This window comes from Dermochelys coriacea, chromosome 9 (genome assembly GCF_009764565.3).
Source record: "Dermochelys coriacea isolate rDerCor1 chromosome 9, rDerCor1.pri.v4, whole genome shotgun sequence".
In the NCBI taxonomy this organism is placed as follows: Eukaryota; Metazoa; Chordata; order Testudines; family Dermochelyidae; genus Dermochelys; species Dermochelys coriacea.
The window spans coordinates 65,232,280-65,286,715 of NC_050076.1; the positions used below are offsets into that span (position 1 = coordinate 65,232,280).

The following is a 54,436-nucleotide window of genomic DNA, read 5'->3' on the forward strand; positions in this document are numbered from 1 at the left end:
CAGGTGTCCCTTGTCCTGTAGAAGATAGGACTCGGAGGTCGACACTAGAGCTCATAATTCACCCACTCTCCTGGCTAAGGTGATTGCCATCATGAAGGCTACCTTCCTCAAGAGATGGAGTAATGAAGAAGTGGCTAATGATTCAAAAGGAGGCATTAGCTTTGTCAATACTAGGTTTAAGTCCCAAGGGGAAACAGCATCCTTTACTTGGGGATAGGACTGGTCCACACCCTTCAAAAACCTGATGTACATGGGAATGCAAAAAAGAGAGCTATTACCAATTGGAGGATGGAAAGCTGAGATAGCTGCCACGTGGACCCTGATGGAACTAATGACCAGACCTTGCTGTTTCAAGCATACCAAATAGTCCAGCACATATACTGGAGCCCAGATCAGGGAAACTCCTTTCTGTTGGGACCAGATGGAGAATTTCTTCCATTCACAAGTACGTATACCCAGTAAAAAGGGTTTTTTTACTATTCAAGAGCACATCTTGCACCCCTTTGAATAGATCTCCTTTTGAGATGTCAACCACAGAGTATGCAGGCTATCAGCTGAAAGGCCTCTAGGTTGGAATGGAAGAGGCGACCCTGGTTCTGTGAGATCAGGTCTGGATCCCATGGTAGCGTCCAAGGAGCCTAGTCTGACAGGTTCAGCAGAGTGGAAAACCAGTACTGGTGACACTACGAGTATCACTTGGGTGTGGTCCTGCTTGATTTTTAACAACGTTCTGGGTAGGAGTGGAATAGGACAGAGCTTATAGGAGCTCATTCATCCAGGGCAACAGAAAAGCATCCGAGAGCTCCAGGACTGTGACCTGCTCATGAATAAAACTGATAACATTTCCTGTTGATTTTGATTGCAAACAGGTCCATATGGGTAACCTCCACAGCAGAAAAATGAACCTGGCTACATCTGGGCGGAGACCCCACTCGTGGTGGCTGGTGAAAGACCTGCTCAACTGGTCTGCCAGACTGTTCTGGATGCCCCTAAGGCAGGAGGCTTTGAAATGGATTGAGTTGGTGGTCACACAGTAGCACTGCCTAAAGGCATAGCAAAGTTGGTCAGGCTCTTCCTTGACGTACATTTACATATACAGAATATACATTTTCTATAACCTATTAGCCATTTGTTTCTTAAGTCAGGACTAATCCTTCTACAAGACAGACATGATTCCAAATTAAATCAAAGCAGCCCAGCCAATTGTGCAACACTTATACGTGGGAGTATTCCTTCCACTTTTAATCAGATGAGAAGGAGAGTTTGTTTCAAAGCAGGAAGATGAATGAAAAATTTTAAGGGTTTTAGACCCTTTAGAAACTCCAAGTAGTCTCTGGAGCCACTGCCCTCCCACCCCCGGCAATCTATGTGTGATCTATCCAAGTACTTCTATGGCCCTCATCATCATAGTTCCTGGTTTTGTTTGTTTTACTTACAAGAGGTACTCAATGATCTCTTTAGTCCCTGCCCCCAAAAGGCAAGCTTTGACATTGGCTTTTCTTATGGGTCTGAGAATGAGTGTATTCTTACAAGGAAGTTTGGGCAAAGAAAAGAGTTTTACACAAAGCACTCATCTGCTGAAAGATGCCAAAGAACCTCATCAATATCATTCTAGAGCTTTGCAATTAAACTGACATCAGGATAAAAAGAAAAGGAGTACTTGTGGCACCTTAGAGACTAACAAATTTATTAGAGCATAAGCTTTCGTGAGCTACAGCTCACTTCATCGGATGCATTTGGTGGAAAAAAACAGAGGAGAGATTTATATACACACACACAGAGAACATGAAACAATGGGTTTATCATACACACTGTAAGGAGAGTGATCACTTAAGATAAGCCATCACCCACAGCAGGGGGGGGAAAGGAGGAAAACCTTCCATGGTGACAAGCAGGTAGGCTAATTCCAGCAGTTAACAAGAATATCAGAGGAACAGTGGGGGGTGGGGTGCGGGGGAGAAATACCATGGGGAAATAGTTTTACTTTGTGTAATGACTCATCCATTCCCAGTCTCTATTCAAGCCTAAGTTAATTGTATCCAGTTTGCAAATTAATTCCAATTCAGCAGTCTCTCCTTGGAGTCTGTTTCTGAAGCTTTTTTGTTGAAGTATAGCCACTCTTAGGTCTGTGATCGAGTGACCAGAGAGATTGAAGTGTTCTCCAACTGGTTTTTGAATGTTATAATTCTTGAGGTCTGATTTGTGTCCATTCATTCTTTTACGTAGAGACTGTCCAGTTTGGCCAATGTACATGGCAGAGGGGCATTGCTGGCACATGATGGCATATATCACATTGGTAGATGCGCAGGTGAACGAGCCTCTGATAGTGTGGCTGATGTGATTAGGCCCTATGATGGTATCCCCTGAATAGATATGTGGACAGAGTTGGCAACGGGCTTTGTTGCAAGGATAGGTTCCTGGGTTAGTGGTTCTGTTGTGTGGTGTGTGGTTGCTGGTGAGTATTTGCTTCAGATTGGGGGGCTGTCTGTAAGCAAGGACTGGTCTATCTCCCAAGATCTGAGAGAGTGATGGCTCGTCCTTCAGGATAGGTTGTAGATCCTTGATGATGCGTTGGAGAGGTTTTAGTTGGGGGCTGAAGGTGATGGCTAGTGGCGTTCTGTTTTCTTTGTTGGGCCTGTCCTGTAGTAGGTGACTTCTGGGTACTCTTCTGGCTCTGTCAATCTGTTTCTTCACTTCAGCAGGTGGGTATTGTAGTTGTAGGAATGCATGATAGAGATCTTGTAGGTGTTTGTCTCTGTCTGAGGGGTTGGAGCAAATGCGGTTATATCGTAGCGCTTGGCTGTAGACAATGGATCGAGTGGTATGATCTGGATGAAAGCTAGAGGCATGTAGGTAGGAATAGCGGTCAGTAGGTTTCCGATATAGGGTGGTGTTTATGTGACCATCGCTTATTAGCACCGTAGTGTCCAGGAAGTGGATCTCTTGTGTGGACTGGTCCAGGCTGAGGTTGATGGTGGGATGGAAATTGTTGAAATCCTGGTGGAATTCCTCAAGAGCTTCTTTTCCATGGGTCCAGATGATGAAGATGTCATCAATGTAGCGCAAGTAGAGTAGGGGCATTAGGGGACGAGAGCTGAGGAAGCGTTGTTCTAAGTCAGCCATAAAAATGTTGGCATACTGTGGGGCCATGCGGGTACCCATCGCAGTGCCGCTGATTTGAAGGTATACATTGTCACCAAATGTGACAGTATGCCAACATTTTTATGGCTGACTTAGAACAACGCTTCCTCAGCTCTCGTCCCCTAATGCCCCTACTCTACTTGCGCTACATTGATGACATCTTCATCATCTGGACCCATGGAAAAGAAGCTCTTGAGGAATTCCACCAGGATTTCAACAATTTCCATCCCACCATCAACCTCAGCCTGGACCAGTCCACACAAGAGATCCACTTCCTGGACACTACGGTGCTAATAAGCGATGGTCACATAAACACCACCCTATATCGGAAACCTACTGACCGCTATTCCTACCTACATGCCTCTAGCTTTCATCCAGATCATACCACTCGATCCATTGTCTACAGCCAAGCGCTACGATATAACCGCATTTGCTCCAACCCCTCAGACAGAGACAAACACCTACAAGATCTCTATCATGCATTCCTACAACTACAATACCCACCTGCTGAAGTGAAGAAACAGATTGACAGAGCCAGAAGAGTACCCAGAAGTCACCTACTACAGGACAGGCCCAACAAAGAAAACAACAGAACGCCACTAGCCATCACCTTCAGCCCCCAACTAAAACCTCTCCAACGCATCATCAAGGATCTACAACCTATCCTGAAGGACGAGCCATCACTCTCTCAGATCTTGGGAGATAGACCAGTCCTTGCTTACAGACAGCCCCCCAATCTGAAGCAAATACTCACCAGCAACCACACACCACACAACAGAACCACTAACCCAGGAACCTATCCTTGCAACAAAGCCCGTTGCCAACTCTGTCCACATATCTATTCAGGGGATACCATCATAGGGCCTAATCACATCAGCCACACTATCAGAGGCTCGTTCACCTGCGCATCTACCAATGTGATATATGCCATCATGTGCCAGCAATGCCCCTCTGCCATGTACATTGGCCAAACTGGACAGTCTCTACGTAAAAGAATGAATGGACACAAATCAGACCTCAAGAATTATAACATTCAAAAACCAGTTGGAGAACACTTCAATCTCTCTGGTCACTCGATCACAGACCTAAGAGTGGCTATACTTCAACAAAAAAGCTTCAAAAACAGACTCCAAGGAGAGACTGCTGAATTGGAATTAATTTGCAAACTGGATACAATTAACTTAGGCTTGAATAGAGACTGGGAATGGATGAGTCATTACACAAAGTAAAACTATTTCCCCATGGTATTTCTCCCCCGCACCCCACCCCCCACTGTTCCTCTGATATTCTTGTTAACTGCTGGAATTAGCCTACCTGCTTGTCACCATGGAAGGTTTTCCTCCTTTCCCCCCCCTGCTGTGGGTGATGGCTTATCTTAAGTGATCACTCTCCTTACAGTGTGTATGATAAACCCATTGTTTCATGTTCTCTGTGTGTGTGTATATAAATCTCTCCTCTGTTTTTTCCACCAAATGCATCCGATGAAGTGAGCTGTAGCTCACGAAAGCTTATGCTCAAATAAATTTGTTAGTCTCTAAGGTGCCACAAGTACTCCTTTTCTTTTTGCGAATACAGACTAACACGGCTGCTACTCTGAAACCTGACATCAGGATAGTGTCAGTGAGTCACCAACGGGTTCCCATAGCAATTTGGAATGTTAAAATTAGTTCAAAGAATCGTCTCACTCCATTATTTAACAAAAAATGAAAAAGTATTTAAGAGACAAAAACATCTGAGGACCCAACTCCCTGGAAGCCAGCCAGCACACCCCAAAAGCAGCTTTAAACAAAGGAGACTGGCCAGGACACAGAGGGATGAGCTATCCATGTTGGTCTCCACAGGACTCTGACGACAAGTTTACAGAGCCACAATAAAGGAGGAGGAAATGGAAGCCCCACTCCTAATGAAATGAAGGAAGGCCCAGAGTTAGGATGAAGAATTTACGGGTTTATTAAAGAAACTATACAAAAAAGGCACAATGGCAGCATGGGACAAGGGCTACTCTGACATCCTGTTAGTCTCCAACACTGTCTGCAAGATCTCATCAATCTGGTCTGACTCATAGTTAACATCCTGCAGCTCAAGGTGAGGGAGGACCAGCGAGAGGAGCTGGCTGACATTCCTACGCAGGTTCTTCAGCTTCTCCATAGTGCTGTGGATAAGAGGAGAAGGGTCAACGGTCAGAAACGCAAATGTTAGTTCCAATACATCCCTTCCCGTAACTTGGTGTCTTCCTTCCTATTACCAGTGCCGTGGGAAGCTGAGGTTCTTTGCTCCATTCTAAAAGCAGTGCAGCCTGCAGATGGTAGGATGGGAATATCTTGGGACCAACGCACAGGATTGGAAATAGGGGAATGTAACTCAGTTTTCAACTCTGTTGTAAGTTTCTCATGGGACACTGTGCAAATGAGTTCACTTCTCTGTAACAGGGGGGCAACAATACTTACCACACAGAGGGGTTGCATTTGTAAATCTAACTTAGGGTTGCATAGCTCAGCATTCGCACTTGTTCCCTATGATTCAATAAGTATTGTCAGGTCAGAAGCAGGGCTAAAAACACATCCTGGATATGGAAAGTCCCATGCTTGTGGGAAAGACAGTTCAGTACCTACAGAGTATTTCTTTCCCCTGACACATTCTCTTATCCTTAAGAAGCCAATATTGTCTGAATGATTCAACAGGAATACTCCATAAAGTGAACAATGTACTGCAAGAGAGAACCCAGCCCTGACAAAGGAACTCTGTGTGGGGTATCCTTCAAACCTGTAGTTATTTGACTTCACCTGTAAATCTCCTCCGTAGCCGCCCTTCTCACAACTAACAATCCTTAGCAATAACCCACTGTTACTCATGCAGCATCTTCAATTCATGGATGCCAAAGTGTCCTCCCAGAAGTCAGTTTCCTACATGGATGTCCCCCCTCAAGGTACCCATGTTCTATCCCCCCCCACCTTGGGACTCACTGATATTATCTATGGTTTAACCCACAGTTCTCACCTTTTCAAGTCTCCTCTCTCTGGGCTCCTGCAGGAGACATGTGCCTCCCTAAGCACCTCCAGGTGCATCTCTGTCTCCTTGAGCCTCTCCTTCAGCTCGGTCTTTTCCTCTATGGTCCTCTCCAGCTGAGCCTTCAGCTCTTGCAGTTCAGCCTGGCGGTAACCCATGTGTTTCTTGCTCCAATACAAGCCTTCGGTTTCCTGAGCCCTAAGCGTTGCCACCTCCTGTTGGCTTTTCAAGAAATCTGTCTTCAGGTGGCACTTCTCCTGCTCTAGTTCTTCCACCTGAGTTAAAGAAACAGCAAATGCAGGAGCATGCACAGGAAGTGAGGTTGCACATTAAGGGGTAAAAGAAAAAACAAAAAACAAAACACCAAACTTTCCAGGGGCTAAGGAACAGGGTAATTGCTAGTAAGGTAAAGAAGAAATCCTAACCCCTACTTGCCATACGAGAGACACAAGGGAAGGAGATTTTCTCTCCTTGTTAAGTCAGTCTTGATCTTCCCCATCCAATTCTCTATTGCCGCAGAACTTTACCCTCATGCCCCACCGGAATTCACAGCCAGGTGCGAATATTACCTTGCCCTGGAGCAAATCCCGTTCCGCTGAGACCATCTTCAGCTCCACTGAGAAATTCTCCGCAGTTTGTCTCAGCTCCTCCTGCTCCACCATATCCCTCTGATTTGTGGTCTTTGGTACCTGCAAGTCTCCTCCTCCTTTGTCCCCATCAGGGGGAGGATTGTTGTGGCTCCGGGACTTCTCCTCAACCTTTGCTTTATCAATTTTCTCCTCCCACCCAAAAGGGATTAGCTGAATGGGAGCTTCACCATCCACAGCAGCCTTTGAAATACCAACAACAGCCACAAAGGGCCTCTTGTCCACCTCCTCCACATTCCCACATGTATTTACACAGACGTTCTTATCTGCTGCCTGGTTTTCTGATATTAAGGCCGGCATTTCCTCTTCCAGTTCCACCTGGTCCACTGCAGTCTCCTTTTGCTCTCCTTCTAAGTGACTGAGACTTGCTGGTGTCTCTTTGGTAGGACAGAGACCCCCATTGTGTGAAGCATCCCCAGCGTGGTTGGTGCCACTGAGTGCATCCAGATGTTCTCTGACTAGGCGGGAGTCTATGCTGTCCTCTACACTCTCATCATCCTCGTCAGACTCGCTGCATTCCTGGTCCTGGTCTGCTTCAGCAGAGCTGTCCCTTTCAAAAGAAGTGCGGGGGCTGGAACTGCTCAGATCTGGGGGGGACGGGTCTATCCGCTCCCGATATCGCTTCCGCTTTTCCAGCAGCTTTTCTTCCGTAGATAGGTTATGCTTGCTGCAAAAGAGAGGACTGGGTCAGCGAGCCTGAACCCACTCTGTACAGCAGCCAAGCAGTGCCACCCCATCCCACTGAGAAAAGTAACCTCAGTGTTTAGGGAATAATGTTGATCTCCAAGAGTAGTCAGAGTTGCTTTCCCTCTCCCCCTCCCCCACTAGTCAGGGGTGCTCTTTGGGGCAGAGGGCAGGCTCCACAGAAACATTAAGATGAGGCCACTGCTGGAGGCAGGAGACCTGTTCTGCGGGCCTAGTGGTTTGACTACACTCAGCACTAACACAGCACTTTGAAATCTAAAGTGCTATACAGAAACTAACTAATAATCCTCACAACTCCCTCCCGAACCCTTGAGAGAAACAGGTAATTAATTGTTATCCTCGTTTTACAGATGGGGAACTTGCCATGTCAGTGGCAGAGCTGGGATTAGATCTTTAGAGTTCCTGGCTCCCCACTCCTCCCCAAACTCAATCCAGAAGAACCCACTGCACCTCTAATCCAGTATAGCAAAGCCTGTGAATCCTGTGTCCCTGAATGGAAGCCAGCTGCAGCTTGCAAAATCTCTCATGAAAAATGTTTGGTTGATACATTTCATTAAACACAACACAGGGTGTTTAAAATATTGGGCTTTTTTAAGTATCAGGAAAATGACCCAGTTAAATAAAGTTTACAATACATTGTAAAGCATATATTGTCCACATTGCCAAGCAAAATATGCGCCACTCAAACAGTCAGATGGCTGATGGACTTATTCACATAATTAAAAACAAAACTGAACTTCAGCCAGGAAGAAGCCAGCTCATTTGTAAGTGCACAGTGCGCCTACACCCATAAAAACCGTACACGGATCTGGAGAAGCTAAGCTCTCAGACTCGCTCATTCCAGGCCACTTCTTAAAACAGATCTTCCCCAGCAGGCAGACACCTTCCTCTCAATCTCACACTGTTTCTGCAGTGACTACAGTGCTTGTTTATGTCAGAAAAAAATAATCAGAGAAGTATTAACTAGATTAACATACATTTGCTTTAGCACGAAGTGGCTTCCTCTTTACGTCCCCCTTTATTCATATTTAGGTTGTTTAGTTCTGCTCCCTGATTGTAAGGCTTCAGTTTTATTCAAATCTCCTCTTGTTGCCTCCATCCCACACTGCTTTACATTTCTCTAGGTTGCTTTGCACTTGATTCTTTCCACTAGGAAAGAGCAGGAGTTGGCCATTACCCTGGCCAAACCCCACTTTGGCCAATTCCAGTCTACCTTCTTAAACTTCCTGGTTCAACAGTCAGCCAGAATTTAATTTTCACTTCTGTGCCTGGAAAATCCTAAAATCTGGTATGCAGTCTGGCTGATTCAGAATGGCTGCCATCATTTACCCAGAGGTGGCTGTGTTTTAGTGGCAGGCTAAGTGGTTCCTCTCCATTTATGGTCTACTCAGGGATCTGTTATGATTGGAAGATTTGATCCTCTACAACAAGAGTTTTCAAACTCTTTAACACCATGGAACATTTCAATATGAAGATTTGGTCTACCATTTGCAATGTCAACTACAGTGACTGCTCAGGGGAAAAAGCAGTGTTAGGAAGTGTTGAATGTATTTTCTGCTTCTTGGCATGAATTAGAAGCTGGAAATAAAAGCACCAGGTAAGCAGCATTACCAAAGAATTCCACTGACAACCTTTTAAGAATTTGAGAACCTCTGCTCATGCCATTGCATTATTTCTAAAGCATTTTAAATTCACTAATGCTACATGTCACTACCCTTGTGCATATAGAACAGGCTACACCATCTGAGCAGCTCCTTTTCCAAGCTGTCACCCAGAGTGGGGCTCTAAAAGGGCAGGTGGACAAATTGTGCCACCAAGTGCACAGAAGGTGTACTGCAGCACTTAAAAAACTGATCAAAGACTTCTCACATAGTAAATACAGACCTGGAGACAATGCTAGGGCAAGCGACAGGAGAGGAGAAAATGAACCTAAAATCCAAGTGAGGTTCAAATTTAACTAAGAAGCTTCTCTTAACCAAAGTAGCTGTTCCACCTGCTTGAGGCCAAAAATCAACTGGATTTTCAGCTAGAGCTCTTAAGGGCTGACTTCACAAATTTTGCTGAATTTCCTGTCTCCATCTGATGACAGGAAGTCACATTGTCCATTATCCAGACTGACCCTAGGGGCTGTGGGAGAATCAGAATTGCACCAGTTAGGGTTGCCAACTTTCCACTTGCACAAAACTGAACACCCTTGCCCGGCTCCTGCCGCTCCTCCGAGGCCACACCCCCTGTTCTGCCCCTTCTCCAAGGCTACGCCCCCGCTCACTCCATTCCCCCTCCCTCTGTCGCTTGCTCTCCTCATCCTCACTCACTCATTTTCACCAGGCTGGCTCAGGGGGTTGGGGTGCGGGAGGAGGTGAGAGCTCTGGATGGGGGTGGGAGCTCCAGGGTGTGGCCAGAAATGAGGAGTTGTGGGAGGGGACTCTGGGCTAGGGCAGTGGGTTGGGATGCGAGTGGGGGTGAGGGCTCTGGGGTGGGGCCAGGGGGTGCAGGAGGGGGCTCCAGACTGGGGCTGAGGGGTTCGGAGAGTCGGAGGGGGGGTCAGGGCTGGGGCACGGGGTTGGAATCGGGAGGGGGTCAGAGGTGCAGGCTCCAGGTGGCACTTACCTCAAGCAGCTCCTAGAAGCAGCGGCATGTCCCCCCTCTGGCTCCTACGTCGAAGGGTGGCCAGCTGGCTCCACACACTACCCTGTCCGCAGGCGCTGCCCCATCAGCTCCCTTTGGACGCAGTTTGCCGCGAATGGGAGTTGCAGAGCTAGCGCTTGGGGCAGGGGCACAGTGCGGAGCCCCGTCTGCCCCTATATATAGGAACGGAGGGGGGGCATGCCGCTGCTGCCGGAAGCCGCAAGGAGCCTGCCTTAGCTCCACTGCGCTGCAAACCGGACTTAACTGTCCAGGGTCCCTTTTTGACTGGGCATTCTGGTTGAAAACCAGACACCTGGCAACCCTAGAACCAGTGCAAAGAACTGCTGAGATGAATTTAGGTTGAGACTCTACATATATAGAGCTGTGAGGGCGGTGGCACCAATGAGATAGAAAAAGGACTCTGGTCAAAGTGAAAGGAGGAAAAGATTAAAAAATTAGGACATAGCAAGGATTTCTGTTCCTTCCTCTTTGCCCACCCTGCTCCCACTTTCCTTGTCCGAGGTTAAGGTGAAAAATCAAATTTGTGTTACAAACTGCAAGAGACTCACCTCAAAGAGAAAGACAAAAGGAAAAACAACTTTGCAAACGTGATCCTATTAGTGAGCAATATTCCAAACTTCGTTCTTTCAGCATTTAAGGGAGGGCGTCATGGGTACCAATGTCAAGGACTGGAGAAGCCCAGTCATGCATGTCCTAGGTACTTGTTAGAGAATTAAGTGAACCACCATCCCTTCCCCCAGTGTACCGTGATTCACTGAGTGCTGCTATAATCTCAGCACTAAAGGTTCAGCCGAGGATACATAGACACTAGCTGAAGCCATAATTAAACCAGATCGCCTTGCAATCCATTTAGCAAAGCTCTCCGTGTTCCCATTTCAAGGCCAGCAAAACACCAAGAAGAAAGCTGAACTGTGTTCAGAGAATCTGAAGTTAAAAAAGGAAAGTGTAAGAGGAATGAGGACAGATCTTCTGGCTCCAGCCAACACCTGCTTTAATCAGATTCTCAGATAATCCTCTCCCACTCCCTGTCTCATGTCCCTACACTCCAAGAGCAAGCATACACAGAATCTCACACACAGGGTGGGTGTCCCACAACAGGAGGAGAGTTGTTATTGATAAGGAGGCAGTTGTTTGCACCATCGCACCTACCTTGCTGTCTGTGGTATATTTTGCTCCAAAGGCCCAGTAGTCAGATAGATAGCACTGATCTTGTCAAGAGCAGGGGGAGGAGTGAGAGAGCCAGCAATCCCAACAGGCCCCTCTTCCGTGGGCTCTTGCTTTGCCACACCTGTTACACTGTTATTGTGAGCAGGACAGGGCTCTGGAGTAGTGGATAATACCTGGCAAGGAAGGGAGCATTGAAACAATAAAACAAATAGCCCCTCTCACATGCCAGCTGCAGCTTTGGAAAAAGTTACTTAACCAAACTGAAAGCAGTGTGGGAGTGTACTTGAGTATTCAGCCTGAGCAGATCCACCAACTGGGAATTAAAAGAAATTTTTCCTAGTGGGTACCATCACTGGCGCTATGCCAGCTAAGACCAACGCCCACTTTCCTCCCCCCACCCCAATCACCTAATGGTCATGGACTGCACCCACAACACCATCAGACAAATCTCTACAAGTCCAGGACTGACCCATTCCCTTAGAGGTTACCACTTCAGGGGACTCTGCCAGCTGGATGTTGAACTGGTCCCCCTTGCAACAACCACCTCAGCAGACTTTACCAGCTGAGGACCAAACCAAATTACTGCACAGTCACTGTCCCAAAGGGGAATTTCTCTCTCCTCCACATCCCCAGTCACTACCACAAGTGGCATGGTTAGTGTTTAGGGCTATAAGAGTTCATCTCCTTCCCAGTTCAGGCAATGGTGCTTTAGCTCCTCCATGCCAGGATGTGAGGGGTTTCCTGGTGCTTCTGTGAGAATGTCCATGCACAGAGGGATGCATGCAAGAGACAAACTGACTTTCTTTCTACACATACAGGGGCATGCACCTGGGGAAATTGTGGGATGATCATGTCATGAAAGAAACATGAATGACTAAGGGAAGAGAGGAGGAATTGATGCCACTACTGTGGGAAGAGACGACAAACATGAGTGAGGACAGAGTAACACCTCAGAGAACCTCCTAGTCTCAAACCAGATCAAATGCTCTGCAACAGTGATCAAAGCCTCATCTACTTACGTGCTTCACGGTATGCATGGCTTATTGGGAAGTGGCTTATGGAGAGGAGAGAAGGTGGGAGTGAGAAGTCCTCCTGTCCTCACCAGGTTTGTCCTTCCCAATGGATCAGGGAAAGACTAGTCTAGCATGCGACATGAGGGTATCTTTGGGAAGAGGGCATGCAACAAGACTAGGCTGGGGTTGGAATGGGAGCAGGAAGATGTTTTAATACCATGATGATTGTTGGGAGGGAACTGTCCCTAAAGGACGGCCAACCTGATCGCATGCTGCAGTATCCAGAGCTGCCCGGAGAACCCATCCTGGGCAGCCGTGTCCGAAAGACAGTGCTCCTGAAAATTCAAAACATCAGTCTTTATATAACCAGGTAACCTGAAAGTGGGAAAGGGCCTGAAAGAACCAGCCCTGCGACTGCAGGACGGGAAGGGGGACCTCACCGACCCCTCTTCTGTGTTGAGAGGGGGCAAGATCAAGCCCCTTGATTAAGACAGGGCTTGGGAGAAAGAATGGCATGTGAGCTGGAGCTCCTAAGCACTGTCACACTGTTAATAAGTATGGTGTTAATATTGCTCTGGTGTTTTCATGTCCAAGCTTGCATACACAGGGTTTTCTTGTTCCAGCCAATACACCGTGATCCTCGTGTCAGCGCCTCTCTCAGCAGAAGACAGAAATAAGGAAGACCAGGGCAGGGCAGAGACTTTGCCATCCCCAACAGCAAAGAGCAGGGTTCCCCACTCTCCAGACCATCACAAAGCTTTCTCCAGTCATTTCCTTCCTCTCACCTGGTATTCCAGGTTCTCCAAAGATGACGACGACCTCCTCCTCTTTCTATCTGCGGTCTGCTCTCTAAGTGATGGAAAGGAAGAAGGCATTCAGTTTCCACTCTCTGTAAGGCTCAACTAGGATCTGAAGTTTATCTCTACGAGGAGAAACAGTTGGGAGGTGGCATGGGCAAGACTTAGGACATTAAGATACCTCAGCATGAGGAGAGTTTACTACTACAGTGCAAGAACATTGTCATGGCATCACCTCTGTGACTCCAGTGAGCAGGCAGTTTGGATTAACTAGAGGAGTCTAGTTTCAGAGATAGAGATCCTAGAAAGTGGGTGAGAGAAACCAAGGGGACATCATTGATGTTCACCCAGGAACCACTGACATGTGCGCCTCCTGTGAGAAAACTGGGACATGTCACATGCACCTTGAACTGCTATGCAGAGAGGTACTGCAGTTTCCTTCTCCCCCCCCTGGTTGGGTTGAGTGGACAGAAGCAGCAGCAGGACTGGGGAGGGAAAACAAAATTGGTTTGCTTACTCCCTTGCTGTTGCTAGCCCGTCTGCAGGATGAAGTCAGCATATACTTAACTGTTTCCTGGATTTTCGGTCATAGCTGGTCATCTCCTCATCACTGGGCTCCTGCTCCTCAGGTGCTGAGCAGTTTCTGCAATGAGATCAGTCCATCATGCTTGAGCATGAGAGAGTACAGTTTGATTGTCGCCTACGAATTCCCCAAGTCTTTAGGATCTTTGTATACGTCTCCAGCTGCTCTCTCAGACTCTTCAGTACTTTATCTTTCCTTATAACCTTTGCATCTATTTCACACAAAGAGAGCTGTGGGAGCAGCCTGGAAACAACAAAATTTAAAATATTTAGAGGAAAACAAGCAACTTACCTCCTAAAATTACACAGATGAGGAGGCAGAAAGCAAAGCTTTTAAGATCTGAGTTTACGGCATCAAGCATTGTTATATGTGTGTCATTTCCTCTCAAATTATGAGTTACTATGGAGAACAGTGTGGCAATCCCTGTCTCCCATAGTGGCCAATACCAGATGCCTCAGGGGAAAGCATAAGACCCCCATAATGAACAATTAGACTGTACTATTCTTACAGGGAAAAGTAACTCCTGATCCCAGAGAGTTAATGGTTTCTTATAACCTGAAGCAGGAGGGTTTACATCCCTTATACACTAGTTTAAAAAAAATGCAACTGTGGACATGAATTGTATAAAAATATCTAATTCTACTAAATTCCTGACCTCCATTTTACCTTGTGGCAATGAGCCCCCCAGAGTAATTATGTGCCACGTAAACACCGAGTTCCTTTGTCACTTTTAAATTTGACTGAATATTCCCTAGTCCTTATATTATGAGAAAGGGCAAAGAGGAGTTCCCGACTGGCCACCTTTACACCATTCCTTATTGTGTATACATCCAGTACATCCTACCTCTAAACGAGTCGATCCTAATCCTTTTGATTTCTCCTCCTATGGAAGTCTTTCCATGGCTCTAATAATTTTCATTGACCTTCTTCTTTGTGAGATAGGGTGACCATGAGTAGGCACAGAATTCCAGGTTTGGGTTTACCAGTGATTTATATAAAAGTGTAATAACAGTCTCAGCAATATTCTCTATCCCCTTTTAAAGTACCTTCCTAGTAACACGTTGATGGGTTTTGTTTTGGTGGGTTTTTTTAAAGCCACAACTATGGCACCTTGAGCAGATGTTTTCACTCAACTGTTCATAATGATCGTAGGTCTTTTGCCTGAGAGATTACAGTTAATTTAGAAACCATCTGTACGTATGAGTACCTTAATTGTTCTTTCTAACCAGAATTGCTTCACACTTGTTTATCTTGCTCCCTGATACTCAGTTTAAACAGACTCAGCTGAAGTTGCTGACAATCCACTCATCTTGACTGAAAATTGCATCATCTGTAATCTGACACCTCCTTTTCCAGATCACTAATTAATATATTAAACAGCCACCATTCTAGTCCAGAATCTTGAGGAATCCTATTAAGCTCCTCCCATGTGAGGACGTGTATTTCAAATGGGATTTTTGTTCCATACCTGTTTTCTGAGTGGCGATCATAAGGGCTGGCCAGGTACACTTCTATATTTCAAGGTCTATGCAGATGCACATGTACATGGGAAAGGAAGCAGGAGCCAGCAAAAATTGGGACAGCGAGCATTTGTATTAAGAGTGGGAGGCAGCAGGGAGAAAGTTCAGAAAAGGACTGAGATAAATGAGCTCCTTACTTGTACTTGGGGTGGGGATGGAGATGACAAAACCACTTCTCAGGTAATGATGCAGGATCAACCTTGTCAGGGAGCTTCCTCCATTTCAGACACTCCTCACACTGCACCCAAGTCTGGTCTGGTCTCCCTCTGGAAAGAGAGATACATGGACTAAATGTCTAGGATACAAAGCTAAGAACTACCCCTGCCCTATATTTCATCCATTGAGTACTGAGAACGCTGCATCCAGAGTTGCAACTGCGTGACTGGCTAGCCTGGTCTACAATTTCTGGCAGCACGTGTCCCTATTTAGTTTTGTTTTTAATAACTGTCCATTCTCAGACGTTCTGATTCACTCTGCAGGTAGTGCCTATATAATATGAGCACCCCCAAGTGAAGCTACTTCCCCATCGCCAGCAACAGACTCCCAGTGGACATAAAGTGCTTGGCCTTGCAGAGGACAGATAGCCATCAGCACCATACCCATTCCCCATCACCTCAACCCCACACCTTGCCATGCTCTCTGTCAGCTGCACATAGCTCCCTCAGAATAGATTGCTCACCTCACTATTGTGCTGTTCACCTCAGAGCTATGAAAATGAAGGCTCGATCATATTAGCACCTAATCCGGACAGGTAGCTCAGGCATGGCACTGCACACCCCAGCCTGGAACACCACATTATCCTAGTCACAGTGCCCTCCATACGCCTGCCAATGCCCCTCCATTCTCACCTGGAACATCCTATCGTTTACATGTCCTGGTCACCCACAACATTAGGCAGTGGACTAGGCTGAGATCACTAAAAACTTATTACACTAGCAGCCTTTGCAGCTAGATCTCCCAATGTGAAGGGATACTAATCAACCCGCCATACTCTCTGCCCTTCCTCAGCTCCCCACCTTCTCTGCAGATGAAAGGCCCAGTGCTTTTAATGCTGCACTAAAATTAGACCATCATCATGTTCGAACTCACGCTATCATGTTGGCGGCACTGGAACTACCCAAGTTCATCTGCGTCACCTTCGCCTTCCAGTAAGTATTGAGTTTCTGTCCCAGTGCAGTAATTGTCCGTCTAGAGGGAAGGGGACAGCAGTGAAAATCAGGCAAATTCCACTGAAAATCACAACAGGTAGCACAAGTAACAACGCAGGTGGAGAAGCAAACCTCCTTTACTGCCTGTCTCTGCCTTTCACTTCAGTAACCACAGGTGCTCAGATATGACAGCGGTGGGGATGGAGAAGGCACTCAGACATGCCATTGCAGGAACAACTTGAGTTTTGGAACATTCATCTAGATTTGTACCAAGAATAACCCTGATGTATCACCCATCCCACAGCTTCAGAAGTCTGCCAATACCACCCTATGTTACCAGTACACAGGGTTCCTGATATTCAAGATCTCTGGGGTCTTGCACTCTGCCACCTAAAATGCTCTTAGAGCCTCTCATTAGAGCAGGATTGCCTTTTTGTTCAGAGGTCATTTCCTTTCCAAACCAGCGTTATGAGCACCCCAGTTTTCACAGAGTTTAAAGCCAGAAGGGACCATTAAGATCATGTAGTCTGACATCCTGTACAACACAGGCTAGAGAACCTCATCCTATAATTTCTGCATCCTTTAGGGCTCAAGGTCAGGCTGTGCACAGAAACTAAGGTCTCTCATCTTTGGTCCCAAAATTAGCATAAACACATAATTTTTACCAAGGAAGACTGAGGCCACACAGGCTAAGACCAAACCCAAGCCACTAACTAGTCCTGGCTAGCCTTGCCTGAAACCTTTGGGCAATTCCCCCACACCCTCCAAAGAGAAGCCATCAGGCCCTCTAACATTTCCAGGTAGCCTAATGAAATGTCTCATCCAGCCACTAGCTGCTATATACGATTCAAGTAATCACTGGGACTAAGGCCAGCATCCATTAACTTAAAACAAATTAGATACAAGCCCAAGCATGGGTATTGTGCACAGGTAGAGAGGGTGGAGCAGACACAGGGTTTTCTTCTCCCAAGGAAAACTGCATTTCTACCCTTTGCCTTTGGATGAGGCTGGTATATCAGAATAAGGTCTTTAAGTGCTTTTTGGGACAGTCTCGCCATCTCTTACACATCCTAACAGAAAATGTCTCATCACACTGACCAGAGGATACCTTAGAATGCAGAGATACCTGACATACTTATGAAAAGAGAAAATCCAAATTCTAGATAGCAGTGTTCAGACTGGAACACAAAGCACAGGCCTAGCCAAGTCTCACCCCAAATTACTGTCTCTCTTGCTCTACAGGCCAGCTTGCTATAGGGACCAAGATTTGGGGATGCCTCGTCTCCCTTAACTTTAGGCAGCCCCTGCATTCAAGGATTAATTGCATCCATAATATACCCTTTCCACTGATAAAACAGGCTTCCTGGTGTCAGACTCACACCAAAAGCCCCCATCGAGCAGCACATGAAACCTATGCACCTGAGAAGGATGTAAGTTCTGGTCAAGTCAATAACCTAGCAGCTTGGTGGGGGAGGGGGTCATGAAGATGACAGACCAGAGAGACGTTCACAAACATCTCACCTCTCACTTCCTGCTGAGACAAGGGGGCCCCTAACCTCAGCACAGCAGCCCAGAGCTCTGGTAGCTATTTGCACTAACTTAAGAGCAGCTGGCTATCTGCAAAGCAAAGACAAACAGCAGGGTCTGCTCTGACCTCCCACTGCCCGTTCTAAATTCGATGCTTACATTCATTTGTAAATGTTCATCTATAGCGCAGCATTTCCCCAAAGTTAGGAGTATGTCCAAATGAGTAGCTGGGGGGAGGGGAGGTATGGAACAGTGTCAATGCCAGTTTCTCTCATGCTGCCCTGCTAACATGTCACGACGGTTCAAGGTGGGGACATGACTGGTTTAATTTTCCAGCTGTGGGGTTCAGTTTCTGAAAGCCTGGGGAACACTGCCTTAGTGAATGAAAATACACTGTTCTATTTCAGATAAATCTCTGGGGCATGGTTTAGGGATCATGGGTGGAAACATGCATGAAAACCAGCACTAGATGAACATGGAGACTACTCCCTCTCTCAACCCAGGACAGCAAGGTCTCTCCAGACTGCTGAGAAACATGGTCAGATATTTTCTGGCAAGGGCGTCAGAAAGAAGATAAGCCAACATGGAGCTACTTCATACGTAAAGCCCATGCATAACAGTAGCCCCAGCTGCAGGCCTCCCTTACCGGTATTCCTTGCTTTCTTCAAAGTCCTGTTTGTTGTGTGCTGGTTTCAAGAAGTTGCATTCAATCACCCCAATCACGCCCATGCCATCCCCCTACACCAATGGTCAAAAAAGAAGGAAGAGAACCAATCATTTCAGCCATACTGAGTACAACAGAAAAGGAGATAGCACCTTCAGGAGAACAATTCCTATTCCCCTGGAATCCCGGCTACAAGATTCAAGTTACCATACATCCCCTCCCTGATACAGGAGTTGATGGTAACACCTCTGAATGTGCCATGTACAGCAACAATATGCATCAGATATGAACACTTGGCAACCTCCAAGGGCCTGATCTCAGTCCCCAGCTGGCAGATCCCCTTGAGACAGGGCAGACAAGGAAAGGCGTAAGCACAAGTCCATAAGGTATAAACCTCAATCATCATCTAGCTTCTTTACTCTGAAAGCCACCAATTTATCTATATCTAAGATGACCCCTAGAAGCAAAGCAATGACAGCCAGCTTGCTGGCACAGCTATGCTGCCCCACCACTGCACACGCAATTCTGTAATGAGTATACCACTCAGAAAAGAGAGTAGTCTGGCTAAGAGGATGGCTTTCACAACTTGAGTTCCCCGCCAGCATCTGCTCCTTACAGCAGCTATAAATAATCTCAGGGGACACACTTGGATCTCAGCTTCTAGACAAGTGTACAATATGGATATAGGTTTAGTAAACGGCTCATGGAAACTGACAGCCCAGTTACCAGGTTCAAGAACTCCTGCACTAAGCTGGTGAGATCCTGAAGGATCATGGGACCTGAGAGTAAGGATCTATGGACGGGGCCTATCTTTGATGAAGCCATGTTCCTCTCCTCTCCCATTCCTGAGAGCAGAGGGGAAGCACTGATCACTCACCTTCATTTGGCAGCCCACCCTCTCATAGGACTTTATGAGTCGGTTGTTGTGATACATCATGATCCCGTAGTGGCTATTGTTCTTGCAATTAAACCCAAAGGTGATCTTCACCCTCTTGTTCTTAGATAAAGCTCGTCAAAGGAGAAAAACAACAAGCTCCAAGGAGGAAGAAAGAAGTGAATGGCGTTTTGTGGGAAGACCATTGTGTGTGTGGTTGGGGGCGCAGGGGAAAGGAGCCGCTGATGGAGTACAACAGAAGGTCAAATGTCTCCAAACAAAGGTAAAGCCCACAAGTTTTCAATGTCTCAGCCTCATGATGTAGGTTGTGTGATGCAAATGTGCTGTTTAGACTACAGCAACACCTTTGCCTCCTTAGCAGGAGGGTAGAGCTGAGCATTGGCCTTTGTAGAGTGAGGAAGGCCCGGCGTACACAGCCAAAAATGGTGTACAAGCATAACTGCAGCCCATCTGAGTTCCAACAATTTAACACGACCAGTCTGGACAGAACAAGACTGTTACAGATAGGTTAAAATAACTGCTTTACACAAGGTCTCTAAAAAGGCTACAATATTAATTTTAAGCTGGTTATAAAGCAATCAAGTTCTGACCAAAGAATCATCATCAAACTGAGTTATAACCCAGACAGGCCAGCAAATGACTAAAAATGTGATTAAATTTGGTTGTTTTGGCTTTGTAAACAGGACCAAAGAAACCTCAAGAAATAATGAAATGAAGACAACAAGGCCCACAGAATTAGAGAAAATTCAGCAGACACCCACTTCCACTTGGTTTCAGTTCTGGGCAAGAAATTCTGCTACTAGGTTTAAAAAAATAGAAGCTATTTATAAAGAACAATATTGTTATCCCAGAAGTATCCTTCTGGTTGGCCTATCTATTTAAGAGGGCTCCACATTTAACGGAATTATGCGAAGAGGTACATTTGCATTGTGTGTCACCTTCTGGGGTTACCTTAAGTGCATTCTAACAATTTTATTCTTCAGTGTCAGGGATATATTACGTTTTACTTATGCTGGTTCTGCAGAACCAACACAGTTGTGAGAGAACAAGCCAAAGTCCATTCCTTATTGTGCATTGTCATCGATTACTAAACTCCACTTAGGCACACTTATGCTCAAGTGTCACTGAAGACAGGATCTAATCTGTAAAAGGACCCATGCCCAAGTCTCTGATCCCTGGCTGAGTATGCAGGGCTGGTACGTTTGCCTTGACTTGGAATCACGGCTCTCTTCTTGGGTCAGTGCGTTCTCAACAACGCACACAAAGCGTAAAGAAAATTGTCTGTTCAATATAGCAACGGGCAAAAAAAAATGAATGAAATAAACACAGATCTCAAGATTTCCATTCCGTCAGAAAAAATAAAGCTAGCAATTGAATGCTGATAATGGGTTAAAGAGGGGAGCATGGAGCAAGGTTTCCCTTTTATCATACACAAGTTTGGTCTTGTACACAGAAATCAGCGGCCTTGGTTCTGTACTGAGGGTTCTTCCCTATACATTTTTAAAGATGTTTTAAGTAGGTTTGTGCCGAAAACATCAGATAAGCCTGTATTGGAATTCATTGCCAGAACTATTGAAGCTATGAAGACTCCTTCCACTCATCTGGACCTCACACTTGAAACATGCAAGGGCTTCCATTCAGTGCGTTGACACACCCTTGCCTCTCCATCCAAGAGTTTTCAAGGCTCTTCTTGAACTATTCAGGTCAGGATCTAGCGTCTATGGCGGGGTAAAGGGAGGGCCAGAGAAGAAAAGTCAGTCTCCAAGTTATTTCAAACCTTGGCTTCTCTACCCTGCTGCCCAGGCCACCCAATCCAGCTCTGAGTACAGATGAGGAGTTAATTTCAATTGGAAACCAAGTGATCCTACTATTGTGTGCTACCCATGGCATGCAAAGAAGTCACCAGGAGGCAGGAAAGGTCGAGGCAGCTATAAGGATACTGTGGAGGTAGGTCTGTATACATCATATTCAATATTGGCCAAGCTCTTGGAGATCAGCTGAGTCTTCACTTTCTTCTGTCGCAGAACATCTGCATGCGGGGCTTCAGGTACAGATACTGCAGTATGCTGGGAGGAGGAGGACAGGGAGAGAGAGAGGTATTATGGACACAGACTTCACTGGAGACCTTTAGAGAAAAAAGTGAAGTCATTTGACAACACAATCAGTCCCATCTAGCCAAGTAGCCAAGACTTTTCCAGGCAAAACACAGCTTGGATTCCACACCTTTAATTCTATGGGAAATGCTATATTGAGGGGCCGTGGTGTGTCTGACATCAGCACAGAACTCTTAGTTCACACTGTTTAGCCTAGGACAGACATAGGGCAAGGACCAATCTATTTCTTTGGTGTAACTCCAGCATCCCTAACTCACCCGTAAGGAGTACTCCGTTTCTGGTGCAAAGGACTCTTGAACCTTCTCAAGGCGAGGAGGAACCTTCCTCCCGGCATTTTCTGATTCCTCCATGCTGAAGTCTGATATCCGAATGTCATACTGGTCTGTAACAAAGTCCAATTCAGGCTTCCCATCTTTATTTCTGAAAAAGATGATCAACAAAAATCAGAACATCCTATCCAGCCACTCACTCTGTATCAGCAATAGAACAACTTTATAGCAGTGAAGCTATACAGCAGTGGTCCCCAAACTTTTCAGGGTTGCGCCGCCCCCCCCTTAACCGTGTCCGTGCCCCCTGCCCCGCTAGCCAGGGCTGGGACCGGGGCTGCAGCTTCCAGGGAAAGGGAAGAACATGGACAGGGGTAAGGGAGCCACAGCTGGGGGGCAGGGTGGGCCAGGAACGGAGCCAGGGGCAGGGCTGAGAGCAGAGCCCCTGCCGGGGGGATGAAGCTGGCAGTGGGGCTGGGAGTGGTCAGGGATTGGTGGCCAGGCCAGAACAGAGCTGGGGGTGGAGCAGAGCTGTGTGGTGCTCCCTCCCCACCAGCCCGTGGGGCCGGCCTGGCCCCACCATGCCCCCTCCCTGAATCATAGAACTGTAAGGGACCTCGAGAGGTCATCTAGTCCAGTCCCCTGCAATTCAAGGCAGGACTAAGTATTATCTAGACCATCCCTGACAAGTGTTTGTCCAACCTGCTCTTAAAAATCCCCAATGATGGAGATTCCACAACCTCCCTAGGCAATTTATTCCAGTGCTTAACCATTCTGACAGTTAGGAAGTTTTTCCTAATGTACAATCTAAACTGCCCTTGCTGCAATTTAAGCTCATTGATTCTTGTCCTATCTTCAGAGGTTAAGAACAACAATTTTTCTCCCTCCTCCTTGTAACAGCTCTTATGTACTTGAAAACTTATGTTCCCGCTCAGTCTTCTCTTCTCTAGACTAAAAACAAACCCATTTTTTCAATCTTCCCTCAGGTCATGTTTTCTAGACCTTTCAGCATTTTTGTTGCTTTTCTCTGGACTTTCTCCAATTTGTCCACATCTTTCCTGAAATGTGGTGCCCAGAACTGGACACAATACTCCAGTTGAGGCCTAATCAACGGGGAGCAGAGTGGAAGAGTTACTTCTCGTGTCTTGCTTACAACACTCCTGCTAATACATTCCAGAATGATGTTTGCTTTTTTTGAAACAGCATTACACTGTTGACTCATATTTAGCTTGTGATCCACTATGACCCCCAGATCCCTTTCCGCAGTACTCCTTCCTACATGTCATTTCCCATTTTGTATGTGTGCAACTGATGGTTCCTTCCTAAGTGGAGGACTTTGCATTTGTTCTTATTTAATTTCATCCTATCTACTTCAGACTATTTCTCCAGTTTGTCCAGATCATTTTGAATTTTAATCCTATCTTCCAAAGCACTTGCAACCCCTCCCAGCTTGGTATCGTCCGCAAACTTTATAAAAGTGTACTCTCTATACCATTATCTAAATCATTGATGAAGATACTTAACAGAACTGGACCCAGAACTGATCCCTGCGGGACTGCACTCGATACGCCCTTCCATCGTGACTGTGAACCACCAATAATTACTCTCTGGGAATGTTTCAGAGTAGCAGCCGTGTTAGTCTGTATTCGCAAAAAAAAAGTACTTGTGGCACCTTAGAGACTAACAAATTTATTAGAGCATAAGCTTTCGTGAGCAAGTGAGCTGTAGCTCACGAAAGCTTATGCTCTAATAAATTTGTTAGTCTCTAAGGTGCCACAAGTACTCCTTTTCTTTTTTCTCTGGGAATGGTTTTCCAACCAGTTTTGCACCCACCTTATAGTAGCTCCATCTAGGTTGTATTTCCCTAGTTAGTTTATTAGAAGGTCATTCGAGACAGTATCAAAAGCCTTATTATAGTCAAGATATAACACGTCTACCACTTCCCCCCATCCACAAGACTTGTTACCCTGTCAAAGAAAGCTATCAGGTTGGTTTGACACGATTTGTTCTTGACAAATCCATGTTGACTGGTTTCAGAGTAGCAGCCGTGTTAGTCTGTATTTGCAAAAAGAAAAGGGGTACTTGTGGCACCTTAGAGACTAACAAATTTATCTGAGCATAAGCTTTTGTGAGCTACAGCTCACTTCATCGGATGCATGTTGACTGTTACTTATCACATTATCATCGTCTGGATGTTTGTAAATTGATTGCTTAATTATTTTCTCCATTATCTTTCTGGGTACAGAAGTTAAGCAGACTAATCTGTAATTTCCTGGGTTGTCCTTTTTTCCCCCTTTTACAGATGGGCACTATATTTGCCCTTTTCCAGTCTTCTGGAATACCTTCTGTCTTCCATGACTTTTCAAAGATAATTGCTAATGGCTCAGATACCTCCTCAGTCAGCTCCTTGAGTATTGCACCTAGGGTGCATTTCATCAGGCCATGGTGATTTGAAGACATCTAACTTGTCTAAGTAATTTTTGACTTGTTCTTTCCCTATTTTAGACTCTGATTCTACCTCATTTTCACTGGCATTCACTATGTTAAGACTTCCAATTGCCACCAACCTTCTTGGTGAAAACCGAAACAAAGAAGTTATTAAGAACCTCTGCCATTTCCACATTTTCTGTTATTGTCTCCCCCCTCCATTGAGTAATGGACCTACTTTGTCCTTGGTCTTCCTCTTGCTTCTAATGTATTTGTAGAATGTTTTCTTGTTTCCTTTTATGTCCCTAGCTAGTTTGATCTCATTTTGTGTCTTGGCTTTTCTAATTTTGTCCCTACATACTTGTGTTATTTGTTTATATTCATCCTTTGTAATTTGACCAAGTTTCCACTTTTTGTAGGACTCTTTTTTGAGTTTTAGATCATTGAACATCTCCTGGTTAAGCTAGGATGGTCTCTTTCCATATTTCCTATCTTTTCTACGCAGTGGGATAGTTTGCTCGTGCCCTTAATAATGTCTCTTTGAAAAACTGCACTGATCCTCTGTGCCCCCGTAAGGGGGTGCGCCCCACAGTTTGGGGACCTCTGCTATACAGTATCGCACACATAAGAACATAGTAACCAATGGGGCTCTGCTATGTGAAAAGTAAAAACTAAAGTTGCTCCTCTATTCCTGACTCCTAGTGGCAGGATAAGGGACTAACATGCTATTTTCCACTTACACGATCATCCATGATATATCTAGCAAGCAGTTCAAAATGTTACATCTTCTTTCACGTTACCCCACAGGCAGTCATTTTATTTATATAGCTTTTCTATGCCAAATTCCACAGTAAAAGAGTACCTCACAACTGCCCTATGAAAACAGAGAAATATCCTCATTTTATATGGGGAAACTGTGGCATAGAGGGGTTAAGTGATTTGCCTAAGAACATATAGCAAGTCTGTGGCAGAAACAGGAAAATAAACCCAGATCTCCCACGCCCTGTGTTCCAAAGACAAGATTATACACAGGAAGGAGACGGAATATTCAGATTTATCTAAGGTTTCCCAATGGGAATGAGGGGATATCTAGATGTATGACGTAACAAGCTCTTTGTCCATAACTGTCTCTGCAAGTGTTCTACAGAAGCCCCTTCTACTTGCTGAGGGGAAAAGAAATGAAGGAGAATCAGCTAGTGTTTGTATAAGAAGAGAAGAGACGTGTAAAGTTAAAATCTGCATTTTTGATGATGTACTCTAAGCTGAATTATCCTACGACTATATCCCATTGGCTTATTAAAAAAGCATTTGATTAAACAGAAACCTAGGTTGGAGGAAATCATATAGAAACCCTCAGATTTCTGCAGTGACAGACAGAGCCTTCAGTCATCCATACGACAGGCTAAACGTAAAATCTGCAGCACTACAATGCCAGGTACAAACAAGCGTGATCCAACCTCTGTTTCTGAGCACTAGTAGCCAATACCAACAGCTCTTCCCCCCCAATCCACCATCTCACCCTAATCTTGGAGTGAAATTTTCTAGAGGGCTATAACCCAAGGATAGGAGTTTGATAACAGAACGTGTCCACAGGACTATCAGCAATTACTATCATGACATGTTTCAGAGTAGCAGCTGTGTTAGTCTGTATTCGCAAAAAGAAAAGGAGTACTTGTGGCACCTTAGAGACTAACAAATTTATTTGAGCATAAGCTTTCGTGAGCTACAGCTCACGTCTGCTACAGATAGGAGAAGAAGATTGCAACAACACTCCAAAGCTAGTGCTGAGTGCTGAAGAATAAGTTAAAAGTTTCATCAGTCTGCATAACCTTACACAATTCTGTCAGTGTCTGTGCCACAATGTATACAACACAACCTATCTCCTAAACCATAGACGGAGACGGACACATGTTATGAAGTCAAAAGGATGTGCTCTAGCAGTGCTTCATTAGGTCATAATGATAAAACCCCCAACATATTCTGCAGTCCATGTGGGGCTGGGATTGAAGGGGACAGTAGGAGAAGAATTTTCTATTGATAAAATAAAAGTTGAACTAAAACGAAGCAACATTTCACAGTAGCAGCGTGAACATGGTACCAAATTATCTATAAATAGGGTTTCTAGTTTTTGGAGACCATTTTTGGTATATTTTCAAGACTGTCTAGTTTTTATGTGCTAAAAAGTTAAATTCCAAAGCATCTTAGCCCAAATTCTCAGTTTAGAAAATTTTCCCATTTAAAAAACAGGAAAAACTTTAAGCTGCACTATTCAGCTTCCCCCATCACTAAATGTATCATTTAATTTCTCAGCAACAAATTTAAGAGCATAACCCAATTAAAAAAGTGAGAGATAAATTGAAACTTCAGAACTAAACAAAATTTTCCTCAGTGCTTCCTCAAAGTAACTGTATGTGAACAATAACTTCAGGATAATTTTATTGGTTAAAAACTAAAACCAGAAGTCCTACCTATAAATATTTTACATTTTATAGCATCTTTCTTCCTAAGCACTTCCTAAACAATATGCATGGAACACCTCTGAAATGCTTCCACCTTTAGAGTAGCATGTGTCAGCCAACTGACACAGAACACTACACAATAATAGGTAAAGAGGAAATTTATCAAAGAGACTTAGGCAGCGCCCTACTCTAATGAGCAACACACAGGATCTTTATATCTCCAACCACCAAAAGCAGAATCTTGGTAATCAAAGTGCAGTTCTATTGCGAAAAGTGACTAAAGAGGGTACCATGCAGTTCCGTTAAGAGCATATTAACCCTTGAGGGCTCAGCTGAGTGGTAGTTCATCATCATTTAGCAGCAAGGCATTCCCTGGGAAATATTCCACCCTCTTATAATCATTCATTGCTGTGTACAATATTAAACTGTTTAAAATTGTTTTAAAAACTTATACTGTATATGTATACTGCCTACTCCACAAGTATATAATGTCTTTGTCCGGCAAAAAAGTTTCCCTGGAACCTAAACCCACCCCCTCCCCTTTACATTAATTTTTATGGGGAAATTGGATTCGCTTAACATCGTTTTGCATAAAGTCGCATTTTTCAGGAACATAACTACAACGTTAAGTGAGGAGTTACTGTACTCAATCCTTAGGCTACTGAGTTATTACCTCTTTCTCCCCTCAGCCTTACAAAGGGCTGAACCTATCATTTTCCACTCATCCCTTCTTGTGTGCCCTGGCTCCCAGTACCTGCGGATGTTCCAGATGAGGATCCGTGTGCCCTTTTTGCCTGGAATGGCATCAAACTGGGCCAGCAACTCCTCCTCAGTACTGAAGAGCGTATGTTTCAGGATGGCCTCGAGGCTGGGCGCAGAGTCTTCCGTAACAATCATTTTCTTTAGAACCCACAGAGTCAAAGAAAGAACAAGATTGCCCCGGGTTTCCCCTCTCCCCACTACCAATGAGACATTAAGAATTCAGACACTTCTGCATAGGCAGGGGATGTACATGGACATAGCACCCATCAGAAGCATGACTAGGCACAGTGCCAACAGCAGATGTGTCCAAAGGGGAGTTGAACCATGCAAAGTAGTAACCAACGGAACTTGGTGAAGAAATACCACCAGGCACCAACTTTACAGGGAAGGAAAGGAGTATGTAAAGCTGTGCACCACTGTTAACTTGAGGAGGCAGCTATGTATTTAAGGCTCCCATCAGTGCGAAGGCAGCACTGTACGCAGGTATCGTATCACAACACCAAAAAAGCGCGTTACTGCTGCAAAGGGATAAGACTATACGGGGGAACAGACCAGACAAATATTAGGAAAGAGGGGGCACTCCAAAGGGGGAGGTGGAGATGCAGTTACTGCAGAGATTACCCAGAAGTTATGCTGGACTTGGAAATTAGCAGAAGTGCCCATCAGATTCATAACAATTTCTGACATAAATGCAGGGGAATAATATGACAGATGCAACACCAAGCACAGTTGCTATTATAGGGGCTCTCCAAGTGCAGTGCTGAAATTTGCTATTACCCTAGTACAGTAGTAGGCAAACTACGGCCCGCGGGCCGGATCCAGCCTGTGGGATTGCCCCCCCACCCCCGCCCCTTGGCATTGCAGGGCTAAGGCAGACTCCCTGCCTGCCCTGGCCCCATGCCACTCCCGGAAGCAGCCGGCGCCATGGCCCCCGGGGGGGAAAGGGAGGGGTGCCGCACACTGCCCTCGCCTGCAGACACCACCTCCCGCAGCTCCCATTGGCCAGGAATGGGGAACCACGGTCAATAGGAGCTTTGGGGGGTACCCACCGGGGAGGGCAGCACACAGAGCACTCTGCGCCCCGCTCCCTAAGGGGCCGCAGGGATGTGGTGCTAGCTGCTTCTGGTAGCAGCGGAGCGCCAGGGAGCCAGGGAGCCTGCCTTAGCCCCACTGCACACTGCTGCCACCCCAGAGCCGCTCAAGGTAAGCTGTGCCAGGCCGGAGCCTGCACCCCAACCCCCTGCCCTGAGTCCCCTCCCACATTCTACACCCCTCCCTGCACCCCAATCCCCTGCCCTGAGCCCCTTCCTACACATCGCACACACTCTCTCCCGCACCCCAACCCCCTGCCCCAGCCCTACATTCAATTTCCCCACCCAGATGTGGCCCTCGGGCCAAGAAGTTTGCCCACCCCTGCTCTAGTACTCCATACAGCTGATGCCCTCCACAGATGTTACCTGGAGGCATGCAGGTGACACTGTGGGAGGCTACCCAGATATATCCCCAAACAACCCTCACCATCAAAACTCATGTGAAGACACTCTTGCAACAATGGCGCCTCATGAAACACTGAGCCATTGGCTTCCTCAGTACCACACTTCTTCTACCCCTGCATCCCGAACTAGATGGTTCAGATTCCACAGCCACTCTTGCCTTACAGGGAAGGATATTGTTTTGCTGGTTGAATGGTATCACTGGAACAACAACAGCCTGAGCATGGACACGTTCCAAATAGGTCTGCGAAAGGAGCCCCACGCTGAGTGCACCTCCATTCTTGGTGAAGACAATGGCATCCTTTCCCAGACGCATGGAGCCGGACTTGAAACCATTACCATACACTCCAATGGATGGGTGGTTCTTCTTCACTGCCTTGTCCGTGAAGCCAAAGCTGCAAATCACACACAGTCAGTCAGTCAAGTGGAGAGCTGTTTGACAGACAGAGGTAAGCAGGAAGAGAATAGATGGAGTGGAAAGTGATTTTAAATGTGGAACTCCATGGTGGTCACCTGACTCAAAAAGTGTCAGGCAAATGAATAATACTTTGCCTTAATACAGCATTTCCCATCCAAATATCTCAAAGCACTTTGCAAATGGAGGTTCAGGGAGGTTAAGAGGCTTGCCCAAGGTCACACAATGAACCAGTAGCACAGATGCAATTAGAATCCTGTTCTCCTGATGCCCAATCCTATGCTCTAATCATTAGACAGAGATGCTTTTTATTGCACTATGTGGCAGTAAGTGTAAGTTTTATAATTAATTATCATTTCTTTAGTGGCTTCTGCCCAAGGACTTCTAAGCACTAATTAATCCTTACAATTCTGGAATGTGGCTCTCATTATCCTCATTTTAACAAGATAGAGAGGTGTAATAATCTGCAATAGTTCGCACACTGGGCTAATGACAATTAGGATTAGACCCCATGTGTCCTTGTCTCACTGCGCTCTAAGCACTAGACTATGCTGCAACAATAGACATTAGATAAACCAGCATATTTACTCCTGAAATGGAATAAAATCCTCAATAGGGGTTGGCAAGACTGAAGAGAGTCCAGCTTCCCCTCCCATCAGATACATAATCAAAGTTGGTTCAGGCATCTACAATGCCTGCTGCACTGATTTTCAAGGAAGCATTTGTCACCACTGCCTGCGTTTTACTTCATGGGTCACAACAAACTGACAACACCACACCTCACTGATACTGCAATTACATTACACGCTACCTCAGTGTGTTCTGCCTAACGCACCAGTAGAGTATGGTATGTGAAGAAAACTTCAAGATGTTGCAACGATGCAGTTTAGATAAGAAGTGCATCTCCAAGACTCAGCCGCTGTGACCCAAACTACTAAAACCAGCCTTGTACTTATTAAAGGTTCGGTCTTGGCACAGCACTACTCCGTTACTCCTCTAAAGCTCTGCATGTCCAGTTCACCCATTTTTATAACTCTACACTTAATTGTCTGCAGTCAGGAGAGCTAATAACAGTGGCTCTTTGATATTGAGACTGCCTTTGGGGAGGGAGGGGAGAATAAGGAAAAATAACCAGAAAATTCCCTTCCCTCCTCTCATTATCTGTCCTCCACATAGGTATCTATGTGCCAGCAACTCTGGGCCACACCATCCAATTCTCTTTTCATTCTTTCCTCTTGGTGTGAATGCATGAGACAGACAGTCCTTCCCCTTCCCCATACACCATGACAAGAAAGGCGAAGAAGTGATGTGGTAAGGAAAGAGGGTCATTTTGTGGCTTTGTCACACCTCATTCTAACTCACCCTAGATTAGTCCTACAGAAGATGTGGAAAGCGTCTCTCTCTAGTTCTGGGGAAGAAATCTGAAATGAGCTTCCCACGTGAAATTATCTCAGTCTTAGAATTTTAACAGCTAGAGAGGCCTGCTGTCCCTCCCCCACTTCAATTTCATAGCCACTTCATAGTAATTCAAGAGAACCTGAAATAAGAGACCAAGCCATTGCTTTCCTCCCTCACCACACAGAGCAGGAAGGGGTTAAGGCCTCTGGTTTTCACTTCCTGAACCCTCCTGGCTTTTGGGAAGACCTGTGGTTTTTTGTTCACAGCATTTGAAGAAATGACAGATTCTCCACCTCTGTCCCCCACCTTTTCTTATCTATCAACAAATTGTTGCAGAGGAACAACCAAACCATGCCCTACCACAAGTGACTATCTGCTTTGCAGACGGCCTGCTGGAAACAGAAAAATTATTATTAGGTCTAATGGAAACCAAGAGGTTACATGACATTTGTTCTGAGAGAAGAAATAGCAGAATAGGACAATGGATAGTGCAGCAGCATCCAAGTGAGGAGAAATATCCACAGATGGACTGGAAATGCAGCCTAGGGAGAAAAAGGAGGGAGGGCTTGGTGATGCTCCTAGGAAAGACAAAAAGAAGCACCAAGACTAAGCAGAAAGATGGAAATGTGGGACTGGTGTGGCCCCAAAGGAGTAGACATCTGATGTTCCCTGGGCATCTGCCAGGCACAGGGGCATAACAGAAGAGGCATGCACAGGAAGATGCAGAAGCAAGCTTTTAGTATTTTCTAGTCTATGATAAACTCTTGGAAAATTAACTGCCAGTTCTAACGTGCTTCTTCAATGTATATTGCACCTACTGCCATAGCCACTCAGGCATATCTTTTCGGTGTTTAAGATACAGATTCTAGGCCCTTCTCTATACTCAGCAAAGGATGATGATCACATGACATCTAGTATGACTATACCAGCAGATAAAATTAAAGCACAAGAGGAATAAACTAACCTAAACAAGAGCAAATAAGATCAGCAGGCCTTGTATCACATCCTAAAGTTTGTTGAACTCAGGCTGTGGCAGACTTGAGTGAAGGGTGGAGAGTCTACTAAGGGCTTGTCTACACTGGCAATTAACAGCACTGCAACTTTCTCGCTCAGCGGTGTGAAAAAACACCCCCCTGAGCGCAGCAAGTTGCAGCGCTGTAAAGCACCAGTGTAAACAGTGCCCCAGCGCTGGGAGCAATGCCCCTCATTGAGATGTTTTGTTTTTTTTTTTAAAGAGCGCTGGGAGAGCTCTCTCTGAGCCATGACCACAAAAGGCATGTTAAAGCACTGCCGCGGCAGCGCTTTAGCGTTGCCAGTGTAGACTAGCCCTCAGAGAGCCAACTGTTGAGAATTTTACCCTAGGAACCAACTGCAAGAGCATCCAGCTGATCTTTACGCCTTTGGCAGGGGACAGGATGAGAGGTCATCTCTTAGAGAATGCTACTGTTAGGGATAAAAAGTATTTTAGATGATATTACAGTTAGGCAAATTTGATATCCTGTGGTTTAGAATAAAAAGTAACAAGTTAAATTTTAATTTTTTAAAGTTAGTTATATAATAAAAATTGAATTGAAATTCTTCACTGTAGAGAGTCAGACCGTGTCTCCCTCTGCCATTGTTAATGAGAAGGCATGAAACCAGCAATGAGGAAAGCCTATCTTCTTTAATCTTTCATTCTGTGATGTAAGAAAAGTCACGTTCTCTAAAACCACAATCCATTTTAACATTCTGAAGGGAAGAGAGACAAGATGGGAAACTCTTCATTACCACAAGTCTTCAGAAATGAGATCATGGACTCCTGATTTATTTACTAACTCCAGGCGACATTTGTTTATTTTAAGCAAATACTCCTTACCCCATGTACTGCACTGAAGCATGTGCTCTTGCTTATTGCTTCTAATTCATGCCAAATTACTGCAGCTAGGCGAGGAACAGGTTGTTACATGAGGAACCCTGTGTATGGAACAGCCCTGAATGTAAAAAGTCAGGAGTCTCTGGACCATGCACTGTATGTTAAAAAACAGCTTGTGGGAGGGTAAATCTAAAAGCAGTTATTTTAGGATTTTGCACAGTGTGAGGGAGAGGAAGAGAAGAGAAACCACAGAGAGAGCCCTGTGTACATCTGAATCAGGATTCCTGAAATCCTGAACCCTGGGTCAACAACAACGCTTGCAAGATCTGAATCTATAGTAGCAGAACCATATCTGGGGTGAATTCCTAGCTTGTTACCTGAGCATACGGTGAAGTTTGTGAGGTGTCATTCCAGAACCATTATCTGTGAAAGTCAAACAAAGCTCCCCCCTGATCTCCACAACATCAATGCAAAGAAGCTTAGCCGTCACACCTGGATCTGAGGCATTGTCTGTGGAAGGAAAAAACCTGGACAGTTAGGCATTCTCATTGTCCTCAACTATTCCTGACACACAGATCATCTCCTCAGATCTCGGAAATGAAAGCATTCTTGAACCTTCCTTCTCCCAAATACAGGGAAATGTCTGATAAAGGATGTACCATAAGAACACAAGAAAGGCCATACTGGGTCAGATCAAAGATCCATCTAGCCCAGAATCCTGTCTTCCGACAGCGGCCAATGCCAGGTGCTTCACAGGGAATAAACAGAACAGGTAATCATCAAGTGATCCATCCCGTCACCCATTCCCAGCTTCTGGCAAACACAGGCTAATAGCCATAGATGGACCTATCCTCCATTAATTTATCTAGTTCTTTTTTTGAATCTTGTTATAGTCTTGGCCTTCACAACGTCCTCTGGCAAGGAGTTCCACAGGTTGACTGTATGTTGTGTGAAGAAATACTTCCTTTTGTTTGTTTTAAACCTGCTGCCTATTAATTTCATTTGGTGACCCCTAGTTCTTGTGTTATGAGGACTAAATAACACTTCCTTATTTACTTTCTCCACACCAGTCATGATTTTCTAGACCTCTATAATATCCCCCACTTAGTCGTCTCTTTTCCAAGCTGAAAAGTCCCTGTCTTATTAATCTCTCCCATATTCCCCAAAACTGCTTATCACAAGAAAAGAGCAGAAGGGTGTGTGTAAATATAAATTATACAGAGAATACGGAATACTATCATATAACACAAAAGATTTAAACAGAATGAGTTGGGGGTGGGGTATTTTTTATGCGTGAGGAAGCCACAAATAAATTATGCGAGTCATCTCAAACAATTGTCAATAAAATCATAACTCCACATGCCAGCCGTGTGTATTCTGTATGTGCGATATGCGTTACAGAACAACTGTTCTGAAAATGATTTAGAAATAAAAATGTTATTGGAACCCTTGCTTTGTAAACCCAGGTACCATGGTTACCTTCAGTTCACTTATATAGGGCTTAGAGGAAGTCAATATGAATTTCTTTAAAAAGTGCCTTTTCTATACATAAAAAGATCATGATTTTAAGATTGATATCTTGAGACCTTCCAGGGCTAGAAGGAAGTGTCCCAAGAGGAAGCTCTCTTGTAATCCTGAAGGGTCAAAAAATATCAGACCTTAAGCCCAAGCAGGACTGATCACAGCCAATCTTGAGCATCAGGCAGCTAGAATTTGAGAGAACTGGTGGCGGGAATGCTGCATGTGAGGCGAAAGTGAGAATCACTTGAGCAGGTTGCTTAAAAAAAAATTATGACGACTGGCTATTTGTAGCTGTTCCGAAGTTTGTACAGTTGGAAATTGTGCTGAAGGAACATGGACTGATGGTCAGAGGAGGCAATCAAAGAACGTATGGTAACTGCAAAACCATGGTAATATGTGTTATATTCTGTAAGTAGACACACACCACAAAAGTGATGACAATATTTACGGTATCATGGGATAAGTAATGATCATGCCCCTTTGACTGCCATTATTCCATCTCACCTGGGATTTATTCTAACATTCCAAATTTCTGAGCAGGTTCTTACAGCCAACATTTTGGTTTTTTTAAGTTGCCTGTCCTCGAACATTTCATCCTTCTGCATCCAATTGTGGAACTTTCCATCGACTCATGCTTGCCTGAGGCCCAGGACATGTAAAGTTCAATCCCCAGATGCTGCAAGAGAGGTTTCCACTACCCTATGCTAGCCTGCTTGTGACTCCTTGTCCTCAGTGCTTGCTCAGAGTTTTCTCAAGCAGCATGGAACTGCAGCTTCACTGCTGTCCATAGGGTTCCAAATAGCAACAGCAAAATATAGCAGTGTTCTTAATTTTACATTCTTGTTGTTGGACAAGACACAGAGACACTGAAGCCATCTGTCTGCAGACTCAGGCAGGCATCACTGCACCAGTCACTTTCAGGTCAATAAGAGCTTCAAACATATGGGTCAAGAATTGAATCATTGTTAAACGAGGAGAGGGCTGAGACTCAGATAGCTGCTTTGCCTCTCACTGGCAGAGCTGCCCCTGCCCAGCATATGCACAGTGACTTAGCACAGTGGTTCTCAACCGTTCCAGACTACTATACTACTTTCAGAAATATGATTTGTCCTGCATACCCCAAGTTTCTCCTCACTTAAAAACTCGGGCTTCGTCTTTCTGCCCTGAGCCACAGTGAGTCTAACACTGGCCATGGCGACCCCATTAAAATGAACTCAACCAGTTTGAAAGCCACTAATATAGTATATAGAACTGGTACCAGTGCCATGAACATTCTCCACAGAGTCCTCCGACACCCCCCCCCGCTCCTACCACAGCACAGCTACCAGTGCCCTGAACACCCTCCCCAGTGCCCTCCAAACCCCTGCCCTGCCCCCCACAGCACAGCTACCCGTGCCCTGAACACCCTCCCCAGTGCCCTCCAAACCCCTGCCCTGCCCCCCAAAGCACAGCTACCAGTGCCCTGAACACCCTCCCTAGTGCCCTCCAAACCCCTGCCCTGCCCCCCACAGCACAGCTACCCGTGCCCTGAACATCCTCCCTAGGGCCCTCCAAACCCCTGCCCTGCCCTGCCCCCCACAGCACAGCTACCCGTGCCCTGAACACCCTCCCAGTGGCCTCCAAACCCCTGCCCTGCCCTGCCCCCCACAGCACACCTACCAGTGCCCTGAACACCCTCCCTAGGGCCCTCCAAACCCCCTGCCCCCCACAGCACAGCTACCCGTGCCCTGAACATCCTCCCCAGTGCCCTCCAAACCCCTGCCCTGCCCCCCACAGCACAGCTACCAGTGCCCTGAACACCCTCCCTAGTGCCCTCCAAACCCCTGCCCTGCCCCCCACAGCACAGCTACCCGTGCCCTGAACACCCTCCCTAGGGCCCTCCAAACCCCTGCCCTGCCCTGCCCCCCACAGCACAGCTACCAGTGCCCTGAACACCCTCCCTAGGGCCCTCCAAACCCCCTGCCCCCCACAGCACAGCTACCCGTGCCCCGAACATCCTCCCCAGTGCCCTCCAAACCCTGCCCTGCCCCCCCCAGCACCTACCCGTGCCCTGAACACCCTCCCTAGTGCCCTCCAAACCCCTGCCCTGCCCCCCACACAGCTACCCTGCCCTGAACATCCTCCCCAGTGCCCTCCAAACCCCTGCCCTGCCCTGCCCCCCACAGCACAGCTACCGTGCCCTGAACACCCTCCCCGTGCTCTGCCCCCCCTCCCCCACTGCGCAGCCGGCCTCACCCAGCAGCTCGGCCATGGCGCTGAAGGGCCGCGTGTGGCTGGTGCTGTTGCTCTGCAGGTAGCGCGGGCTCATCTGCGGGGAGAGTGACAGAGAGGGGCGGTCAGGGCCGGACTCCCCCAGACCGGGCCCCGCCGCCCCGCACCTGCACCCGGACCCCCACCTACCGCGCTGAGCGGATGCCCTGCTCCGCGTTCAGCCTCCGGGCCATGGCGTCCCAGCGCTCCGCGCCGCGGGCTCCAGCGGGAGGCGGGGAGCCGCGCAGTGACAGCTCGGACTGCCGCAAAGCCGAGAGCCCCCTTCTCCCTCAACCGCAGCAATATGGCGGCCCCCTGCCAGAAGATCCCGTCCCGCGCCGTACAGCAACATGGCGGCCCCCTGCCAGAAGATCCCGCCCCGCGCCGTACAGCAACATGGCGGCCCCCTGCCAGAAGATCCCGTCCCGCGCCGTACAGCAACATGGCGGCCCCCTGCCAGGTGTCGGCTGCCGTACAGCAACATGGAGCTTTTCACGTCCTGCGCTACAGCAATACTGGTTCCCCCTTCATTCTGCCGTACAGAAAAAATGGCTGGCCTACGACGGGACATTTCCCCGTCCGTAAAACAACATGGCGGCCTTCAGCCCTAGCCTAATGAGATATCCCCCACATGGTGCTCCCTAAAGGCCTGGACCTATTTGCATACCCACCGTCTGGGGTCGCAGCCCTTCTGTCTCTGAGAGCTGCCCCAACTCTGGCTCTCCTGTAACTAGGATTCTCCTATGTTCAGGTCAGGCAACCAATCTCTATCAGGGAAGATTTCTGAAATATGAGTAAATATCTGTGATTTTGCCAGCTGTACTTATGCACTGCCCCAAAAGTGGCAGCTCCTAGTTGGGCGCCCAGCTCTGAAGGCAGTGCCTCCGCCAGCACCCCCTACCCCAGCTCCCCTTCCCCTCAGCAGTGTTCTCACTTTGGGAATTTGAAATACAATAACCCCCTAACCCTACTCCTGTACTGCCACTCTCAAGAGATCAAAATCATGAGTCAGACCCAAAAAATCATGAGTTTACAGGGTTTTTTTAAAAGGACTTTATGGCTTTTGGTCTGTCTTGATTTTTGACCTTACCCTACCCAAACTCAGTGCATACATGTAACAATTAGTGCACCCCACTTGCCCAAATGTATTAGATAAGGTGATTTTGGCTCCTGTTGCTAGAGCTCTCACCCTATCTGCCCAGCAATTAATCCTATCCCCCAGTCCCACTATCAGTGCTGTGTGATCATTAAAGTGTGCACATGTTCAGGGAAGTGTGGGCAAGAAAGGTGTAAACTGAATTAAAAGACTCGCCCATGAAAGGAACAAAATGGATAATCTAGACCTACCTCTGGCATGTCCCTCTGTTTTCTACTCTCTTGTAAAGTGGAAGAAAATTCCACCTTTTCCGTTTCCTATGAAATTCAATTAAATCCAGCCAGTGTTGAGCTTGGAACCATCCCCATTGTGATGCACAACCTATTCCGTGGCAATGTGAACTAAGCAGGCTAAGGTCGCCAGACAGGGCCCCAAAGGGACTCTGGTGTTTGAAGAGTCCAGGAATGCTTCTCAGACATTGTGCCTATCACACTGCTGTTTTGAAGAATTAGGCCTCCAGAGTTTGTAAGGGCAAAGGTGGTCAGGACCAAAGCCAGAGAGCTCTGTTGGAGTGTGTAGAGCATTCTTCAAGGCTGGATGTAGTTACACTTCCGCATTCTGCTTTTGTTTTGCTCTAAAGCCATTCCCCCCAGCATTACAAGTAGGACACTACACATCACTCCATTTGACGTTTGAACTCAAGCCTGGATTTTGCGCATGGCACATGATGAAAGGTTACCGAGAACTGACAAGAGACAATAGCCAGAAAAATCAAACTGACAGGCTAGGGGGAGACTAGACAAGGGGAGAAAAAAGCAACAGACAGCAGGGCTAATAGCTGGATGCTTGGGGAAGGAACCAGCTGTTATAGGTAATTTGCATCCCTTCTGGGTGTGTGGCAGGTGTTGCACAGCTCATCTCTGTTAAAGCCATGAAATCTGGTTCCATCAATCAGAGGGCAAGGGGATCTCAAATGCTTCTCTCCAGAGACAGTCAGGTTGGTGGGGAAGAAGCATTACAATAACCTCCCACATTTATTGACAGAGGAGGCTGTTCCTGAAGAAAACCGCATAATTCTCAGAAAGCAATGGAACATTTAGATCACGAACAGCATCTACAGTGAGACTAGCTGGGAAAAATTACAAAGGCTACCAATCGTTGTGCTTCAGGGCTTTAGTGGATCAAGAGTTAGGGGTCAAGAAGTTTTCCCAGTCATGTAGCACAGTATAATCAAATACACTGATGTAACAGTGTGGCTATGGAGTGAGGGGAGGGGCATTTATGTCTGTCTTCTGAACCCTCCAGCACTATCCACTGTCAGAGACAGGCTCCCAGACCAGACAGACCATTGCTGGTCTGCTCCAGTACAGTAACTTGTGAGGAAGGTGTGAGATCTGACTAACATAGAAGGCTCCTACAATCTCCAAAAAGATTTTCTCTGGGCAAAGGAGATGATGGATGCAGCTTTCCTGCAATACTGAGAAGGCAAAAGGCTCAAGAGCATCTGGGGAACAGAGACATGCACTAGGAAAATACAACTTGAACACATTTATTTACATATTCTCCTCCCTTAAAGGCCATTCAGATGGCAGCCCCAAAATACAGATATAAACAGGAGGGAACAGCTATCACTTACCCTGGAGTTGGTGACAAAGCAGGCAGCCTGTACAAACAGCATAAACTATTTGTTTAAACTATATACAGAATGGAATACAGCACAGGACTCATCCCTCAGAACATGCTGCATGTTGAACATGAGTGTTCAAACACACAGCAATTTAAGATCCTCAGACTCCTTCAAACCAGTGTCTGTTATCAAGCCACTCATCTCAGCATCCCTTCTGCCTTACACCAGGCGAGGTTGCCTCTGTTCCCGTCATCCCAAGAGTCACCTCTGTCCCATGCTAAGTGGGGCTGCCTCTAGCTTCCCTCTGCGTCTCACTTGAAGGAACTTAGCTCCCAGGACTCCCCTGTCCCACGCTGGGACTTGTATACCTGAATGTTGAGCTCAGAATCAGAGCATTAAAGGATGGTTCCAACAGCTGAGTAACCACAACCCATGAGGATCCACACATGCCCCACAGATTACTTGTCCACTAGTTAGTAGTGGGTTTCTCTGCACTGTCCGTGGCACATGAGCTGTGGGAGGCAAAGTCAACACTTGCTGACTGCACCTTACTTTTCCCAAACTCTATCACCAGCGTTTTCCCCAGCAGGCTATAGCCGTTCACCAGCAGCATTGCTTCCCATGCAACCTCGACACCTGGAACAGGAGAGTAAAGTGAGCTCAGGTTACAGGGCACATATAACTGCTCTTACAACCAGCTCTGCTCTCAAGCCCACTGAGTTCAAACACAGACCTCAGGACCATGTGGTCTTCTCCTGACTATTTCTAGCTCTTGTGCACTGTTATAAGCTCATCAGTAGAGCAGTGTGTGGGGAATGCCAGCACTGAGTGAACATATGACACTGAATCCCCCTCTTATTCTATGGGAGGGCTGGAATTCGTCACAGGCAGCGTGGGGATGCTGAGGTCAGATAAGCATGGAGGCCAAATTCCCCTCTTACCCCAGGGAGCATGGACCTTCCAGCACAGTGCACTGTGGAGCTGACACTGCACCTTCACTCATCAGGAAAGGCCTGCGAGATGCAGCTGAGCGACTCACTGGGAAAAGTGATGAAGGCCTGGCCCCTCATGCGGCCACTCAGCAGACGGAACTGGATCGGTGTGCCATCCTTCTCCTGGAACCGAGCAAACAAAGAGACCAGCTCCCTCACTGTCACACGAGAGCTCAGGTTCTTCAAATACAGCACCTAATCAGCCCCCAGAACAATGGGGGGAGGGGAGAAGAGAGAAAGAGTCACCACAGCCTTGTGTGAGAAGGGCCATTTCTATACAGCTAACTCCCATCTCACTCCCACAGCCCCTCTGCCACATACCGGAAGGGGCTAGCCCTGCCCCTTGCACTCCCCCTACAGCCCCCCCACCCAAAGGGTGGGAGGCTGGCCATGCCACTCTCACTCCCCCTACAGCCTGCTTGCCCCACAGAGCAAGGGGGTAGCCCCGCCCTCTCATTCCCCCTACAGCCCCTTCTGCTCCACATGGGAAGGGCCTGGCCCTGCCCCTCTCATCTCCCTACTGCCCTCCCCCTGCCCCACACTGGTGGTTATATGTTTAGAGGACAGAGATGGGCATATATGGGAGGGCATCTTATGGCTTCTTTGAGGCTGTATCACGCTATATCTACACCAGTTCCTGTTGGCTCCTGTTATTTATATCATGAGCTCTTGCTGCCTGTTAAACAAGGTTTAAACATAGCATTGCGGGAAGGCATTCAGATTGCTCATTACTAGTAATGGAGGCGGCACTGTGTTAGTCTAGGTCTCTGAGAGCCAGAGATCTTCCTCCCGCTATAGTCCATCTGAGGCTGGGTTTGAAGCATGGCTGGCAGCTAAGTATCCTAGGATTTAAGCAAGGGTGACTCCAAAGATCCCCCTTTATTCCCCCAGCAGAGGAGGCTATTTCTCCTTTGGCTGGGAGGTGACTGCACACACTCGTTTGGTGATGCTCCATCAGTAGCAAGCAGGAATCTTTATCCATTAGGATTCTGCCCACTAGCCCCTTCTGGCCTTGGAATCCATGAATCTAATACAGATGCCAGAACAGCATCCCCAGAGCTCCACATTAGGGCATAGAATTAAAGGACTGGAAGGAACGTCAAGAGGTCATCTAGTCCAGTCCCCTGCACTCATGGCAGGACTTAGTATTATCTAGACCATTCCTGACAGGTGTTTGTCTAACCTGCTCTTCAAAATCTCCAATGATGGACATTCCACAACCTTCCTGGGCAAATTATTCCAGTGTTTAACCACTCTTAGAATTAGGATAATTTTCCTAAATGTCCAACCTAAACCACCCTTGCTGCAATTTAAGCTCATTAATTCTTGTCCTATCCTCAGAGGTTAAGAAGAACAATTCTTCTCCCTTCTCCTTGTAACAACCTTTTATGTACTTGAAAACGGTTATCATGTCTCCTCCCAGTCTTTTCTTTTCCAAACTAAACATACCCAATTTTTTCAATCTTGTTTTCTAGACCTTTCATCATTTTTGTTGCTCCTCTCGAGACTTTCTCCACATCTTTCCAGAAATGTGGCACCCAGAATTGGACACAATACTCCAGTGGAGGCCTAAACCGTGCGGAGTAGAGTGGAAGAGTTACTTCTTGTGTCTTGCTTACAGCATTCTTGCTAATATATCCCAGAATAATGTTTACTTTTTCTGCAACAGTGTTACACTGTTGACTCATATTTAGCTTGTAGTCCACTATGACCCCCAGATCCCTTTCCGCAGTGCTCCTTCCTACGCAGTCATTTCCCATTTTGTACATGTGCAACTGATTGTTCCTTCCTAAGTGGAGGACTTTGCATTTGTTCTTATTTAATTTCATCCTATTTACTTCAGACCATTTCTCCAGTTTGTCCAGATCATTTTGAATTTTAATCCTATCTTCCAAAGCACTTGCAACCCCTCCCAGCTTGGTATCGTCCGCAAACTTTATAAAAGTGTACTCTCTATGCCATTATCTAAATCACTGATGAAGATACTTAACAGAACTGGACCCAGAACTGATCCCTGCGGGACTGCACTCGATACGCCCTTCCATCGTGACTGTGAACCACCAATAATTACTCTCTGGGAATGGTTTTCCAACCAGTTTTGCACCCAGCTTATATGGTACAATGATAACTGGGAAGGGGGAACATACCCAGTTTATTACTTTCAGCTTGACGTTCACCATACCTTGCTTGGCTCTCCCGGCTTGTAGGAGGAAAACCGGGACATGCTCCTGATCTCCTTCACCGAGAGACGATTCTTGCGGATCTCCTCTTCTGGGATGAACTCCACGGGCTCCTTTACAGTTGCAGACCCCAGGGTGGGTCGCTGGGCCACAGTCCCCGCTGCCTTAATCACGGGGAGGCTGGGACCTCCATACTCTTCTGTCTGCTCTCCCTGATCCAGAAGCTGTGTGGTACCCTTAACCACAGGTCCACTTAGGGAGGGGAAGCAAGGCAAGCAGGGATCACTTTTTGTAGACTGGGATTCCTCGGTCAATGGCTTTTTTAGCATCTCTTGACAGACAGTCTCCAAATGACCCATTGGGTCCTTTTCATTCACCATCCTCTTCTGAGCTTCATCTAATCCACAGTAAAGAAATATGGTGACATGACAAACCAACCACCACCACAAGTAAATGAAGAGATTGCTGGGGAGGGCTAGAGCCTGGGCCCCAAAGACAGGAAGTTCTGCTCTAGGGCAGCTCAGTCCAGCCTCTGGCAGGAGACTGGGAGTTACTGAAAGGCAAAATGTAGGCTGCCAGCAGTAATTGATGGTATTCCGGATTAGAACAGGTTTCCGGGAAGAACAGCAACTCTACCAGAAAGTTTTCTATGGCTCTCATTCCCAACTCAATTATCCTGTGGACTTTATAATCTGCCACTTGATTTCAATATGTTCCAGAGATCACCACACTGACTGGTTCCCCTGTGCTCCAGCTAGCAGAGACCTTTCTCCACCTGGTCCGTGCTTATAGTTAGTGAAGCTTATTTCCTGCCATGCAGCTTTTTAAAATGTTATTTTGAACAAACACATTTTGTTGAGCTTTCAGGGACACTTTCAGGTTAAAAATCAGGGATTTAAAGGTGCTTCGTTGCCTGGGTTACCAAAAACACCTGCCTTAGTTTATTTAATGGAAGCAAAAGCAAAAAAGAAACTTTCCCCTCATCCATGTAGCATTAAATAGGGTGCTTTTTAACTGTGTTAGTGTCCTAGCAGAGGGCAGGGTAACATCAGAATGGTTAGTCCATGGGCAGCTGCACTTCCTGGATGCTGCAGCTGTAGGTGGGAATGGGGATCAATGTCATTAGATTGTCAGCTCTTTGGAGCAAAGACCATCTCTCTGTACTGTGTTTGTACAACACCTAGTGCAATGGGGCCCTAGTCAATTACCAGGGCTCCTAACCACTCCAATAATACAAACAACAACAATAATAAAAAAAAGCAGCCAAGAGTCCTGTGGCACCTTAGACTAACAGACGTATTGGAGCATAAGCTTTCATGGGTGAATACCCACTTTGTCGGATGCATGTCTTACTTGAATAATCAAAAAGGCATTTTTAAAAATAAGTCGTGAAAAGCACCTGCATTAAACAGTTTTTCTAACAAACAAAACCTAATTGTTAGGCTTACAATACCCCTTTAAATGTGACCCTCACTATGATCTGGTGTATGATGCGTTTCCGCAGTTGCCTAGGGCAGTGCTAGATATCACTGCCTAAGGCTCAGACTGTAAGAAAGAATACAACAAAGGGGCAGGAGAAAACTGATGCTCGGGTGAGAGGCAGTGTGGTGAAGTGGAGAGGGTCCTGGGCTGGGAATCAGGACACCTGGGTTCTAGTTCGGACTCTGCCACTGACCCTGCTGGGTGACCTTGGCCAAGTCACTTCCCCGCTCAGTTTCCGTCCCACCCTGTGTCTGTCTTGTATATTTAGCCTGATAGCAATTCAGGATAGGGACAGTCTACTATTTGTATTCACTCTGTCTAGCACGATAAGCACTGATTTTGGTTGGCCCTCTAGGCACTACAGCAGTACAAATAATGAATGAGAGAACCAGGTTACATGCTGCTATTATACATACAGGCTGAACTCTGTCTCCAGCTACACCCATGCCATCCCAGTGAACCAACAGGGTTGCACAGCTGTCAGAGAGCACTGAATTCAGCCTGCAGTGCGAGCGTGTTCATTCCAACAGTGGCTCTGTGCAGACTCATATGTTCGAGAGTCCTTTCTTTAAACGGTCTGTTCATGCAAGATTCTCTGGGCAAAATGAAAATAGCTCCTCCCTGCCCATCGCACAGTCCAGAAGATTTCTTTAGGGAGAAAAGGCAAGAAAGAAACACCCCAGATCTACGTTCACAGAACACTTGCTCCTGCACACCCAGGTGCTCAGTGAGTTACTCCCACCCTGCCAGGGGCACGGATGGCGTTGGGAAGCCCGTGTACCTTGGTGGTAGAGTGCCCGCAGGAAGGAGTGACGGTCCGTCCCCTGGAAGAGCGCATTCTCAATCTCCATCTCCCGCCGGCTCAGCTGTTTGCTGCCAGCAAACCTCTGTGGCAGGGACAAAATGCGCTGGCGCTCTGTGATCTTCTCCTGGATGGCTCGCAGCCGTTCCCGCATGGCTTCAGGGGCTGCCCCAAGCCCAGAGCCCTGAAACACAGTAGCAGCATCACTTAGGAGAAAAACCACCCAATTCAGACTAGAGGGATGCTGATTAGCGACAAGAGCTACTGTTATCACCAGACAAGGGCAGAGACATAATTATATTCAAAGCTAGGAACCCACCACCCAGAGGGGGTTAAAAGGACACGGAGCTCATTCTCATCTGACCTGACTGATAGTTCTGATTTCATTTACTTTGCTCCTTATTTATTTGTATCCATATACCCCACTGTTTCTGGGTCTCTTTAACTAAGCAATGGCTAACATCTGCTCCAGTTTGCCGATCTATTTGTAGAGCCCTGCACAGATACAAAATTTATATCCACGGATATAAATCGGAACCAAAGTGGCGAAAGCAGCAGCCTGGCGGGCAATCACTTCCAGGAGCTAGTGCCCTGCACCAGCAGCTCCTCCAGCTTGGCTGTACCACTCCTAGCACCACCCACTGCACTAGTGCAACCAGGGACAGCTGCCAGTGAGTGTGGTGCCCGCTCCAGTGGGCAGGGCGGGGGTGGTACGCTGGAGGAGCTGCCAGCACAGGACACTGGCTCTTGAGAGCGGCAGCCTGCCAGGCTGTGCTTTTGCCATTGCACTTCCCAATAGAGCACTGCAGTTCTGCGGTTACCGATTTATATCTGCGGATATAAATTGTGTATCCACACAGGGCTCTACCTATTTGTGAATGCAGCTCTATGGAAGATAGACGTACTGTTAGCCATTCCTTGGAGAATGCTTAAGGTGCCTTAAAAGCTGCAATTTATTATTGGCTAGTATTCATATGCTCTGCAGAGCTTTCGACTCCAGACTCCATTTTGTTCTAAAGGGCTCTCTATGCTGGATTCCAGGTTCCTGCGGTTGCTAGTAAAGCTCCTTCCCCACCTTATCTGCTGAACCATGATTCTTCCAGAGCAGGATCTCTGAGTCCGAGAGTCCCAGTTCCCGAAGAGAGGCTGTCTCTTGCTCACTCTCCTGCAGTGCCTGGAACTGCGATAAGGTCAGAGTCCCTGCCGCCTCCTCTCCAAAGGGCTTGTAAAGAGCGGCTGGGGCGAAGCATCGCCGCTTGGACACGCACCTGCAACCCAAATCAACAGCAAAGCGAGATGTCTTTAGGGCTCAGAAGTTAAGTGGGGGGTAAGATCTTGGCCTTTACATAAACCTGGATATGCTCTCACCACCGCCAGCCTAGCATGAGCACCAGAGATGCTGTGCTTCTGAAGCCTAGACACACTCCCCATTCTTTTACCTGATACTATAAGCTTATAAAGCAATAGAGCATTAAGCAGTGTATATTTCTATTATGTGCAAAAAGAAAAGGAGTACTTGTGGCACCGTAGAGACTAACAAATTTATTAGAGCATAAGCTTTCGTGAGCTACAGCTCACTTCATCGGATTAACAGGGCTACTACTCTGAAACCTGTTATTATGTGCAGTGTCACCTAGTGGCTGAAAAATCTAACTGCACTGTGTGTTTGCACGATGACACTGTTGGGAGAAAGAACCATGCTCCAGCACTCACTGAGAGTCATGCTCCAGCACGCACTGCTTGAGTGAGACACAGCACAGGAAGGTCTGCTTGTGCAACCTGCCTCCATGTATTTGTCAATGATTCACCTACACCAATATCTTCTCATCACCTGCATGCTACAGCATTAATGCTGCTGCCCTCAATAATCTGAACAAGCTCTGTCCACCGGCACCGAAGTGCCAGCAGGGGCAGCCTTTAGCCTTGTGCTTTGCTGAACAATGCTGGCTAGTTCAATACTTACTGTTCAATAGAGACAGCAGTATCAAGCTGATGGTGAAGGAGGCTCCTCAGCTGCCTCTCTCCTTCTGTCTCCAAATCCTCTAGGAGGAGCTCATCGCTAGACAGGCTGCTGTTGACCCTGAGCATGGAAACAACAGAGGGAGTCAGTAAGTTACAGAGAGTGCTTTACTCCCCCCACACCCAAATCTACCATATTTATAAGTCTCCAGATATTCTGTCTTTCAGCCCTTTATAAGAACACTAGGAAGACAATTTGTTAGTTCCAAAATATTAATCCAGCATAGAGAGCCCTCTAAAACAAATCTGTTAGTCTCTAAGGTGCCACAGGTACTCCTTTTCTTTTTTATTAGGAAGACAATGTGACAGTCCAGATGGGCTATAAAACACAAGATGGAACTAAAAATAAACTTCATGGCAGAATTCTCACTGATGTCAATTAGAAAGGCACACAGATGATTTTTGGAAAATTTAAAATATCCCAAGAATACTTTTTTTTATTCACGTTCAATCCTGTAATTTTTATTTACGGAAGATCTATTTAAAAAAATTAATTCTGCCTAGCTTCAGATGCAATAAAAAAAAACCCCAAATCAAAAACAAAGCCATCAGAGACCGTCAAAGAAAACAGAAAGTTGGCAGCATTCTAGAATATAGTTATAAACTTGATTATCAATCTGCCTTTCTAAGGGAGAACTTGCTCCACCCATGGCACATTGCCTTGCACTTGTTATTTCGTACAGAACTTTAAAGGACATTGGCATCTACTGTTCTGTGGCTTTTTGTTTCCTTCTCTCAGTGCCTGCACCAAGGTCAGAATAGGGGGAGAGAAGAAATAGTTGATATGCTTCTCAAGCCCAACTCCCAATCTTAGAGGCACAGGATGTTTCTGCAAAAGTTATAAACAGTGAAATGATTAACAAAGGTCTAAACACTTATTAAGATTCAGGCTTTAATACTTTGTTAGTATGAATGGAACTGCCCACACCTCTCCTAGAGCTATTTTTTCAGGCTGCCTCTAAATTCAGGTAGACAGCCAGGCACTGGGGAACATTTGGGCAAACAGCCCAATGTTGGGTGAAGGTTTCTTCACAACAATCACAGCTAGAAACTTCACTTTGTTTTTAAATGAAAACTTAGAAAGTGCTGGTATAACAACATAAGAACAGCGATAATGGATCAGAACAATGGTCCATCAACCCCAATATACTGTCTCTGACAGTGGCAGATGCTAGATGCTTCAGAAGGAATGAACAGAACAGGGCAATTTCAATTGATCTATCCCAAGGGTTCTCAAACTTCATTGCACCGCAACCCCCTGCTGACAAGAACATTACTACATGACCCCAGGAGGGTGCCAGAGCCTGAGCCCTGCCACCTTGGGTGGGGGAGAGGGGGCCACAGCCCAAGCCCCACCATCTTGGGTGGGAGTGGAGCTCAGGCTTCAGCCCTGGGTACCAGCAAGTCTAATGCTGGCCCTGGCAACCCCATTAAAATGGGGTCCCGACCCACAGTTTGAGAACTACTGAACTATCCCATTGTCCAGTCCCAGTTCTGGCAGTCAAAGGTTTAGGGACACCCAGAGCATGGGATTGTATCCCTGACCATCTTGGCTAATAGCAATTGATGGCCCTATCCTCCATGAACTTATCTAATTCTTTTTTGAACCGTGTTATACTTTTGGCCTTCACAACATCCCCTGGCAATGAATTCCACAGATGGACTGTGCATTGGGTAAGAAAATACATCTTCACATTTGTTTTAAACTTGCTGCCTACTAATTTCATCGGGTGACCCACAGTTCTTGTTATGTGAAGGGGTAAATAATACTTCCCTTTTCACTTTCTCCACACCGTCATGATAGACCTCCATCTATCTACCCTTAGTTGCCTCTTTTCTAAGCTGAACAGCCCCAGCATTTTTAATTTCTCCTCAAAGAGAAGCTGTTCCAGACCCCTAATCATTTGTATTGCCCTTCTCTGGACTTTTCCCAATTCTAATAGACCTTTTTTGAGATGAGGTGACCAGAACTACATGCAGTATTCAAAGCGTGGGCAAATCATGGATTTAAATGGTTGCATTATGATATTTTGTTTTATTATCTATTATTGGTGTGATGTGCCAACTTAGTCTGACCCCTCTCTGTGTTAAATTGGAACTTTCTTTTTTAAAATCGCTACTTGGTTTTGCCTTTGCCAAAGACTCCCCGCATTTCACCATCCTTTCCCATGTTTAACTGGAGTAGAAATTAACACAGAAGCTTTTAGGCTGGGTATTGCATCTGTGATACTGAACTTTGGTAGCAATTGGAGACTGCTCAAACCTCTCACTGCAGAGCAGACAGGCTGTCCTCACTCACTCCAGGGGATGATGGGAACATGAAAGATTGCAAGGTGGCCAACCCAAAGCCTCCAAAATCATGACTTGGGCCACACACTGAAATAATTAGATTTATTTTAAAATAATAAATACTGGGCTTTTTATTTCTGTTGAGGTTTAAGATCCTTTAGGGCAAACTCACTTGGTGTTTTCAAGCTTTTCTCTGCAGTCACAAGAGCTAGTACCTTTTTTTTTTTTTTTTTTTTTTAATGGAAGCTGAGATATTGTTGCCCTCTCTTGATTCCAGGAACTGGGGCTTTAAGAAAAACACTAAGTATTGTAGGACTCACAATAAAATCACAAGAGCTGGCAATGCTGGAATTTGTGTACAGGCTGTCTCCATTAAAGGAATCTCACAGTAACTTGCATACAAGGAAATCATTCCCCCAGAGCACCTTCAATCCCCACTTTTCCTCCCCCAGAGCACCTCAACTCCCCATCCTTCCTTTCCCCCCAAGCTCCCCCTTTTTCCTCCAGAGCACCCCAACCCTCATCTTCCCCCAACCTGAGCATCCCCAACCCCCACCATCATCCTTTCCCTTCCTCCCCAGAGCACCCCAACTCTGCAGCCCCCAGCACCCCCATCCCTCATCCTTCCACCAGAACCCCCAACTCTGCAGCTACCAGCATCCACTACTAGCCCCCATCCTTCCCCCGTGCTCCCTCTCATCTCCCCTCCCTTCTGCCCCCAGAGCACCCCAACCCTCTTTCTTCCCTCCATCCTTCCCCAACCCCTCCCTTCCTCCTTCAGAGCACCCTCAACCGCCCAGTCTTCATCTTCCCCCGACCCGAGCATCCCCAACCCCCAGTCATCATCCCTTCCCCATTCCCTCCCTTCCAGAGCACCCACAACTCCGTAGCCCCCAGCCCCACCCAGACTTGCCCCGAGCACCCCACTCCCCCTTCCTCCCACAGAGCAACCCGTGTTCTGCCCCCACTCCCTGGTGGAGGGCACAGGAGCCCTCCAGCGGCCCAGGCCCTGGCTGCCCCCGGGGGAGTCACGAGCGCCCAGCTGCGAGATCCGAGATCCCCCCCGGCGCCCCACCCGGACCCCTTCCCCTCTCACCTCCGCATGGCTCCGGCGCCCAGCACCTCTCACTCCCCCTGCCCCTACCCCAGCCCCAGCCCGCTCGAGGCCTGGACTGCAACTCCCAGGAGCCCCGTGCGGCGGGGCGGGGCGGGGCGGGCTCCAGGGGCTGCTGGTTGTTGTAGTGCAGCCAGGCTCGCCCGTGCGCCCATTGCTAACCCGCCGCGGAGTCCCGTCAGGGCCAACCAGCGCGCAGCTGCCTGACGCGGCCTCTATTAACCCCTGCGCCCGAAGCGCACGAGCTTTCCTCGCCGCGAGCTGGGGCAGGCAGGCCGGGGCCACCTGAGCGACAGGCCCTTGCCCCAGCTAGGGCTGCCAACTTTCTAATTCCAGAACCCCCCCCTCCCCCGCCCTTGTTCCTGACCCCTGCCCTCCGCTCCCCCCCCCCCCCCGGCGCTTGCTCTCCCCCCCCCCCAAGCCCGTGCTCGTTTTCACTGCAAGGCCCACACAGGCAGCGGTAGGGTTTTGACAGATGGAGCCGCTCAGTTCAGATCTTATTTGTTACAGGATGCTAGAGGTAGCAGCAAAACAGGCACTGACATTTCCCTAAGCTTTTCACGGCTCCCTCTTCCCTTTTTGCGTAACCAGCTCCATGGTTTGTGTTCATTAAAGTTAGCGTAATTGTACGTGTAGAAGTAGGACCACACCTTATCACGGCTACAGGGGGTCCACAAAGGCTCTCGGCCGCAGCCTGATACAAATCCAGAGAGCACTGCCACAGAAATGCACGCCTGTCCAGATACCTATAAAAAATAAAGCAGTTTCTACAGACTCCCACACCTACCTGCAGATACATATGTATTCATGTGTACATATCCAGCATGCACTAACACATACTTCCACATTCTTTATTATTACAATTATTGTTTAGTACCTAGAGACCCCAAATAAGATCAGGTTTCCAGGGTAGGAGGTGCTGGACAGCCACATAAAAAGAGAGAGTCCGCAACAAAGAGTTTCTAATGGAGGTAGACAAAGGTGGTGAGAAATGTATGATACATTGGCTCTTCTGCAATTACTAGTCAACATTCACTGTTTAAGAAATAATACTTTTCTTTCAGAGTTCCCTTCTCTTTTAAAAACTTTTTATGAAATGAATAGACATTGTATGCATCTATTTTCTTGTGCGCAAGCCACCAAAAGTCAAAGAGGTAGGCTACAAATTGTATTCACATAGGTATATGCACATGCAGGTGATGCAGCAATACACACACCTCTCTACACAAAGATGCACTTGCTATGCATGTATGTGCATGCGCACACACGTGCACGTGCGCACACACACACACACACACACACACACACACACACACTCTTACTTGCTACATACACACTTTTTCAGGGGCTGCCTAAATCACCCAGCAGAAAAGAGGGCGGGGGGGGAGGCTGTAGGGGAAAAGATGGGGGAGGGTGTGTGGAGGAGAGAAAGAGGCCAAGGAGAAGAGCAGGATGGAGGTGAGAGGAGCAGTGAAGGAGAGAGGAGGGTGTGGGAGGGGGTATGTGGGGAGGCAGAAGGCTACAGGTGCATGAGGAAGTGGGGGACACAGGGGAGTATTGGTCCATAATGGGAGTGCAGCAGTGTATGGTGGTGAATGGGGTGCAGGGGTGAGGGACATGGGAGGGGCAGCTCTAGGAGCTAGAGAGAATGGGTGGGAGAGTGCTGTAAGAGGTACAGGGCTGGGATGGGTAGGTGTGGGGGACAGGATAAGATGGGACAGGGGAGGGATGCAATGATGGGGGGTGGGGGTTGGGATGGGAGGGAATGCAGTGATAGGGACGCAGCCCCATTCCCAGCACTGGGAGATGGGGATACACATACCTTCAACTCCTGGGTGCTGGCGATGGGGCGATAGCACCGCAGCTCAAGCTGAGCCACATGAGAAGAGGGCCATGCAGCAGCAGGAGAAGCACACATCATGTGACCCCTCAACAGCCACCAGCTGAGCACTTGCAAGTGGCACTAGTTCCTCCCCTGCCCTGACCCAGCCAATGGGAGCTGCACCTGTGGCTGGGGCAGCCCTTAAGGCTAGGAGCTGGACATGCCAGTTGCTTCCGGCCCTGGGAGCCCCACAGGCCACAGTGCTAGGAGGGAGCTTGCCAGCCCCACTGCAGTGATGCAAACTGGACATTCAGTGGTGCTGACCAGAGCCATCAGGATTCCTTTTTGACCAGGTATTCTGGTCCAAAACCGGACACTTGGTCACCCTAGCCCCACCATAGCCATGGCCCTACTATGCAGGCTGGCCTGCTAGTAATCACCACATTATGGTGGGTCCTTGGCACCAACCACAATCAGGGTCCCCTCAGGCCAAGTGCTGTACAAATACGGACAAGTCCCTGCCCCCTTATTACACTAAATCTTCATCCAAATAGGGCAGTAAGCCCATAGGGGCTGGGGCTGTTCCTTATTATGTATTTGTATAGCAACTGAAGGCCTGATTCTGATCTCACATTAGTGAGAGGCAAAAGTAACTCTGTTAAAGTCAATAAAAGTCAGGAGCCTCAGGCCCTTACTCTATCGCAGGTGGCAACTGGAGCAATGGGGCAAACCAATTGAGGAGGAAGGGAAGCAGGCATTAACGTCTCAATTTTATTAGCATTGGTCTGGAGATATTCATGTATACTTAGTGAACTGGAGTTAAAGAGAGTTGGATAGGGAAGCTGCTTTTTCTCCATCAGCAAATATACAAATTAAGATCAATCCAGTTTCATCACATTCCTACAAATAACAAAATCAGTTTAAAACCATGTAGAAGATAGATGTCTACTGCCACTTACCCTCACAATCCATATATGGCAGGGGTCGGCAACCTGCGGCACAGGTGCCAAAGGCAGTACACCAGCCAATTTTTACTGGTACGCTGCTGCCAGCCAGGGTCCCGGCCGCCGGCCCCGCTCAGCTGCCTGGGTGAACAGAACCCCAGGCCAGCAGCAGGCTGAGTGGGGCTGGCAGCTGGAACCCAGGCTGGCAGGAACTGGTGGAACCCCAGACCAGCAACGGGTGAGCTGCTGCCAGTCTGGGGTTCTGTCCGCCACCCAGCTCAGCCAAGGATAGTCTGGGGTTCCAGCCACCAGCCCCTTGCCAGCCGGGGTCCCAGACTTCTGCCCCGCTCAGCCTGCTGCCAGCCTGGGATACCAGCCGCCGGCCCCGCTCACCTCACTGCTCGTCTGGGGTTCCAGCCGCTCGGCCCCCTGCCAGCCAGGGTCCGGGCCTCTGGCCCTGCTCAGCCCTCCTGCCGGCTTGGAGTACCGGCAGCCAGCCCAGCACTCTGCTCCCGGCCTGGGCCCAGCGCTCTGCAGCCCTTATCAAAAATTACACTACAATTAGCTTAAAAACTTGAAAACTTTGTATGTTACAGTAATCATTAAAAAATGTTAATATGTAGGTTTGATGCAACAAACTAGTTGTACTTATGTGCATGTGCTTAATTTGTGTTTTTGTTGATTTTTCTAAAAAAAACTTGCATGTCTCGCACCCCCAGAAAGGGCATCTTGCACCCCCGGGGGGTACATGCACCCCACGTTAAGAACCACTGCACTAAACTGATAAGATCTGCATTTTAATTTAATTTTAAATGACGCTCCTTAAACATTTTAAAAACCTTGTTTACATACTTTACATACACTAGTTTAGTTATATAATACTTAGAGAGACCTTCTAAAAACGTTAAAATGTATTACCAGCATACGAAACCTTAAATTAAGAGTGAATAAATGAAGACTCAGCACATCACTTCTGAAAGGTTGCTGACCCCTGATATATGGTATAGAAGAGCTCATTGAACACTACAAGTGCTAGAAGATAAGGCCCAGATCCACAAATGTATTTAGGTTCCTAACTTCCACTGAAGTTAAATACCTTTGTGAATCTGGGTTAAGTGTTTCTGAAGTGCCAAATTTTCCTCTGGAGAGAAGTGGGTGAGCTTTTGAGCTACACGAAGACCTGAAGAGCTCTGTATAGCTTCAAAGCTTGTCTCTTTCACCAACATCAGCTGATCCAATAAAAGATATATTACCTCACCTACCTTGTTTCTCTAGCATCAGGGAGCAACACACCTACATTTCCTCAGTAACCTGATAAACCATGTTTGAATCAAAAAAGAGATTGGTTGAAGTTATGACATCTCAGAAAAGATTGTGGGGTACAAGCAGGAAGGGAGCACCCAACTTATTGCAGACAGCAGAATGCAGATTAAGTTTTCAAAAGTGGAAACAGGCCCAATTTAAGATGGACTGATTTCAGTCTTGCATTTGTACTTTAGTTTGCTAAAAAAGGTTGATTCTTATTAGTTGGTTAACCATTAAAACATGATTTGCAATAAAATACAGCCTTTACACTAAATTTGATACTTTTTGCTCAGCAGGATACACTATATTTATATACATTTAAGTAATTGTATATCTTAAATTAAG

At 46.9% G+C, this 54,436-nt stretch overlaps 2 protein-coding genes across 5 annotated transcripts; both read right to left on the minus strand.

Annotated features, from left to right (window-relative positions):
* Positions 1 to 5,067: 5,067 nt before the first annotated feature.
* On the minus strand, positions 5,068 to 36,813 carry MORC4 (MORC family CW-type zinc finger 4). Of its 3 annotated transcripts, XM_038416799.2 has the most exons (18): positions 36,570 to 36,813; positions 36,405 to 36,477; positions 33,026 to 33,158; positions 29,161 to 29,378; positions 27,483 to 27,630; positions 21,830 to 21,996; positions 21,761 to 21,796; positions 21,403 to 21,491; positions 19,445 to 19,564; positions 18,550 to 18,641; positions 16,318 to 16,416; positions 15,366 to 15,494; positions 13,694 to 13,768; positions 13,114 to 13,177; positions 11,298 to 11,488; positions 6,717 to 7,461; positions 6,139 to 6,422; positions 5,068 to 5,293 (listed from the first exon to the last, which is right to left on the minus strand). In XM_038416799.2, the coding sequence occupies exons 2-18, from the start codon at positions 36,475 to 36,477 to the stop codon at positions 5,140 to 5,142; spliced, it is 2,817 nt and encodes a 938-aa protein (XP_038272727.1). In that variant the 5' UTR covers positions 36,570 to 36,813; the 3' UTR covers positions 5,068 to 5,139. The 3 variants fall into 3 exon arrangements, with proteins under 3 accessions (XP_038272727.1, XP_043348215.1, XP_043348216.1); XM_043492280.1 differs by lacking the exons at positions 21,761 to 21,796; positions 33,026 to 33,158; positions 36,405 to 36,477; positions 36,570 to 36,813 and adding an exon at positions 13,530 to 13,610 and having other exon boundaries at positions 21,403 to 21,529; positions 21,834 to 21,996; positions 29,161 to 29,295; XM_043492281.1 differs by lacking the exons at positions 21,761 to 21,796; positions 33,026 to 33,158; positions 36,405 to 36,477; positions 36,570 to 36,813 and having other exon boundaries at positions 21,403 to 21,529; positions 21,834 to 21,996; positions 29,161 to 29,295.
* A 2,235-nt stretch (positions 36,814 to 39,048) lies between these two features.
* RBM41 (RNA binding motif protein 41) lies at positions 39,049 to 50,348 on the minus strand. Of its 2 annotated transcripts, none has more exons than XM_038417540.2 (7): positions 50,003 to 50,348; positions 46,562 to 46,678; positions 45,674 to 45,866; positions 44,578 to 44,782; positions 42,317 to 42,711; positions 40,182 to 40,329; positions 39,049 to 39,778 (listed from the first exon to the last, which is right to left on the minus strand). In XM_038417540.2, the coding sequence occupies exons 1-7, from the start codon at positions 50,008 to 50,010 to the stop codon at positions 39,612 to 39,614; spliced, it is 1,233 nt and encodes a 410-aa protein (XP_038273468.1). In that variant the 5' UTR covers positions 50,011 to 50,348; the 3' UTR covers positions 39,049 to 39,611. The 2 variants fall into 2 exon arrangements, with proteins under 2 accessions (XP_038273468.1, XP_038273469.2); XM_038417541.2 differs by lacking the exon at positions 50,003 to 50,348 and adding an exon at positions 49,227 to 49,294.
* Positions 50,349 to 54,436: the final 4,088 nt, after the last annotated feature.

Bases quoted from the DNA above. Each gene is read 5' to 3' on its own strand.
- MORC4 (XM_038416799.2), bottom strand. From the start codon at position 36,477: ATGAGCCCGCGCTACCTGCAGAGCAACAGCACCAGCCACACGCGGCCC. The intron at 21,997-27,482 runs GTACTGGGAGCC...CATCTTTTTCAG, and splicing joins CTCATCTGGAACATCCGCAG to AAATAAAGATGGGAAGCCTG. The intron at 11,489-13,113 runs GTGAGAGGAAGG...CTTCCTTGCCAG, and splicing joins TGGAGAACCTGGAATACCAG to GTATTATCCACTACTCCAGA.
- RBM41 (XM_038417541.2), bottom strand. From the start codon at position 49,279: ATGGAGACAGCCTGTACACAAATTCCAGCATTGCCAGCTCTTGTGATT. The intron at 44,783-45,673 runs GTGGGGAAGGAG...ACTGTGTTTCAG, and splicing joins ATCATGGTTCAGCAGATAAG to GGCTCTGGGCTTGGGGCAGC. The intron at 42,712-44,577 runs GTACACGGGCTT...ACTGTGGATTAG, and splicing joins GCGGGCACTCTACCACCAAG to ATGAAGCTCAGAAGAGGATG.